General features: G+C 39.1%; 1 protein-coding gene across 2 annotated transcripts; it reads left to right on the top strand.

Moving 5' to 3' along the window:
* The first annotated feature begins 1,622 nt into the window (after window positions 1-1,622).
* Window positions 1,623-52,913, top strand: insyn1 (inhibitory synaptic factor 1). Of its 2 annotated transcripts, none has more exons than XM_041994814.1 (3): window positions 1,623-1,751; window positions 2,236-3,901; window positions 51,996-52,913. In XM_041994814.1, exons 2-3 carry the CDS (start codon window positions 3,758-3,760, stop codon window positions 52,800-52,802), a joined length of 951 nt encoding a protein of 316 aa, XP_041850748.1. In that variant the 5' UTR covers window positions 1,623-1,751; window positions 2,236-3,757; the 3' UTR covers window positions 52,803-52,913. The 2 variants fall into 2 exon arrangements, with proteins under 2 accessions (XP_041850748.1, XP_041850757.1); XM_041994823.1 differs by lacking the exon at window positions 1,623-1,751 and adding an exon at window positions 1,776-1,976.
* The last annotated feature ends 19,176 nt before the right edge of the window (window positions 52,914-72,089 follow it).

A 72,089-nucleotide genomic window follows, 5' to 3' on the forward strand; every position in this document is an offset into this window, starting at 1 on the left:
GCATCACTGCTATGATGCTGTTGGTGCTGTGTTACTGGACGCTGTCAGTCAGTTTAAAAGGTTTTACATTCACTGTTTCAGGAAAAAAGCTATGATGAATCCACAATGAATACCCAATTTTCTATCAACACAACATGATGCTAACTGTTGCTGTACTCTGACGAGCCTTTCCATATGTGCAGAGATTCAGCAGTGAAGCTTTAGAGGAAGAATGATCCTGGACACTTGTCTCTTGGAGTTAGCAGTATGTTAGAAGTGTTTTATCGATGCAACACTGCACAAACATCATGTAGATCCAAGGGAAGATAGAGTCCCTTAACCCCAAAGAAAGCCACAATGTACTTTCCAGTGAGGCAAGATTTTAAAAATTTGATGAAGATTTAAGATGACACAAAGATAGTGTGTACTTATAAAAGGATAATATGGAACGTGAAAATTGTCTTTATTTTATTTTTTAAAGCAAAACTTAATTATTTATTAATCGGAAAACTTAAATTATTAAAAAGAAAACATTCAAACAAGAATTTATTATACTGCAAAATATTCCCCCAATTAGCCTTACAGCATTAGCATAATGTCTGTGATCCTACTGGTAGAAACCACAGAGGACCCCAGAACAAATTCATCTGCATGAAAGACCCACCTAACCTGAATCCACTCATTTTTCTTTACAGTTATGCAAAGGAATGCACAGAGCCTCAAGCTGTTTACAACAGTTATCTGCCTAAACCCTCTTGAAACAGGCAAACATTGCCCAAGACTTTTAATTTGCTGTATAAAACTAATTCCATATCAGGATGTGTCATGCAGGGCTGTGTTTTAAGTAAAATAACTGATAGAAAAAGTCATGCTGCTCCTCCCTCTCTACTTCTGTCAGTTAAATGAGGTCATCAAAGACCAACCTGCTTTGTATATTAATGATCTAACAGCCATGGATCTGCGGACACCCTGTCCCTAGACTGCTTGGCGGGCAGCAGAGGAAGACTTCAACTTGATTTAAGAGAGAGATAACACTCTCAACAGAACAGCGACAAAGGCTAGATAGGCAGAGTGAGAGGAGATAGCGAGGGAGTGAGAGGAGATAGCGAGCCGACAGCAGCAGAGAGGAGAGGAGCAAAGCTGAGGATAATATGGCTGATACACTGCGCCTTTAAAACAGCAAGCCCCTCCTCCACGGAGCTGAGCAGAAGAGCCGAGTGGTGCTGGCAGGAGCCTGAGCCCCACGATAAACTCTGGCATCAGCTTCCCTTCATCCGGCAGTCAGTGAGGACACAGTAAGGGAACGGGGGCAGAGAGACGGGGCTGGAGAAAGAGTGACAGAAAGGCAAGGGAGAAAGACAGAGACAAAAAAAGGCAAACAGACAAAGAGGGAGAGGCTGTCATAAGAATCACACAACTCCTTTTTCACAGCAACAGCTCAGCCGCTCTGTCTGCTGCCTCCAGATGCAGGTGAAGACTAACTGGGATGACGGGTGGCGTGTTTTCCAGCAGCGCAGTTGTCTGAGTGATGTTAGTGGCTGCATCGCAATCTAAAGCAGGAGTTCTCCTCGCCCCTCTGGCTCTTAGTCATCTTCAGCCTCCTCTCTCCCCTCTCAGAGTGCTATCAGGGCCATTCATTGTTCCCATCTCATGCCTTCTGCCTCCTTCTCCTCCTCCACAGCTTCATCCTCCACTTCTACTCCTCCTCTGATGAGCCACAACCTCAGAGTGAAATAACCCTGCTGATAGAAGCTTCTCTCTCTGTCAAGACAGTAAGTAGTGGGGGGGCGGGGGGGGTCTGTGAGTGTGTGTCAGGGAGAGTGTGTGTGTGAAACGGGAAGAGGAAGAGAGAATAGAGAGGGTGAGAAGAGAAGATGTTAGTGTGTGCGACAGAAGGACCTCCAAAGAACCGGCAGGTTGTGCGTAGCCTGAATGATGGTGCTGTGCCTGGACGGTGAGCTGTGGGCATAGCAACAGCGTAGTGATGCACAGGGAAGGTGAGTAGGAGTGTGTCCCGGCGGGTGCGTGCACGTGTGTGGAGGTGAGGCAAGTACAGCTAAAGCAAGAGATGTATTTCAACAACTGCTAAAAAAAAAAAAAAAAATGCTGTTAATTTGTATCCATTGATGCTTCTCCTTCACTGTATTGATGTTGCTCTTTATACTGCTAAAAATTGGAGGAAAAGGGTAGGAACTGAGAGAAAAGGAAGATGAGACATGACGGAATAAGTGATTGCTTTCCTTTCCGTCTGACCAGGTGCCATGTGTGATTGGCTAGCACACCCTATGGCAGTGGCATCGCCCTGGATTTGGCGAGAAGCTCTCCTTCCTGCTTGTTCTCTGGGGCTACTTTGGGAAGCTTTCATGGGATTTATCTTGTGCTGCTGGATGGCACAGAGATTTCTGCCTCTCTGAAGAGAGTCCACAGAGAAAACACACACTACATGGATAAGCAGTAAAATAATTATCCAATCACAGCACAAGCAGGCAGACTGGGTTCCCTTAGCAACAACCGAAGGAGACAAGAGAATCCTTTTCTCTTTCTGCTCCCTTGGTTTTTGGGCACACCCCTGTGGACTGCTGTGGGTCAGTGTTTTGCGAAAGGACTTGGAGAGCGATGTTGCATAAGACAAGCTGCCACCTGAATTCCAGGGCACGGTGTTCATTTGCTTTCCAGCCCCCTTGCTACTGTGTCTCATTGGCACCATGATTTCTTTTTCTTTTTTTTTTTTCTTTTTTTTGTTATCCCTTCACAAATTCTCATCACAAGTCACGTTCCGCCAGCTTAGAAATCAATTCATCTTGATCACACACTACCTGGAATGAGCCCTGCGTTTGGGGGGGAAATTGGACACTCTGTGAAAAAAACATCACTTACTCTTCTCTCTTTCATGGACGAGAAATGAAGGACAACACGATTAGGTCATTCTCTGCAAAGGAAACGGATATGAAGCAAAGTTTATTTAGATGAATTTCTCCTAAGAGTTTGTTTCTTTTTTTTTTCTTTTTTTTTTTCCTGGAGGGGTAAACAACACTGCACAGAGGAATATTCCCGTTTTCAAACAGGATCTGTCCTTTCTCTCTTTACAGACAGCAACCCTTGCTGAGGGACTATATTTAGAAGGCAAATATTGTCCCCACTGGCCACCATTAACAAAAAAAAGAAAAAGATCATTTTGGAAACTGAGCTAGTGCTGGAAGTTCTATTTTTCTAGCTTACAACCTGTGTTAGTTACTCTAAAAAAATAAGGTTACCATGAACCTCTTTTCTGCTTTCACTTTTGTATGTTAGGCTGCAGTGATGTCGCTGTGTTTCACAGTGAGAAAGATTGTACAGGACAAGTGAAAGAGGGAAGAAGTATTCTCCCTGTATAGGCAGGTGTTTTTAAATAGCACCTCCTCGGGAACAATTTCAAACATACACACTGACACATGAGTTGGCTCAACACCATTATGTAAGTTTCATAGCCGATGTATTTTGGCTCTTCTCTTTTCATGGATTTACTGTGTTTGACTTTTCCCATGCTGATTTCTTCATTTTTGGAAACGTCTATAAGAAGGCATGGATGTCAGAGTGTGACCGTGTACCGACCGTGCGGGCGAGGCAAGGTGTTTTGGCTGCCTAGGTGCTTTTAAGATGTTGAGGTCTCCCTGCGTGGCCGGGGCCCCTGTTCGGATCAGTAGCACTGAGGCTCCTTGTAGCCAAAGACATGGACCCCGACTCGGCTCCCCCACGCCCTCAGCCTGTTGGCCACTGGCCCCACTTCGCTTTGTAAAGGATGTCCCTCAGCAGAGCTCCGGCCCGGGACACCTCTGAGACCCCCAGCCCGAGAGAACGCATCCGCAGCCACATGAAGATGGTGATCGACCAGCTGGAAGGCATTCTCAAAGAGCTCAAGGATGTGGCCAAGGAACTTCGGGAGGTGAGGCTCAAAAATCAGCTTACATTAATCAGGCTTTTGCGGGAAGATTTAGAAAGGAAAAGGGGGAAGGAGGAGATGCAGGCAGAGAGAGAACATGGGTGCCAGGTGGGTGTGCTTCTCAAGTGGGATGCATTTAATTAAGTGTAACATTCTTTCCACAGCATAGAGATATTGATTAAGATATGAAAGTGATGAGATCTCACTCCATTTTTTGCTTGTAGTTGGAGGATATTGTTGATCACAGCCATGACAAAGCTGTCTGCTTTTTACAATCAGCAAACAGTTGCTTATTCAGTGGCGTCTTGTGTGAGGTGCAGCAGAAGTGAAGAGCTGCTGAAAAGCAGTAAAGCCAGGCTGAAAGGAAATAAAGAGGCAGGCTTAGATAAGATAGAAGACTTACCGTCGCAATAGTTACATAACCATTTTGTTAAGGATCATCTGGATTTTTACTGTATTTTTGCCATGGTAATGCTGGAATACTGTGTGTGTGTGTGTGTGTGTGTGTGTGTGTGTGTGTGTGCATAGCGCACAAAGTCTGAACAAAGATCAGTCAAAACATATACTCTTGTATGCATGTGCAACTACTGTACAGGAAATGTGTCTGAATGCTGATAATCAGAGTACATCTGTGCATGTGTGCAAAAGAACAAAATCTCTTTGGGATCTTCCCCCTGCAGTGTCCTCAAAGCTGAGAGCTCTTCTTGCAAAGCTTCTCTGCAGAAAGAGATGGAGGCAGATAGAGAGACAGAGACAAATGAAACCTGAGCAAACACTTGTGCCTGACCCATCCCACATCCTCCAAGCACATCTCATGATTAGCCTCCCAACTGCCTCTGATCAGGCATGAAGAGGGAGGGTCTGTGTGTGTGTGTGTGTGTGTGTGTGTGTGTGTGTGTGTGTGTGTGTGTGTGTGTAAATGTGTTGAAGAAGCAAAATGGTGGATGTTGGTGCATGTAATGACCTGAAGGGGAGAAAAGAAGGGGGAGTGGGGGGTTCTGAAAGCTGTCATAATTCACTCCATCACCACACACGAAACCTCCCTTCCCTTTTCTCTGACTGCCATCTCTGTCCCACTCACTCGCTCTACTTGAGCAGTTGGAGGTGCAAGGGCACAGCTTACAGTGTACCTTCTCTCTGGTGAGCAGGAGAAGCCGGCCCACGTGCGGGGAGTGATTGATGATTATGGGACAACTGCAAGTGGAATAATGCTGGCTGGAACTATTTATAAACAAAAACACAGCCTGTGCCCCTGCCAACTTTAATGCATATCACCATTCTAATCCCAGGCTCCATTAGAAAAGGCTGTGCAAACTGACTCCAGTGTTTTTTTTATTTTACTTTTGTTTTTTGATAGAACAGTACAATCCCACAGATTGAAATTACTTAGAAATCACTTTCCCTGCAGTGGAAGTCTTAATACTCGTATCAATATTCTGCAATTAACTGTATCAAAGAGGGAAGAAGGAACAGAATTTGTGTAACACCATCAGATACATGGAAGCTTAATGTTCCATAAAATCTCTCATTCTTGGCCACATGAAAGGAACACCATAGTAGATAACAACTGTCACATAAATAAATGATGAATTGCTATGTGAATATAGTGAAATAAATAACTCAGTGCAGGAGCGGTAATGACTGATTATCACCCACAAGGTCTTTGGGGAACTGGAGACAGTGCACTTCTCTGAAGAGTTAAAGCCAACACTCTAAAGCACAAGCTGTTTAGAAATTAAGAAGCGTGTTACTAAATATACTTAACACGACTGCTTTTGTAGATGAAAAGTGTTATTGTGCCAAAAGCTAAATCCAAAAAGCACTAATTTTTAACACATTTTTTTGTTGCACCGCAAAAGATCATGCCTACGTAAAATATTCTGGTCCCTCCATTGTCTTTAAGGGCCAGTGTGTACTGCAGTTTCTGTTGAGTCTGTACTGTTACATGCCAGTTTAACCATAATGTTCCAGGCAGATTTTAGCTTTCTGGCCATTAAGAAAAAAAAAATCAGTATTTTGGGAGACATAAGAGAGAGGGAGAATTTGAAAAGTTTACCAGTTCAATTGGAGAAATATTTTAATTATCAAGGAAACACTGATCAAGTCCTAAAGGAAAGCTCACATCTCCAAAATGAACTAATGTGGAAAATTGTTTCTATGTACTATTTGCTAATTTAATTCCAAACTTTTGTTTCAATGTGTGAGATCTCCAGAGAAAAGCGATTCCATTTCCTGTTCAACATGACTGCAATCATCAGTGCACGCTGCTGAATGGGAACATGGGAACAATCCAAATGAATATGATGTATTTCAGCACACTGCAGTATAACTAAGAGAAATTAGACAATTTCTATTGATTCAACCCCCAAGTGGTTTCTGTTCCTCATGAAAAGTCTTAAAAAGAGGTCACTCTTGGGTAATGTTTTCATGTCTGTCACACTTCATCATCCTCTTTACTAAGCATACTTTCCCTGGAGGATGTGCCCAACCAACACCTTGAAAACTGGCGAAGAAAAAACAAAAACAGTATCGACATTTTGGCCAGTGTTAAAGTCTCTGTGACAACACTCAGTGAGGTCTGAATGAATCCTGTGGCGAACTACTATTTAACCTTAATAATTATAATATTTTTTCTGTAAATGTGAATGTGTGAAATGTGTCGTGCAAGATGGATGGAAGCTGAGCAAGAAGAAGCAATAGTTGTTTATTTAAAAACTAGATTTCTGGAGGAGGATGTTTGAGGGTGTCCTATCATTTCTAAATTAAATCTTCATGCCTTAAAACAGTCTGTTGTTGATAATGGCTTACTAATACTGGCATTGATGAGGCCCCTCTTGTGTCTGTAGAAATAGCATAGTGACCAAAAAATAGTGAAAATTTAAAGTAGTCACTTACTGATTTTACAAAAATTCTCATTTAAAGCTGCTGAAATGCCATGTAATACATGAGAATTGTTTTTGGATGTGGTTTTAATCACTTGGCAGCTCAAAAAGTGTGGTCCCTACTTCTAAGAATACATTGAATTCTAGAGAAAATATATGTATTCTACAAAAATATAATCTATTTTCTTTATATTATTAGAAAAAATAAAAAAATACTATAGCAGTCATTTAACTTGAAGCATGTAGAGTATCCCTGTTTTGTGCACATACTGTAGCAATAAAACTCCTTCACAAGTTAAAGTAAAATGTCTGACAGAGCACAGCTAGTTTGCTTCCTTCAAGAGCCCATTACTGTCAACTCCAGCCTGTCTTACTTGTGAATCCCATTACAAGCTTCATGACAGGTAAAATGAGATGGACCTAAAGGAAGGACACTGGAAGGTAATATACTGATAAACTACTCCATTTGTAATAATGTACTGGCAGACGTGGCATCTCCAGAGGAAATAATTCATTTAAATATCTAGTCAACCTTGGACTTTCCAGAAATGTAAGGATAAACCATTGGAAAAAAAAAATGAAAAATAAAAATATGGGCAAACATTGCAGAATCCTGACTTTTGCTAAAACAGACCTTCAATAAATAAAAGAGAGCAACTATCCAAACGTGGGAGGGAACCAGTGTTGGTTATTACAGAGATTTAAATGAGTAAATTAAAAGAAGTTAATGAAGCACTAAATACAAAAGAAGAAGAATATAAAAGAAACAGGGGAAAACTTGTAGTTACATGGACTGGGAAAGAGCTTCATGTTTTAATATGGAACCAAGTAGGAATGATGGAGTGTTATTATGCGGATGCAGTTATTATGCAGAATAATAGCATGAGCACACGATGCTTCACATTTGTGCCCATCTCAAGACAAATGAACACAGGAAGGCAATCAAGACTCACAGAATCAGAGCTCCAGAAGAGGGAAGAATAAAAGCTCGACAAAGAGCAATTATGAGTAGCCTTTTGGTATTTGTGTGCATATGCTCATGTCATGCTGGAGACTGGCCAAAGAGTGAGGGCAGAGGCAGCAGCAAAAGACCAACGTCAGGTTAAATCTGTGTACTCCAAATGTCAGCGTTTTTAGGAATGAAGTACAAAGTAACTGCTTTATTAATAAGGCTGGCCACTAAGCAGTTTTAAAATTATGTAATAGAGATTTAAATGTGCGATGAATGCCATATAAATAAATAAAGCGGTCATGTTTACAGTTGTGATTTGCAGCAGGCCTGCTACAGGTCTGAAGTATGCTAAAATGCTAATTTTTTTTAAGCCTGGTACAAACTGTGTCTTGTAAACATCTGGCCCCAGATCAGTCAGTTTTTGCTGCCATCCACCAACTTAGCAGGAAAGTGTCTCCTGTTATAAAAACCTTCACAGCGAGAGGGACTGCAGCCCCTCTCTGCTGAGCCCAATCTGAATCTGCTTCAAAACTAAAATGCAGCCCAAGGGAGGGTAGTCTCAAACCAAAATCAAAGTACCTTCTTTTTTCTTCTTCTTATCTTTTCTGAAGGGTTATATCATTTCCTCACTCCGTTTTCCCCTGCTGATACAGCTGCTGAGCAGAGCGGGCAGAACAAAAGTGCTTAGCAAGAACAGTTCAACATTTAACTATGAAGGGGGCTCATGTAATTGTATATACTTTCACTTAGGAAGTAGAACAATGAAGACAATGGTAAAGAGACTCTCATTAGATGAAATTCTTTGTGTTATCAATGGGGAATATCTTCAGTAACTTTTAAGGGTAACAATGATGACAATATAAATTCCTTTAGAAAAAATATGGTACAAAAATAAGAATACACAGTATGTCACTTTGTCTATAATGTGGGAACAATTTCCCATCAGAATTGAAAAAAAAAAAAAAATACCACAATGACAAAATTTTCCCCCAAAACTGTTCCCGTTATACAATGTATGTGCCAAAATACTGGACTAATTACACTGTGAGTAAAAACCTAATTTAATACAACTATTAATGGTGACTTGACATGGCTGAATAACAAACTTGGCAGTCGATTGTGGTTATTTTGTTTGTTCAAATGAATGCCCACAATCGGAAATTACAATCGGTCACCAAGCTGTGCTCTGATGGATCATTTTCCACAAAACAAGCGTTTTGATTTGCTTGCCAGCATTGTGGGTTTACTGCCCAGCTGACCACAGCCCAGTGATCTCCACTGAGGACGGCTCGGCCTGTTCTCCTCTACAGAATCCATTTATTTTAGATTAAGGCAGGCTTTGGCCCATTCTCCACCATGTGAACATGGCAACCGGCTCAGCAAGCAAACACTGCTCACTGGGAAACGCTGAAAGCTTAAGCACACAAAAAGGGAAATGCCTTTCAACCTGACATACCTGGACCGAAGGGTTTACTCTCATTAAAAGCCATTTGGAAGAAATGACAAATACCTGCCTGCTGTGTCTGTCAATTTGTTCCTCCTTGTCGGACCTCTTTTGTGTGTGGAAATTAAATTCCTAAATTAAACTTGGTGATGTGCCTCCAGCAGAGTTCTCCCTTCTCAGGAAAACAACAAGAACAAGTTACCTCCAGCCTTATCTTTTCGTTGCTGAATACAAAACACTCTGCCATCTCCACACCTGTGTTGTCGCCTTCAGCTGAGTTCCACATACCTTGTTCTCTCTCTCTCTCTCTTTTTTTTAATTTTTTCATTCCTCGAAGAGGCTTAATTATTCCCTGGACTGATGAAATACTGTTTCAGGAGCTGAAGTAAATTTTATCACCATCACTTTGTTGAGCAGATTTTTCTGTAAACCGCAGCCATGCACATGATACATACTATGGCTGTTTAAAAAGAGGTCATGCTTACAAATCTTGTCCAACATGCAGTATTATTGATATATGATTTGTAGATCCCCATATTAAAAAAAAATAGGTAGAATTTACCAAAGGAGGCAAGGCAGCAGAGGTAAACAACGGGTTAAAACTTTAGCAGCATCTAACCTTGAGAGCTGTGAAGAAAAAAAAAAATCTGCACCATGCAAACATTCCCCAGAGTCTCTTTTACCCAGCCCTTCTGTGGAGATCCTGCTTCTTTAGGATGCAGGCCCCGCATATTGACTACCCCATCATGCTTGTAAGACCCGCTGGATTATCTGGCCCTTTGAGCTCTGCCTCCCTTTGCAAACCCTGCACTCAGCACACACTGTAATGAGGGCTTTAGGTTAGCCCTCTGCTGAGGTAAACACTCCAAAAATTGCGCTCGTTGTACTCATTGATTTTTATCACCTAACACACCTTCTGAGGGCTAGTTACAGATAAAGCAGTGAAATTTTTTACCACGCCAGTTTGTACTTTGTAATTCAGCCACTAACCCCTCTGCTTGTCCCAAGGCAAGGATAGCGCTGAATAGGATGAAAACAGGCAGAGTAAAGGAAGACAAGACAATGTGTACAGGAGAGAAAGAGTCAGAGAGGGAGAGGGTGGATGGAGATAATGGTTTCTCCTGCTGCACTGAATTGCGACAGACTGGGTGGAACAGCTTAGATCAATTGTTGCAATTGTGCTCGTTCGTGGGCGTTTTCGGATTGTTTTGGCCCATCTTTGTGCTGTGAATAAAACCAGTAGGCTGTAGTTAATGGTGTGAAAAATGGTATCCATCGAAGTGCACAAGCAGCTTCTAAGAAAAGCTACATCATTTCATTGTGTCAAAGCATACTGTACGCACAGGGACAGCAGCTTTCTCTCCATTAGACCATCATGCTGTCTCTTAACAGGTGTGGACACTTGTTTTCTTAGAGTGCACCAAAGCATGTAAGGCAAAATTTGAAAAATTGAAAAAAAAAAAAAATTATATTTAAAAGAAACACTAGATATTTGCTGAGGGCTGTGTGGGCCAATCCACTCTACAGCGTAGCAGCTTAATCTGGCTACAATCTTTAAAACTGTGTTTTGCTGACAGATCATCGGCTTTTGTCCTTTGTTTTATTTTTAGCCATAGAGTGTGATGCATCTGTATCCTTAAAAAACCTCAAGACCCTTCATTGGTTGTCAATTTTAAACACATTGCAAATCCATCCTGATGCATAATATTGGACAACACAGAAGTTGTCTGCCTTAGCAATATGAATGTTCATTACATTCTGACATTTGAATCATAAAATATGTGTTCACTGGCTAGTTTATTTCCAAATAAGAAAGAAATAGAAGGAAAAAAAAGCATGACTCACTTCTCTGGCTCAAATTTTCTAGCATTGCATCTGTTGCATGTCTGGATCACTAGAAAATGAAAGAGGGCAAAACTAAAAATCAGATGTCTTAAAATGTAGAGCCACAGGCAATTACAGGAAATTATGTTTGGCTGTTTGACCAGCTAATTGTTATTATTAGCTGAAAGGTACAACTGTGTATTATTACAGTACTGGTGAAACATGTGATATTATCTAAAAATAGTAATTGTTGAAACAAATAGAGCCTTTCACACCAACAAAGGATTGAAAGTACCTAATTAATACTGTATAAAGTAACATTTGGCCTGCTGAATTCAAGCATCTACGGGTGCTTGCAGTTTGATAAATGTCTTATTATTCTCTGTGGGTTTATAAAGGAGGAAAGTCCACTGCCATATTTCAGCTTTATTAATGCCTTTTAGAAACCATTTCAGGGGATAATGAAGAATGATGCTTGTCCTCCTGTTTACCTTGTCACAAAGTGCATTTGTGTTGAGTTCTGATCTTAATATCACACAACTGAAATGACCGAGGTTTCTATAAGCAAGTTGTCAGAGTTATGCAATAGTGTAGACTCTGCCCATTTATTACCAAGCACACTACCCCAGGCATTAAAATCTTTGTGTCATGAAAAACATATACAGAGGACAAAATAAGGACATCCAGCAATGTAAAATCCATTTCTTGGAGTCAAGGTTTGGCTTCATCTTCTCACATTTGCGCTGTTGTCCTTTCTAAACTGAAAGTTGTATGAAACCTCATAAATTCAAGATCAGTTTTAAAATAATCTCAAATGCAGGCTGTGAAAAAAAAATAATATCACTAAGAGATGTATTACCTTCTGGAGTTCAACAGATTAACATTAGGGGTTTTTTAATCTTTTCCTTTTTTTTCATACTTTTTGGGGCCAGGCGATGGCCTGACTTTCATTAAATTGTTTCAAGCTCAATCTTTATAGAGCACATAAAAAAAGCTATGATTTATTTCATTTGTATGGCTTTATTTGGACCTTGAAAACCCATTTTGTACCGATGCTTCAGTACAGGCAGAAACCTGTGGACAAATCACCAAACAGCTACCACTGTAACCACAAAGTTATCACTAATGTGTTATTTATATAATGGGGGTAACCAGGGACACAAAAAACAAAAATTGGCCCTGGCATTTTGGTCCAGATTGGCCCATATAAAACAATGCACATCACAAATCTTTGCATCTTTACCTTAAATGTGAATATCAACTGTGCAACTCCTTAAAATCATTCAGTTAACAGGAGTCAGTGAGAGTAGACATATGAAATACTTTCAAAAGGAGTCATTTGTTAATAAAATAAACATCAGAACTCCAGCTATGTGATGAAAATTAGAGTAACATTAATCCTGCTTGATGTTTGATGGAGAAAGAAAATAGAACAGAGATGACAATGATGTGTCAGATTAAATCTGTTCCTGGAAAAAGTGTTGAAACAGTGTCTGCTGTCTGCTTCCTGGAGATGTTGTCTCAGCCAGGTTCAACAAAATATTGAGTGGAGAGTTTTGTTTTTTTTAATATAATGATAAAGAGACAAACAGCTGCATCAGTATAACATATAGAAAAAGTTGTAGGGTTTTTTATATAGTGTCCTAAACAGAAGCTGCCTCTAACACATTTTGACCCAGAAGTGTCCAACAATCAGACTACAACCAAAAACAAATAGATAATAAATAAAATCAGAAAACTGCTGACTCACTGTTAATGTTGGCGAATCATGGTTAAAATGTTCTCATTTTCAATGCGATGGTTTAATTTGTGAAGAAATAAAAGAACTAAATTTAAGATCTGCTGATTTAACCAGTGAACACAACCAGTTAACCAGCTGTTCTCTTGCTGGAAACACTGGTGGAAATCAACCAATTTCATAAATGTAACGAGACAAACTATCATCACAATAAAACAGCTGTTTAATTAACATGTTTTTATCAGTTCATCATAGCTTTGTAAACAGCTAGCATGTTCAGGGCTAACTGTCTCGTATGGCTCAGATTTACTGGGTTTAATGGGTCTCTTTACTCAGAACAGAGCATCAGTGATGTGAAAGCATTTGCAGCTTACCACAGCTTCTACCATCATCATGATCATCCTCGGCAGCTGATGAAGGTCCTGATGTGGCAAATATGTCAATCATGTTTGTACATTTGGCTTGTTTTTTTTTTTTTTTTTTTTTACTTGGAGTGACAGGTATCTGCATTCACTGGCACAGAGCCAAAAGGGGTTTAAAGTACCTAACTGGTTTAGCCTGCATAAGAACATAGCCAGTGGGTTGCAGATCAATGTGTTTCATGGGCCGGTGGTGAGACCTAAGTTTTTAGGCATTCTGGAATTTGATTCTTTCATAAGCATCAGAGTTCACTTGCACATTCACACCTTCCAAAAATAACATAATTTCTGAGAAAATAAGTTAAGTTTCAGTTAAGAAGAGCTGATGTGAATGGATTTGAATGTCTCAAACAATTTTATAAACTGAAACTCCCTGTGGACTGGTTAAAAGTTGACGCCTTTGAGCTGAGACATTCATGCTTTTAGGATTATTATGACCTGGATGATCGTTAATATACACCAACATATGGGAAGTTCGCTGAATCAGTGCCCAAAAATAGTCATTTTTGTTTTGTTTGTTTTTCTCACATTGAAATTGGTTTAATGAAATCTGAAATTGGTGTGCACAGCTTGTAGATAAGCACTGCTTTAGAACGTGACAATGTGACTCAAGAGGGAATAAAACCCCACATCATTTAAACCAGTGGTTCCCAACGTATTTTCCTTGAGGACCCCCTTCAGGCAAACACTAAAAAGCGATGGACCCCCTGCCCTATCCTGTGCTGAAACCATGCTCGGTTTTTATACTTTTAAAAGTGAGATTCTCACCATGAACAATGTATTCTGGCTGAGTCCTGTCCTTCCATGCCCCCCCCCCCCCAGACATAAAATGTATAGACATAAATCACAATGGATCTACATTTTCAAAGCCTCTGGGGCTCCTTGTGTTCTTTGGGTGTCCCATACCCCAGGTTGGGAACCACTGCTTTAACTGCATGTGAATTGGTTAGTTTGTGATGAAACTGAATATTATCAGATCATAACAACATTTGTGAGTTTAACATTAATGGCAGTATCTTTTTTCATTCTTTTTCTTTTTGCCAACCATTTTGGAGTAGGCACTACTGTGAGTATTGTAGCAACAGACGGCAGGGATTAAATGACTTATTGTCATTTCTCTGTTTGCAAGATCACACACTCTGGAAGGGAATAATAAGCTAGCAGAGAGGTAATGCACCTTGCAACGTGGGTACCATAACTCAAGAAATGCCAGAACATTAGATTCTCTTGCAAGGATTTGTTTCTAATCCACCTAATTAATGCCAACTAGACCAATACCCATAACATTTAAATGTCATTAATTACTTGTCTTTGTGGTGAGGTTCTCTGTCTGAATATCTAAGCAGTGTGTCTGAGCTTGGCCTAAGGTGCCATAGCTAATCTGCATCATGCACTGGAGTGGCACATGTCTTATTAAAAGATCAGTTATATTTATTTGGACTTAATGTCCAAATATACACCTGCATTCTAAAAATGAGCCTACAGTGTTGACCATAAGGGTTGTAAAGTTTTTTGGGATTGATACCATAGCCCTGAGGCAGCTTAGCTAACTGCAGAGCTAAAGCTGGGCAATGGGATTTTGAACATCATAAAAATAGTGAATTCTACAAAGATGGCTCTTAGACAGCTGTACTAAATCCATGAAACACAAAAATGTAAGCATTCACATGGAAAATGGGCCAAGTAAAACAGCATGCCACACAGAGCTGCATCAAGGCAGAACACCTGTTCACTCAGCTTTCTGCATGCTGGGAGTTGGGTCCTTAAACAGGGCGTAGGAGATTGTGGGCAATGATTTTAGGCTCCTCATGTGTTTTTCCGTGCTTTGGAATTCTTTGAGAACTATGTCTTCAGTCGTTTTGGCTATGTGGCAAGTTGTTGGCTTGCATAATACACAGTTGGTGTTAGATTTTGCTGGAGATGCTATCCAAGGGGAAGTCATCTATCCAACATGGAGGGAAGTTTGTGCCAGTAAGCGTTGATGGAGCAGGTGCTGAGGCTGCAGGTGAGAAAGTTGGCCAAGGTAACAAGTTAGACTTCAATTATGAAATCAGCTCACTTGTAAAGGAAATAGGATCCTAAAAAGCAAAGAAGCAACAATTTTAAAGGTGCCATAAAGAGCAGCACCTTTCAAGTCTTGGTAATCCGTGAAAAATTAAGCCACGCTGAGTCTCTTCAAAAGCAGCCCCCATGTTTCTGGAATCTCCACTGTTCTCTCTTTCTGTTATTGTTTTGCCCTGGCAGCTTACACTCTGCTAGTGGCACGGCATGGATGGCTGCCACCATCGTCACTGTCAACAGCATGACAACACAGCAACTAATGCAGGGCAGGGCGAAATAAAAGAGGCACAGCAGAGAGGACAGGCTAATTATTCCGACACAGCTAAGAGCGGAAAGGGACAGAACATGTCAACAGACTATTTGGGTGATTAATATTTTTTTTGTCATCTGCAGTCACCTGTGCTGCTGGCAGTCTGTGGCAGAGATGATGAAGACTTCTGACTTTTATGCAAAGTAGCAAGGTCTATGAGGGTGAAAAATATAATTAGACTTTTTTGTCTCCTGCTATACTAACTGGGGAGGGGATTGTAGGTCAATGCAGGCTGCACTACAAGGTTTTGATAAGAGAGAATATTATCAGAAAATTAATGATTCTAATTGCAGTAAAATAGAGGAAAAAAATCCATTTATTAACATGCATTTCATTTTCTTGCTTGGTGAATGTGTTTTTGTGGATTAAAAAAATAGATTCAAATTATGCCAATAAGCATGATTTAGATAGCATTTACAATTTTAGCATTTGGTTACCATTGATTCCTTAAGAGACCATAATTCTTCACATATCATTTGATTGAAATGACCCATACTTATTTGAATACAGAGTATCTGGTAGATGTTGTGAGTGATGATTTGTAGGGTTACATACAGACACGTGGCTACATGCTTATGGTTTTGCTCCACTGTATACAACTGATGGTGATCACATGTGAATGGTTGATCAAGGATTTCTAAATGCTAAGAGGGAATTACCAATAATCTCTTCAACTTCAGCTGTCTATCTTATAAGTAGATGTTTTAACAGAAAATAAAGACAACTGAGACAGAAACTGTATTGTCAGATAAAATTGATTTTTATAGATGTGCCACTTTAACATTCCAAATAAATCTTGTGCAATTCAAGGGCTTTCCATTGTTAAACTGTATTTGAGCATATGAATGATAAATTAACATTTGGAGTAATTTCTAAACCTTAAAAAAATGGCCAACTAAAGTGGACAGCAAATAAGCTAGATCATATAGCCCCCAAAGGTTTTTTGAATACTTACAGTCGGCATATAAATCAATAATAATCCTAAATATTTTCCCTGTAATTTGCATGTAGAATGATGGTTAGGTGCTAAAGCTTATTGTTTTCTGACGTCTGTCTGATCCTAGTCTCAGAGGAAGGAAAAGTTGTTTTAACAGCACTAACTGTAACATTACTGTATGTCAACTATGTGATTAATTTCATTAATGTAAAGATAAGAATCAACTAAAAATAGCTACTTTAATTAAAGACTGTTGATGGTGGTCACCTTCATACTTAACTCTAAAGGCTGAAATTAATAAGGTTCAATTGACTTATTTGATGTAATTAGTGCTTCAGTCTCTCAGCTCTATTTATAAAGAAAATATATGAAACAAAGCTTGCATAGTTAACCACAGTTCATCTTTTATTATGGCTGTTTCTTCATAGTGTATTATATATAACAAGTTTAGGTTTGTCTTCACTGGTTAACATTAAGTTCACATCAGCACATTTAAATCCATATCTATAAGAAAAGGTGTAAAAAAAAAAAAAGAAAATAAGGAGCATAGCTTCCACAGTGTCCTCAAGTCAACTGTGACTCACAGTTTTGTGGCTCCCAACTGAAAAGTACAAGTTATACAGAAGGAAGAAGATGGAAGTTAGAGATATAAAGAATTACTTTAAAAACAAGGAAAATGGTAATATAGACTTTTGATTAAACTGATTACTTACTACTTACTGTAGCACCCTGTAACACTGTTTTTACTATAAGGAGAGGCAAATTATAAATCCTTTTCTAGACCTGTCCCCTGCACATTCATTTAAAAGAAGAAAAAAAATTGTCTAACATCTTAAACTTGCCATTAAATAATAGTGTCAATAAATGCAAGTCCCAATATGTACAGCAGTTTTTGAGAGATTAATGCCTTCTGGTTAATAATGAACCTCAGAGAGCTACATTTTCCAGCACTACCTCATAAATCATAGAGCACAATCCGTAGCTTGAGTTTTACTACTAATTCTGTGTGCATCTGACTAGCCAAAAGGCAAACTGACCGAACGATTATAGCCTTGTTCAGTTTTAGAGCCACTGACAGGGATTAGAAGGATGTAAGGAACAATGGGATGGAGTGAAGCTGCAATGGTAACTTCCAGAGTGGTTGTCAAGGTCATAGCAGAAACAATAACTCTTAGAATCAGCTGTTCATGTTGGCAAAGAGGGCAGCTTGATGGAGTGGTTTGCCCGCAGTCAGGACTTTCAGAGTCAGGAGAGGGTGAAGGCGCACAGGTCATCCATTGTGGGGTCTGAGTAGGGGCGCTTCTGTCAGCACTAAACAAACAGCACGAGGATACAGAACAGCAGGGCCTGCAACATCCATCGCTGTCTGTATATGTCTGTGTATAGGAGTGTGTGTGTGTGTGTGTAAAATATTAAGAGCGGGCGAATCAAGAGATTATGTGGGGAAGGAAGGAGTGTGAAGGAGAGGGGCGAAATGGAGGAACCAGGGAGAGACATACAAAAAGGAAAGGGAGAAAGAGAGAGCTTATCTCTTGGCCTGCAGACAACAGTTCTTTTTCAAAACTAGAGCCAAGCACACGGGGTGTGTGTGTGTGGGGGCGGGGGGGGGGGGGGGGGGGGGGGGGGGGATGGGGTGGGGGGGTTCGTCTTCAGGGTGCATAAGCCAGAAAGGGTCAGCAGCTCATCTGTGATTTTATGGCTGCAAGTCAGACTCAGATGCACAACAATAAAAAAAAAAAAAAACTGGGTCTGGCCATTTAACACCTGTCATTCCAGCATCTGCACTGGGAGCAGTAGCTGTTATTCAAAGAATAAAAAAAGGAGCATTAAAGATTTCTCTCTCCTCTTTGTATCTTTTAAAAAGATTCCACATATTTAAGTCTCTCACCCTGAACACACATCAGACCCATCTGTCTTGTGTCACAATCGCTTTGCAGAGTCATTTGTAACAACCAAAAATAGCTTTGGTCTACATTTAGTCAATGACATCTGCTACGACCTAAATGAAGAAAATATTAACTAGGCTGCCAGTAGCTAAATTTGTGGTGTCACACAGTCTTTAAAAGGATCTCTGTTTCCTGTGCTTCTAAACTTTGAAGAATGGAGATACAATAAATAAGGACAATGCAGATAACCAAAACCTAAAAATACCTTTCAAGTAAAAATACACCTGCTGCAGAGGAGAGCATTATGCTTCTTTAATTTGATATATCGTATTTACAGACTATGGACCAAGTATAATAAGGGGATTTAGGAATTTAGTCTAAAGTAAAATCATGAACTTATACTACTTAGTAGATAATAGCAGTCAATGCCCAGGGCAATGAGGTGGAGCCAGGATTTGCAAACCTAATATTGGACAACTGGATGTGATCATTTTAAACTAATCTGCTTTTATTAATTTCTTCTTTTCGTCCCATTTTAGTTTAATCCAATTTGAGTTTCTTCGTATAGTGGTTGACTATGACATTGGATGTGACAATATAGCATAAACACAATTTGAAGAAGCTTGCATAACATCTCTTAAATAAGTTGAAGAAACGCTAATAAGCCTGTCAACAACAGCTATATTTCCCCTATATTTTCTACATAATTAAGGACATCAAAAATACATTTATCATTCCAATTCACTAAGATCAATGTACTGTCTCTTTCTGCTTAGGGAGAAGGTCCAGCAGTGCTTTGTGTCTGGAGCTGAGTTGGGATAATGATGCCATCTTTTGAGTCACTTAAAATGGGAACTCCCTTGTAGATATTCATTTCTTAGTGAAAAATGTTCCAACTCTCCAGAGCGTCTGGCAAAATTGTCTAAGAGTAACTTTTTAACTAAACAATTTTACTTAAGTCCAGAAAAATATATTTGATTGTAGTAAACACATATTCTAAGGACTGTATTTGGACACAAGGGGGAAACAGTGTGACTTTTGCGTATAACTGGATGCAAATCTCACACTATGCTTTCCAACTTCATTAACTGATGCCTGCAGCATAGAGATAAAGAAGAAGAAGAAAAAAGAAGCTTCTTCACATGAAGACTTACTCTTGTACGCATGTACCCCTGAGAAACAAGACTTTGCACCTCATCAAAATGTGCATCCTCCTCTTGAGCCCGTCCAGCCACCTGGAGGAGGTTGACACCATTATCTCTCCCTTTGTGTAATTGCATAGACGTAACACTGGCAGTTGAGAAAGCGCATGGAAGCCAAATTCTGCAGAAGAGGTAGCAGGAGCTTAATACTCTGAAATTCATTCTGACAGTTCCTGCCTGATTGACAGATTGCTAAAGGCTGACTGTGATCTCTTCTAGCCGCAGGTGGACGGGCAGTTTGCCCCACCTCCACAGGGCTCAGAGGAAGTTGGATTTAGGACTAGGAAGCAGCAAAGCGGCTCAGGAAACATTTAGTTCTGGATTTGAAATAGACTATAACTGTTGGTGGTCAGGCAATTAGATATACACAGTGCAAAACACAGACTCATGCTGATCTCAACCCATTCTTCCCTCTCTGTCTCAGTATTATGCATATTTATGAGTCCAAGCTCAGGAAGAGGAGAAAGGAAAAGGAAGTGTAAAAAAATCTCATGAAGTATAGTTATCCCTACTGTGAAATGGTTGTTAAAAACTGTGTGGTTTGGTTGTTCTTTCTTTAATAGATTATAATACATACAACAGTTTTTTAGTGAAGTGTATTGGACAAATTCCATGTTTCCATCGTTGTGTCAAAGTCAAATTGCCACTGTATTTGCTGCAGTGTTTGTAATTTAAACCACTTTTCATGCACTTACACACAGAAAAGGGGATAACAAATATCAATAAATGTTACTTTGACTTCACAGATATATTGTTTATTTTCTTTCAGTGAGCTTAGTGGAGGCAGAGGATACATTATTGATTTCTTACTCTTAAACACAAGTGGATATCCTTGAGGAAAAACAAAGTTTGCTGCAAAGCTGAAGTTAACTTTAGTGAATACAATTGTATCTGGGGATTTTTAACACAGATCTGGTATACTTTAGATTTTTACACTTCATTCAGGAACAAAATGACAATTATATGAATAACATCCAAGCATTGCAATGCCAACAGTTTTGCTTTGTAATGAGGTGTGCAGAGGTAAAGCTGTAGCATATCATCTTAGAATGACTAGTGCTATGGATACTAAAACCTCTGATCCATGAAAAACAATAAATTTGATTTTATTTCTACACATGTACATCTCCTAAGGTGAACACCATTTAGCTTGAATAGCCTAATAAAATGGCAGCAGATACAGTCAGGATGATTAGCCGTTTTCTTTTCTTTTTGGAAGAAAAAGAAAGGACAAAAAAAAAGAAAAACAAAGCAATAGAGGCTGCCTCGGGTATTATCTCTTTGAGGGGCATTGAGCTATTAAAGGCAAAAGCAAGCTTCAAGGAAAGAAAGAAAAAGGAGCACTGGCACTGCTAACAACATCGTCACTCAGCCCACCCACTCCTTACCCTCCTTTCACACCACATTGTCAAAATAACTGTCAGAAGTGCTTCATGCTTCTGAACTGCTGGAGAAAATGTTGGCCTATGAGGGGAGGTGCTGAGTGCTCACAATACTGAGGACAATAAAACAGTATAGCATAGCAGTTCAATTTAGAAGCATCACCTATTTGATGAAAGGTGGTGCGCAGCAAACCCAGGCGACTCCTTACATTGAAACTTCATTTTAAAGCACTGAGCTTTTTTTTTTTTTTTTTTTTTTTTTTTTTTTAGACAAACCTGCTGTAAACATCTGTGACAGCCAGTGGCTGTTGTTATTTAGCCTCTGTTTTATACTTTATAGGATTTCCTGCCACTATCTGCTATTGCTGTATTTAGTGTTGATGATTTCCAATGAGAGGAGAAAAAGAGGCCATCAGATTCTCTTAGTTCACTGCACACAGTCTGGCCCTTGTCATTTAATTGATAGATGGACACTTTCTTTTTTCACTCTCCCTCGCTCCACACAAAGCTATCTATTTATTGCTACTTTCATCATTTGGAGCAGAACAGGGAGATTTTGAGTTCAGTCACTGGTATCTGGAGGCTAACGCACTGGGTGGAGAGCAGTCATCTGCCTTTCCTGTCTGAAGACGCTTAGTGGCAAAAAGTGAAATGAAGAACCAAAGCTATAAATGAATTCATAAACTTCACATCAAACTGTTTTTCTTTTCTTCTGATGTTTATCACCATTTTTTCTTCACCCTTGGCCAAGTTGAATTTGTTAAACTACAAATGCACATAAATCATCAACTCTGCATAGAGATTCATGTTTCCATGTTTATTCATACCGCCGATTAAAGTGTCTCCTGAATGCCATGCAGCTTCAGAGAGTAAGTATTTATTAATGAGCCATCTCTGAGCTGGATCGCAGCAATACAGTAGCTGAACTGTATGGGTGTAAGTGTGAGCCTGAAGCACCCTGCCAACAGCACTGAGGCATGTCATTAGAAGCACCCAATCTTTCCCAGATAGAGGGCTGTTGCTCAAGTGGCAGAATCATGGCCAAAAGCAAAAAAAAAAAAAAAAAAAAAAAAAAAAAAAAAACATACAAACAGCAGGTGTAGAAGCAGTTCGGGTTCACTCAGATCTGCTCTCACAGAGATGGTGGCACCACTTTCTTATTTTCTACTTGTTAAATTTAGACCAGTGTCCTATGCTGCAGACAGAATGCTAATCAGGCCAGGGCAAAGCCAAACAGCGCTGCAAGAGACTCCACTCCTGTATTCCCCCACCTTCTCAACTGCATTAATGCTCCAAGGCCTGCAGGACACTGTGCCACCAAGGTAACACCAAACATAAGTTAAACTGTATCCCCAAGATATATTGACTACTTCTCACACAATTATGAACAGCTTTTGAAACACCCAAAGCATTTTGAGTGACATATTATTCACCACTGGACAATCCAAATAAAGTTTGACCCATTAAATGAATATTTCATTTGCATTTTGATGGGATCTATTAGAGACTCTGAAAACATAACCTATAATTTATTGCCTTGCTCACACATTCTGATTTCCTTCCACTGTACATTAGGGAGAGTGAATACTTTTGAGGCATGATCAGTCATTTATTTGATTACATTAATTATTGAACAAGTACAGTATATACACATGCATCATTTAAGAAATGGAGTTCCAGATGGAAAATCTGCATTTTCTGCCTCTCAATCAGGATTTTGGACCTTTTTAAACTTCAATACTTGATGATGAAACTTAACATAATAAAACTAATTTTAATATTTTAGCTTGATGAATCAAAGCAGATGAATCAATTAATATTAAAAATACCTTTTAATTAAATATAAAATGTTCTAATATTGGATTTTTAATGACTTAGAGTAACACATAGATAATTCATTATGCCTTAAGTGCCCAACCTTCCTGGCTACTTTTGAGGGAAAATGTCTATGGGCCTTTTACTGCACATTTCTGGCTAATAATGTTTCTGTTCAACACTGACTCGACTCCAAAGGCTACAGAAAAAACTCATTCACACCAGCTCCAATTTGCTCTCTCTTTTCTTTCCTGTTTTTTTTTTTTTTTTTTTTTTTTCTCTTTGGAAATGAGAACAGATGCCAAATGAAACCGCTAAGCAGAGCAGTGCTGAAATAAGAAGTAGCTGTAACCAGGACACACTGGGTGAATATTTAGAGCAATGTACATATTTTAGCATACTATTTCATGTGTTTTCAGGTCAAAGTGGATCATGCTCGTGCCTGCATTGATTTACCTCCAGATTTGGGGTCATGTGCATGTAAAATCACAGTAGGGTGATTAAAAGTTAGCACTGTTGGCATTATATAATATCTTCTGAGACAGAGCATGGTTTTTAACATCCTGTGCGTCTCTCTCCCTCTGTCTTTACTCTTATCTTGCTCTTTTAGTCCTTGAACTCCCCTGAGTGAATAGAAACACTTCTCCCCTGGGTCTGAGATCTAATGTCAGGAAAAACGGTGCCCACGTGTCAGCACACTTACAAGGCTTTGGCAAAAGAAAGAAAGGTTAGGAAGGGTAGAATAAGGGCGAGACAAGGGAGCTACGGGAGGAGAAGGAAGATTCAGAGTGCTTCATCATGCAGTGACAACTGCACACAGAGGAAAGCGAAGTACATGTCCACTTACAATCTCCAACCTTATCCAGAAAGCGGTCACCTCACAGACGTCTAGCCAAACCCATCTATTACCCCACAACAGCTGGCCACTTTCCAGCTTGAATAGCTGCCCTTTTAATTGTGTTTTTGTTGAAAGAAGAGAAAATCAGAGTGGTTTGGTATGAATGCATTCTTATCTCACTTACATGGAGCTCTGGAGGCTCAGCCTGACAATAATCCATAAACCACCACACCCGCAATTGTTAAAAATGTAATATTTTCTGTCAGAAGAAAACAAATTGGTTTTCAATAACTAAAATGCATTTTTTAAAAAAAGAAATCAACAACCTATGCTTAGGTTTAATAGGATTAAACTATTAACCTGTCATCCAATCACAAACTTCTACACACAAGCACACCATAACTGCTGAATTCTGCCGATGCTGCAGAATGAGCTGGAATCTACATAATACAAGGAAACTAATTTTCCTGCCTCCTTCTGTTCTTCAGTCCTCAGATGATGAAAATATCCACCGCCGTTGTCTTGAACACAGCATAATCATCTAGGATTTATGCTTGTAGCTTGTATCAAATTAATTGTGCATGGAGTGAGGAGTGTCGAGAGAATATTTCAGAGAAATGAATTTCACCATGTCATCACGCAGTTGTATGAAGTAAAACTGTATTCCCTGTTTTCTCCTCATTCACCCTGGTAAAGTACTCTCAGCTGCTGCCTCCTATAGAATACAGAACTGCAGTGCAGAAATGTGGTGCAGCAGTTTCACATTAGTTGATTTTAAGGCTTGTCACCATAGAATGGATAGGACTGGTATGTACAGAATTTATAGGTTAAACAAGTCAACTCAGGACTAGTAACTAAACACTTAAGCCAGGAGGTGAAACTGCAGTAGTTATTAAAGAAGGGCCACTTTTAAGGGATAGTAAAAGTGGGAAACTACAAATACTAAAAATGAATGAACAAATGAAAGGTTACAAAAACACCCAGACCCCATTTTTTTTACAGGTTTCAGTACATTTGGAAAAAAATTTAAATTATTTCAATTATAAAACATCTTCAGATTGTTACACAAGTCCTGAAAAGTAATTAAAATTAAGTAGTCAGCCAACTTATCACACAATTGTTTATTTATTGAGGAACGTGGTTTACAGTCTATGAGTATCTAAGAGTAACAGAAATAAACAACCCTTGCATTCAATACTTTGTGAGATTTTCACAGACTGATGTGTACACATGTCTTTTTTGATTTAGTGATATGATATTGACAATTCATTATTTAATCAATTTCCCTAACCATGATGCTGCCACCCCCATGTTTGATATATGGGGTGAGGTTCTTTGAATTCAGACGTTTTAAATTTTCTATGAAGTATCTCATTTAAACTAGAAGGTTCTAGTTTGTTTTTTAAGTTTTTCCAATTGCCTTCTGATTTTTCCACATAATATCCAGTGAAATAGAAAACTGGATGGAAATGTTCTTTCTGGAGAGCAGGGACTTCCTCCTGGTACCCCTGCAATGCACACTATCACTGATCAGTGATCTCGCCATCGTCATACCATTATGATTGCATATTTACATGAGTAAATGTGAGACGTATGGTTGCCTGAGCCTTTTTTTTTACTGTAGCAGTGATCTTTGTTGGTCCTGGAGAGGATAACTATGGACTTGGATTTACTTTGTTACCTCCACTAAGGCGGAGGTCATGTATTCAGTGTTGTTGGTTGGTTCTTCTGTCTGTCTGTCTTTTAGCATCATAACTCAAAAAGTTATGGAAGGATTTTGATAAAATGTTTTGGAATTCTCAGACATGGAATGAGGAACAAGTGATTAGACTTTGGGGTGATCCAGATCACATTTTTTAAGTATTCTTTACTATGGGGAGATAGGGATAATAGGGAAAATTAGTACTTGTAACTTAAAAAAATATGCCCACAATCACTGGCTCACTGGCAAATAAATAAATAAATAAATAAAAGTACAATGGCTTGGTGGGGGTCTGCAATCTTTTGAGTGCTTTTAGTTTATCATACTCTGTATCTGGTTGTGGATTCTTTTTTTCTTTCTGATGTAATAGACTTTTACTAACCTGTGTTGTGGAAATCAGACTTTGCATTTGTCTGCATTTGTCTCTTTTAAATAAACATAAATAAAATAGCTCTGTGACTCAAACAGAAACCATCTCAGAAACATTTGATTGAACTTCTAACACAGTAAGTTCATATTTAAGCTACTCAAATTTATTTAAAATTAATTTAAATTTAAAATTAAATAAAATTTTTTTTTTAATTTTTTACTTAAATTTTAAATAAAAATGTTTAGTTTGATGTGGTCTTCCTTATCTACTTTCATGTCTTGTGTTTATGAAGTGATACTATTTTATGACATATTTCTGCACAAAAATACAACATTTTAAATAGTTTGCTTACTTTTAAGAATCCCTCTGCAATAGCACTGAGTCATGAGAATTATTTGGGCCATTTTCTTAAACACCTAATTATTAACATCCTCCTTCCATGACTTCCATGTTCTTATAGCCGCACTTTATTATTGCCACATAGGTCCAACCTCAACTAAAAGATGAAGTATCTGAAGATACAATGAATTTGTGAGATGAAACCAGTAGTGATGTATTACATCTCATGTTACATGTAAGGAAACTTTTGCACATGTATGATCTTCAAACTGAAGTCTTTATGCTTAAGTACATTTTTCTGTTGCTAGGCATTGAAAGATGCAGCTTGAGAACAATTCCTTGAAGGTAAAAGAACTAACTAGAAGGGAACACAGAGAGCAGAATGCTATCACATATGTTTTATTCAAGTTATTTGAGTCTGCATCAACATGTGATGCGTTCTTAATTTCCCCAATGCTCCACATCCCCAAAAAGTATCCTGAAATTTAACTCAGTAATTTTTTTCTAGGTAACCTTGCTAATGGATAAACAGGCTGGCAGAAAAACACAGACACAGAATAAAATTGTACAATGTTCAATCTGTCACTGTATGTTTTGCTATGACTTTATAACACAATCTTCAGACCCCTGACTGAAAACTAACAGTTAACCTCTACCAGCTTGTCAGCTCAGGCGTGCTGTGCATTAAGTCACTGAACATGCAGAATAATGTTAGAAAACTAAGCTTTTGACATTTTTATAATGTAGAGACCATGGCAAGGACCATCAAAGTGAACAACTCACTCAACAAAAATGACAATATTCAGGCAACTAATCAATAAAGCCTCCATGTTTTTTTCTGTCATTGTCAGGGGTCTGTGTAGCAAGGACCTCTTCTGTGTATAGACTGCAGCAGCTGTAAATTCATTTTTTGAGGACCAATGCATCAAATAAAAAAACAAAATATTGAAAACAAGGATATGCAGTTTTTATATTTAAATTTCCACCGAGCAAATCCCTGTATGAAGTAAAATGGCTGTAGCAGGTCCTTTGTGCATCCTGTGCGCACTTATGTGTAAGAAACACCAACTGTGTTGTAGGTAGGCTTCTCTCTATAGCAGAATTTCAAACTTGATGCTGAAACCAAGGAAGATACGTCATGTAGTATTAAAAAACGACAAATGACAATTCAAAGGCATAAAATGCTTTTAATTAAAAGTACTCCACACTAACATAGTTCTGGTTTTTCCAACTAAAATGAGTAAATCCCCTTTTGGGACACCACATAAAATCTTTAATTAAGTGCTTTAATATTTTTTTCAATCATGACTGCATCAACGATAAACATTTGATTTGGTCATTAACGGACAACTGACAGAAATGACTAAACTTCACAAAGAAATCATAAAAACACAGAAGACAAAGAAATAACTTACATAATATTTATCCTTTAAAAGTGAAACAGCTGTTTGAGCTGTGTTTCTTACTGATGATGTTAAGATTTTGTTTACTGAACAGTGTCACTCAATGAGCTAAGTATTATTTCTGAAAGTCATTAGACTATTCCCTTTCTCTTTGCTTTTCATTTAATTAAGTGTATTAGACAACAAAGCATCCTTAACATGGTTGAATGTAATGTATTTTATTGTCATTTCAGTCTCCTGTGCAGACTGACTCTGTTTCCTGTCATTAAAATAAAGACTCGCTGCTCTTCGGTACTTTAACAGTAAAATATTTTACATTTGTGATCAAGTCAGGAAACTAGTTATTCTTAGTCATTGTCATTCCTACTGGATCGCAATGACAGCAGCTCATAAAATACTCCTTTCTTTGCTAAATGTTTACCTGATAAATTGTGTGACTGTTTATTATCAGGAGGAAAAGATCACTGCCTGCTGACTCCACCTACTTAAATCTACATCCTCTCCTCATCATTAATTTGGTACTGTCATGTTGTGAAAGGATCTGGATGCATGTTTCTTCGAAAAATACACCACAGTTCAAATGACTGAAGTAACTGTTGACGTTTTTTGACAACCTTAGTTATAGGCTTTTTTCCCCCCTTTTTCTTTAAGTTTCTGAGATTAAAATGTGGTTTGACTGACAACAAAACTAAACTCTTCTGGTCGAGTGGAGACGTATTCATCATGACAATGACAAGTCTGGGTAGAAGACATCCGATAGAGAATAAGAAAGGGCCTAAATGTATCGTTAGAAAAACCTGCATAAAACATTTACTTCTTGTGTTACTGTTATCAAATTTGTACTTTTGGACAATTTGTGGTCTGGTCACGTTTTCCATCCAATATCTCACAATTGTGGGTATTTACAGTTTACAAAACAGAAAATCTACATTTTGCTCTTCTTGTTTTTTTCCCCTTTAGTATCTTTACACATGTTCTTCAGCCCAAGTAACATACAAAAAATATTTTGTTTGGGAAAAAAATTTTTAATGTTAGCTTTCAAAATGGACCATAATTAAACATTTACTCCATTGTAGAGCAGCTCTTTATTTTTATTTATTTATTTATTATTATTATTATTTATTTATTAATTTATTTTTGGCTCTGCTGTTAGTAGACATTTTTGGGAATATATTTTTTTTGGAAAAGGTTTTATTTAAATAACACCCATTTTACCGTCTCAAATCCAAAAAGATTGTCCAATAATATCAAATATCTGGCAAGGGAGCCTTAGGATGAAGAAGCTCTAGAAGGTTGCCAGCTATGACAAACAAAATCACTGCCATCCAGAGAGACACTGTTTTCTGATCTAACAAGTCTTTTAAGGGGGAGACATTGTTTGTCATGGCTTTTCAAAACTGTTATAAATCTCTCTTGGAAAATATATTCATTTCAAGATCTGACAGGCTGAGTTGGGTTGGGCCCTTAAACAGCTTTTTTAAGGTTTGGGAGAATTTTTGGTTTCTTTATTAAAAAGAGAAGGAAAAAAAAACAAAACAAAAAAAAAGGCCTAACCTTAGCATGTACTGCAACTGTATTTGTGGTTGTTAGTTTGGGTTAAAAATGACCACTGGATTTAAAGTTAGCCAACCTTCATCAACATATTTATACTGATGGCAACAAGTTTGAGAGAGAAAATGAAAATGAAGGTGAATGGCAGGAAAAACTGGGAAAGAAACAGTATTCTTTAATGTTAAGATTCAAACCAGTCAGGACTATGTGGAAGCCTCATAAAGTTTATATGTTGAGCTCAGACTGTACTATATTGTACACAGGTCAAGACATAATATGAGGTCACCTGTGAAAGATACGCTTAATAGAAAGTCGGTGCCACCATGGTGCACCTCCAATGAGAAGAATGACCAAGTCATCATGAAGGGTCAGATAGTGTGGAAATAAAAGAGTGGAAATGGAAGACTGTGCCACATTCATAAGCCCAGAAAAAAAAGAGGTTGACAGTAAACCCTGTAAATCCATTTGGTTTTTCAGACATGGATGGAGAACAGAACTGACAATAGCTTGAGGGGCCAGTGCTCCATGGAGTGAATACCAGAGCGGAGGAGAGGGAAAATAAATAAAGAATGTGTCACCTAGTGGGAGGAGGCACCAAGGCAGGATCTGTCAGAACACTGCTGCTGTCTGCAGATTAAATCTGCAGCTATTTAAAGAGGGAGAACACGCCAAAACCTTTGACGCTCATGTCCATGTGCCACACTTTATTGATAACAATCCTAAGAAAACATATACATATAAACATACAGTATAATGGCTACAACAGATGAGGGCATTTTCCTCTGCTGTGACTGACCTGATCACATTGCATGTCCTCTCCATCCCTGCACATTCATCACATAAAATTCAAGGTCACACAAGAGGGAATTTGTGAGATGATGTCACAGATGTGGCCAGAGCTGCCACACCAATTGTGAAGGTTATTGTTAGCCCATAAATAAAACTCTATAGCCTGGAGGTTAGGTGTACGTGCTGCTTTCCGAATAATCAGTGTTTCCCATCAGGATCATAGTAACATGTGCCAGCCTGACAGTCAGTCGACTTGGCGTGTGCTGTTAGTGTATCCGTTGTGTTTGTATGACAGTGTGTTTTTATTTGAGGGAGGAAAAAAGCCAGTGATTGATGCGTGTGCCTGTGTGGGTGTATGAGTATCTGCCAGAAGATATGAGTTTGGCAGTGTGTATATGAGCTTGTGTGCAAATATTGTAGTCGTGCATGTGCCTGTTGTGGGTGTGTGTCCTTGCATGTGTGTGTGTGTGTTTTCTGTCCTCTTGCGGAAGATTGATTAGATAGAATGCTGGTGGTGAGGCCCTGCCCACTGTTTGGTCATATCACTCTGACTCAGTGATGTTTCCCTCCACAAATAAAGCAACATTAGCACAGTCATGTTTGCCTCCCAAACATGAGCCAGGGATGATGAAGCTATGTGCGCTACTGAACTGCAAGGCCTCATTTACCTCCTCTCTCTTGCCTGCTCCCTTTTGCTCTCTTCCCCCAGGCTGCAGCAGACTGACTCTCTGCTACAGACTGAGTCATTCTCAGCCAGTCAGTTATCTCTCCATCCAGCCCCCAGATTTCACCACTCCTTTTGATGTCATCAATCAAAGCTCTGCTACCAGAGAGAGAGAGAGAGTGAAACTCTGAAAGGTGTCAAAAGAATGGCCAACTAAGGACTTGCGCTTGTAGCTTGGCTACGCATTTACGCATGAACTCAGAATCCATAGATTATTAATGTAGCCCTGTTTCAAATGTGGCCAGAAACCTTGTAGAACAGTAGTGTAAAAAGGGAAGACCTTGGAAATGGAAGGTGATTTGACAAACACTGTATGTTGAATCATGCAAGCTTGAAAATAGTCAGGCTGCATTTGGTTTTGAAGATTTCTTGGCAGCTGAGCACGTAGAGGAGGGTGTTGCATAGAAATGTAAGTGAAGGCAAAGAAGCGAAAGGAGACTTGCAAATGTTCCACGGACGCAAGGTTGTCTTCAAATTATACCTCTATCAGCAAATTATATATTGTGCCTGATTTTACAGTTTGTCTTCTCTGCCAAAGCCAACTTTGTTCAAAAGATTAATATATTTTATATAAAACAATACATCTCTGTTCTTCTCATTAAGTCCACTGTTCATGGAATGAGTATTTAAAGCATGAATGCGGACGATGGAGAGAGAAGTGAAAAGGATGGAAAACAGCTGCTCCAGTCCTTCACCTTCTCCTTCAATCGCTTATTGGTCTGTAGTTACATTTAATGTTTCTTGAGTATGCAGGTTTGTAAATGCACTCTGTATGTTTGTCCCTGGTACTCATGGACTTTTTTCAGCCTTTAGACCATGTGACAGTTCAGTTTCCTCTGTCTGAAATCGCATTGGTAACTCCATTACAGGGTGGACATTTGAGTTAGTCAAATGTGAATGAGACTGGCTTTAAGTGACATTGTTGGTTATGTGGAATAACAAATGTTCTCTGGTGATATGCATTTCTCTGGTTAAACCACTTCCCATACTTTAGATTAAAAGTGAATCAAAAATAGATTTTGAAAAAATGTTGAAAAATCAGTGCATCAAAACACTGCCTGTGTCAGTTTTTAATTTTTTTTTTCCTACACTTGTTCAGGATCCTATTGCTTGAAGCACTTTAGTGATTGAGGTAGTGCTTCTTTGTGCACCACCATGCCAAGTCTTCAACCTATGCTGCAGGCCCGGACTGGCCCATGGGAGGCGCATGGCCTGCATGGCTCTGGAATCCACCCACAGACTACATAATAATAAGCTAAATCTGACTGGTCACTAGCCAAACCAAGATGTTTGTTTTTTTTTTTTTTTTTTTTTGCACAAAGGCGGAACAGATGAGAGGAGGAGTGGCACAAATAAACTCGGTGGGGAAAAAAGAGGAAATTGGGAGCATTAAAAAAACAAATAAATAATAAGACAGAAATTCAGGTTGAGGGAACTTTCTGTGATTTTCAAAATCCCCACTGGCAGCAACGTGCAGTCAGCAGCAACAGGAAATGAGTTTCCTGGTTAGTAAATGAGTGATACTTGCGGGACGGCTGGTGACCAGCTGCAGATTTACATCTGAACATAACACGATAATCACAAGTTAAGATTCTTCATGACCCTTTTTATGTAGCTGTAATAATGACCGCGGACTACTTAGTGTTAAAACTACTGTTGTATCTCCTGTCAGTCAAATATAAAGCTACTGGTTATTCCAGCTTGTCTGTACAGGAGATCTTTTATAGGATTGCATGATATCAGAAATAAAATATTAATTAATTTTATGTGCTGTGTTAAACTGACAAGATCCTTTGGCTGCAGGGTCTGTACACAGGTCCACATCTGTCCTTGTCCAACTCAGAAACAGCTGCAAAACTGTCCCTGTGAGGGACATTTTATTAATTCAGGTTAAATGCAGATGAGGGAACCTGTTAACTTCATCAGTGTATTTATCTGGTTGTAAATGATGTGATTGTAACTTTTCATACTTGTTGGTTAAATGTTGATATCTGAGGTATTAGTTAACAACGCCGTATGGAGTGTGTGTGAGTGTGTTTCTGTTTCCAAGGTAACTACATAGCTTATTTACTGTATGAAATATTTGGTGGGTCCTCATGGGCAAAACATACAACGAGTGGGTTGCTGCATGATAAAGTTTGGGAACCCCTCCTAAAGTTGAATGGTCTCTTATCTCTCTAAGTCGAGTCGACTGTTTTATTTTCTAATGTTGCATAAATCACATCAGGTGACATTTCTGTTGACCAATTCATGTTTTTATTTTTGTTTTGAATATTAGTGTTTGTTTATTGTATGTATGACAGTAAACTGGCATCTAAATGATTTACTGACAAAAATTATAAAAAAATATGTTTATCTCAACATAACACTATTATTAATATCCATTAAATCCTGTTTGATTGTTGTATTGAACCATATGATGAGGGTAAAGAAGAGAAAAACACTGGACTAGTGGTTTGTAGTTTTATGTTAATGTGAATTTTATGTGAACAGTGGTTCCCAAACTGGGGGGCCTGGAGTTATGACGGGAGAGTTTTCTAGCTGCTAGCAAAGCATGGGCAAATTTGTGAAAGTACCAGTGAGCAAATAATGATGAATCAACAACTGAGATTTCAAGTACCAAAAACAAGACAAGGCATATCTTGCCCTGGGCTTGACCAGATAATGGTCAAGTAATGGTAGTGGTCAATGGTCCGTAATAAAGAGAGACGACAGTGTGTTGTATGTTTCAAAATATTAGTGTCTGACAGTGTGAAGCTAAACATGTTACAACGCCACTTGGGAACTTCTCATCCTGAACACAAAGAAAAGCCTGTTGATTACTTTAGAAGTAAACTACTCAATTAACCGCCTCATTCTATAGCAAGGGAGTTGATGTTTCCTTCTGCCACTGACATGGTTTTAATTATAGTTAACAAAATAGCAACCAATTAACTAAAGGCTATTTTGTGGCATTTTTTGTCATACATTTCTTTGCAAGCATTGGGGTGCATGTGGTATTGGGGGGAGCTTGACGTTATTGTTGTTGATAAAAATGGGGGCCCTGCAGAAAATGTTTAGTTGTTTTTTTTTTTTTTTTTTTTTTTTGCAGATTTCAGGTAGGTAATCAGTATGTTTCATGAGTGATGTCTCAATATGTAAATAAAGGAGCTGATCTATGTGCTTTGACTAATGGTTCTTCCAATGAAATGGGTGATAAATTATATCCAGAAAAAGAGAGAGACAGAGAAAAGACACTGTTGCAGCTTTTAAATGAGTTACTGTAGCAGAACATCTGGATTTTAATGGTTCAGTTCCCATTTACGAGCAGTATTTTAAAGTTAAAGTTCATTCTTGCTTTGAGATGATAAAACCTTGGATTGTGCTTTAATGGAAACGAGGGTATAAATGTGCTAATAAATACAGAAAAACTGTAGATGCAGAGAGAACATTTATTACTCAGGCGGCATTTTGAAGCCCTTGTTCACTTTAATTTAAGTACATGTGACATTTTGGTATCGCACTTATAGTGGTGCATTGTTGTCAGGGTTGTTATGGTGTAGCTTTTGAAATACAGTTACAGTACAGCTCATCAAAATGCAGAAAATGCCCGAGAAATGCATTCAAGTGCACATCTGCGTTCTGTTACGCCCCTCAAGATGTTTCCAATACTGTAAAAAGCATGTTCAATAACATAATACCAATGACAGAATTCAGCCTCCTCCCCTCGGAGAAAAAACACTAATTGTTTTATTGATAACTCTGACAGCCCAATGATGGTTGACTGCTGACTTCCAAACGCCATCACAAATTCTACTGGTGTAAACGCAGAATACACAATTAATTCAACAGCTCTTCTAAGTGCTCCATCCTATTCCACACTCCACATCTCACTACTTACTCAAACACAGCCAATCTAAAAATAGGACTTCAGATCATGACACAAAAAAAAAAAAAAAAAAAAGGTCACGGCTGGGTTCACTCTCTCCGAAAGGTCTGGCAAGGAGATGGGTGATTGTAAATTTCTATTGTTAGCGAAGGCAGACTGTTAGGAAGATGTTATCCACACATTACGGCGGAGACGTGTTGACATCTGTCACCCTGATGATTGATAGCCTGAGGGAGATTCTTCAGTATCTAGATTTTGGTTGCTGTTTTACAAGATGCAGCGTGTGGGTGGGTGGACAGGAGATTGTCTATAAATAGAGCCGATGATGGCAAGGGAGCGATGGAGGCAGGTATATGTGGCTGCCAGATGGTGCCTTGTGGGGAATGTCTCCTAGTGATTTTGTTTGCAAATAGGTCTCTGTAAAGTCAGCGGCTCCTCTCCTCTGACTCCCTGCTGTTATAGGCAGAGCTTTAGGAACTGCCATATCTGATAAAGGTGCTGCCGACTCAAAGATGTCCCGTCGCTCGCTGGAGAGAGAGTGAAAGTGACGCACTGTGACAGGTTTTGTCACTCTCTGAGGCGACCGCCCTACAGATTGTCACAGATAGAAATGGCAGAAGCCTAGAAGCAATGACAAATTGTTTTGAGAAAAAAAAGCAAGAGAGCTAGTGATGCCAATATCTGTGGCCTACTTGAGCAAAGTGGTAGTGAACAAAGGGAGCTAGCCATCACTCAAGATCTTTGTTTTTACTTCCCATCACAATACGTGTAGGTGTTATGACCCCTAGTGCATGGGCTTCTTTCTGCAGACAGTAATAACTGAGGAACGGTAAATAAAACACCAATCAGCCACAACAATAAAAACCTCATCTTTTCAAGTTGATTTGTAGTGTGGTAACATTACAGAAGAATGTGCACATGAACAGAACAGACGGCAAACCTTGATCTGCTCCACAGAGTGAGTGTGAGTACAATGTTGTGAACACAGTAACAGAAGCCAGGGTGATTTCACAGAGATATGGGCACATTTTCTGGTTCATAAGTACTAGCACCACATCAAATAAAACTCAATCGGGTGTAAGAGATCAAACAAAAAATGTTACCAGTGTACAACTTCAGTCAGCAAACATCTTTTTTTTTTCTTTTTTTTTTTTTTGAGTAGGCACAGGTTTTTATGTTAGCATTGTCACTTCTCAGGGTCTCCTCTCTTCTCACAATTGTGACAAATTGGACTTTAAAAAGCATTTTTTATGAAAGAACAGAATATTACACTGGGAATATTTACTCAAAGAAGGATATATTTTCTACATTTTAGTGAAGCTGAGCACCACTTAAAAGGATGGTAACACTTAGATTCTGCATTAATTGTACCATATGATAGCAAATCGGCTACGGTGAGAAAGAAAGACAGTTATTTAGTTAGTTTAACAACAGCATCCTGCAGACAGTGAGTCATATTTAAGGCCTTTGTGAAGAACTGTTGTTAATGAGCAATAAGAGAAGACCGGTTTGAAGTGGCCATGAGCATCGCCTTTGTAAGAGGTATCTGAGATTAAAAATATCCCCAAACTATGTAACACATGGATGCTTGTGTCAGTAGCAAACCATACTAAGTAAGCTTGTGTTAATCTGTGGTCAAATTACTAAGGAGAAGAAAGACCAAATCTCATGATATGTTGTGACTTGTATGAGGTGAGTAGTTGCTGCAGTTCATTTTTTGGCCCACATGAGCACCATGGGGTAACATGGATCTATACAGCTTAAACACTGATCATGTGTAATTTAGTTGGTGACTAATGTTATTAGCAAATGAAAAGACTGAGATAAGTAACATTTGTAATGGAATGTGTCCAGCCTGCAGAAGAGCGCTTACTGTGTCTTTGAGGGTGTTCAGATTTAGTTGCTTTCTGCCTTCCTCCTGTACTAAAGCATAATTGGTCTATATACACTTTATACACTTTTTACTAACATGGTAGACAGACTTTTGGAAGAACCCATAGAAAATGAAATACTAAAGTATTGAGTTGTATTTTAAGAAGTAAACAACGTTTTTCCATTTGTAATGAGGAACATGTAAAAATGTTTTGATTTTGTAAATCAGATGCACAGCAGCAATGATCTGTACATCAGTGGGTGGAAAGGCATTTAGGCTATGCAGTGTAATGGTCAAGCAGAGGGTGGGTTAAGTGTGGCCTTTGCACAAATCTTATCTTAGAATCCACGTCTCACATGGCGCAGTGACTTACATCACTGCTCAATAATTCTGAGCATGTCACCTACTGTGGTATTGTTCATGAAGAATAATGCTGCTGAAAACATTGACGGGTTGATTATCACTAAACAGCCAATGTGCAAAGCAAAGAAGATGGAGCAGAGGGAAAGCAGTAAATTATTATTACTGAGATCTGCCATAATGCTCCCTCAGGAAAGCTGCATAGAGGTTTAAATGAAAACAGATTTCATCAAAGTTTTGCTTTTTTTTTGTTTGTTTGTTTGTTCTTTTTTTTTTTTTTTCTCTGACCCTCTGTGTTTTCACTCCACAGTGGCAGATTGGGATATATTTGTCGGGTAATGATATATGTGTACTCACACTATTAAAGAAAATGGAACACACCCCCATTAAGATAAGCGCTACAGGCCAAGAAAACCTAGAAATGCCAGTGGCATATTGATTGCATGCCCTGTATTAATAGAAGGGTTAGCCGGTACTCTCAGCCATGGCCAGTTGCTGTAAAGCTGTGATCCGACTGCTATGAGCTGCAGGCAAAGTTAATACAAAGTTTAATCAAATGAAAATGATGAAAAGCCTTTTGTAGTGAACTGAAATGTGTAGCATGCATTTTATGTAAAATTCTCTAGTTTACTTTTTGGTTTCAAATAGAGTGAGTTGTTAAGATCAGCAGTGCCTCTATATAAAACCTCATTATTTTTAAATGCTATGTAGTCAGTGCTTTTTTTTTTTTTTTGGTTATCAGTAGCTGTCATTTATAATAAATGTGTTTAAAATAAAGTAAAAATGAAAAAGAAAAGAAAAGTTCGGATGAGGGGACTATAGGCACCAAGAGTTATTATTCATAGCCAGGAACACAGATTTTTTATATGAATCAAAAGAAAGGCATAGCTCATAATTCTCAATGTGTCTAACATACATAGTGAATGAAGGAGAACTGCAGATATGACTGGTACAGAATCTTAGATATGAGACAAACTCTTTTGATCTGTGTCATGAAATGGGTTTATTATGTTTGATAAACTACCACTATATTATTATTAACTCTATTAGGATATCTTACATGATATATTTACGCCACCCCATATTCCACTGGTTATGTCAGCACTGTATAGACTGTAATGCAAACAGTAAGGCTTCTTTTTCTAGTTGTTTCATATGTATTTGTAGTGGTTCCCATTTTCGAGGGCAGGGAAATCAATATTTATATGACCCACAGTGGGATTTTCTAAGGTTTACACTGTGCAATTGACAGCTGATCGTAACACTATTTACAGTTCAACTAAAGCATTTTTCAAATTGTGCACATGATGGGACATAACTGTGATAGCTGCTGCAAGAAGAAGATGCTGCAGGAAGAGGAAAGCTCATTACTTACAGTAATTTAGAATGTATTAAGAAGTTATCAAAATATTGATTGGTACGACACATTAACCTTAATTTGCTGGAGACAATCTATGAGACCATCAGACCTCCAACCATGATGGTAATAATAACATTCATTATACACTTAAATTGTCACTACTTGCTAACAACGCTTCAGGAGAGGAAATAAAGCAGGACAAGACAGATAATGAGAAAGAGAACTTCAGCTGCACCATAACTTTAACCTATCTTTAACCTACAACCGGACATGCTTCTCTTTGTTTTTCCATGTCAATTACCTCATCATAATTTCTGTAGCGATGAATACACCATCCACATTTTCCCCTTTTGTCTTTCCGGTCTTTATGCCTCTTGTACGAATGGTGTAGCAGCAAAAGCTTATTATTGTGTCACAGCATAAGCTCTGTCAGTGTCCCAGAGTTTATAGTCATTTGCAATTTGTATTCACATCAATATTTAAAAAAAAAAACCTGAAAGGTGGGGAGGGGGATGCAACAATTAAAATGCTTTTCCTTATTCTTTTTACACAAATGTTCGACTTTATTATCATCCAACTCTTGAGTCATGTTAATGACCCTGATCCAGAAAAAAACTGAAAATTAATGTTGTCATTAAGCTTAAAAAATTCAGACCCCTATGACATTTATGTAAAGTAGGAGTTTATATAAGTGAGCAGATAAAAATAGGTTTTTAATCAAAGTCAAATAAATTGTAAGAAACGTTAAAGGTTGACAGGGTCATGCTTATCTGGTCTATTATGGTTGTACAAAAAAAGGCAGCTTTATCTGCAGGTAAATCACAGGCTATAGATTAATAATGGGTCTGCTTTTTGCAGCTTTATGCTCATCTGTACTGATTTTGATAGACTGCTTTGTTCATTATTGAAATTAACTGGTTGCACATTTGTTTTTTGTTTTTTTTTCTACAAGTGGTAAATTGATGTGCACAGCCTCAGATGCATGTACGACTGCTTTTCATTGACATTTTGCATGTCCATGTGACAAATAAGCAGCTAAAAAACTTGAAACTTGAAAACATGGGTCTGTAGGAATGTAGACGGTGACCCACAAATTTAGTCACACTCATCAGCACTCTGTCTAACCAAATACTAATGTGTGCTGTAGCCTGGAGCCATTTATCCTTTTGATAGCTTTACTAGAGGGGTAGTGGGGAAACAAAAACCTCTGACAACTTTTTAAAATTTTACTTTTCTAGCAGCTAACCTCCTCCAGCTACAGAAACAACTGTGTCCCAATTAGCAAATGCAACTTGACATACACAAAACGGCACTCATGTCATCAGCTGTAAACAGTCCATCAGTTGTCATGAAGGATACCTGATATATATGTCGGAGTCAGAATAATTCAGTTTTACACCTCGTTTGACAAACTGACTGCACATTCACCTCGTCCGTCTACATTACCAGTAGAGCCAATAAATCTGACTCCATAATCGTGCAGGTGAAACAGTAAACAGGCTTTCCTCTGATATAAAAGTAAAAAATACAGGGTACGCTTTGGAAACTTTGTGTGTTATCCTAGATTTGGAGGCATATACAAATCCATTTACACCCCTGGAATTGTGACATAACCCTCTCTACTGCCGCATTGCTGAAGCAGTCATTAGGTAATATTGTCTGTCTGCTGCTCAGGGAGACAGACTGTGTTAGGAGCCATACCAGGAACCTAGAAAGAAGGATTTTTAATTACAAAAAGAGAGCAGAAGATAGTTTTTGCATAGTAACTCTTGACATCAGTCATTTCTCACACAACTAAAAATAGAAGTCAGTCCTGTTGACTAAAGAGACCAACTAATCCTAGATATTTTGCTGAGAGCGTTACTTGCAGCTTTATCCTCACTTAGAATCAACATTGATGACTGTGTGTGACTGTCCAAGAAGTGTTATTGTGACTGTCAGTAAGGTGCTAATCAACTATGGTTCTATGAAGAGACTCTTACCCCTTAAACATATATATATATATATATATATATATATGTGTGTGTGTGTGTGTGTGTGTGTGTGTGTGTGTGTGCATATATTTTTTGCTATACCGCTTAGTCTAAATCAGGGTCTTCAGCTGTTTATTGACATTATTAAGTGCATAGAAAGAGAATAATTATGCTCAAAAAGCTCCATATCACTTATATTCTTCAGTTTATTTCTTTTTGAACACTTTTAGATTAGAACTGCATTAAGAAATGGAAATAAATCTTTGCATATTTGTGCAAATATTGACTTTCATTCTGCAGGTTTTTAAAGAAAGTGTAAAAGTAAAACTTTCCACCTCTGCATTTTTTATTTTAAATATTGGCCAAACTCAGTTTAACAGCTTGAAACTGCTGCTTACTCAGTTACACAGTGCCTCTCTACTACATATAGTGCCAATAAACAACTCAAAGCCCAAGATGCACTCAAATCAATTATTCCAACATAATGATTCAGTCTGTAATGAGATGTGAATATAATTATTTTTCAGCCAGCATTAACAGTTTGCTTGACTATGCACAGTGTGTGATTCAAACATGCTTTGACAGCCTGGAAAATTTGTTTATATTATACTGTGATATTTTTGTATATTAACATGTTTACACCAATTCACTGCTCTAGTGAGAATTATGTGGGGTATTGTTATTGTATCAAATCAAATGAACGTTAGCTAAATTAAACCTAAATGTATTTCCCAAAACAGAAATTATGCAGTCATCACCAAAAAATAGGATCACCATGCAGCTAAAAAAGTTCCTTGGGTGTTTTTTTTTCTTTTTTTTTCCTTCTTCTTCTTGTTTTTTCTTTCAAGGATATACTTGCTGTTTATTTGCTTAGTGGTTTGGCGTGTAGACAAACTGGCAGTGTGAGGTATCAGGTTGAAGGATTTACTGCTGGACTGGACTGAGCCAGCTCCCACAGTGTTGCATACCCCCCTCTGCCCAAGAGATTCTCCCATTTTTCTGATGCTGGTCAGCTACATTGATTCCCCCCCCCCCCCCCCCCCCCCCCGCACTGAGACACACACACAAACACACTTTGTGTCATTTTATGCCATCACTGTCCTCTCAGTAAAATACATCAAAGACAAACCCTAGACAATGTAAACTCAAGTGAGATATTAAAATAGGTCAGTGTAGCCTGACTGCACCCCCCACCCCCACCCTTCAACACACACACACACACACACACACACACACACACACACACACACACACACACACACACACACACACACACACACACATACACACACACTCACATGTGAGCAGCTTGACCAGACATAGCACAGGCCTAATCCGCCTGCTATCTCAGGGAAGCAGACAGAGTGAGGAGCCCAGTAGCGTGGCCCTACCATCTTTTTCTGGTCATTACCGACACTAGGCCTCTCAGCACGGATAGAAGCAATGAAGGTGAACCTCAATAAATGATTAGTGTGCTCTGCCAGCAACAACACATGCTGTATTTGCTGCCTGCCTGTTGCTGTACCCATCTTGCTCCCTCACTTATTCTTCTAACCATCACCTCTTTAGGCTTATAGCATAAACCTCCCAAATTTGCCCTACGGCCGTTAAATGACTTTTTACAAACTAATGACCCAAATTTGGGAAAGGGAGTTGTTGGTTCCCCAGGCCTCAAGGACTGCAGAAACCCACCTCTTTCAAAGCCATTGAGGGATAAATGAGGCCCATTACACGGAGAAGTTTGTAATGATGCTTTTGATTAGTGAGTTGTCAGGAGGTACTGGCCCTATGCTCATCACAGCGTTGTTTAGCACTTTTAGGTTTCCATAAAGATGAGTGTTTTTTGAGAAAAGATGAAAAAGCAGGAGGCATGTGCCTAATGAAGTCTGAGGCTTATAGCCACTTTCATGACAGGATAATTACACCAAATGCTTCCAGCGAACACTTCAAAGGACACTTTATCCCTGTGCCAACACCAAGCAATACATCTCACCAATCAAGATGGCCTGACCTAAATCAGGTCCCCCTTAGCTTCTCTGTAGTATCGTCCACTCACTTACTCATTACATCTCTGAGGAGTCAACTGCACAAAAATTCCAATGACACTAAATATACTTATCTTGAACAGCAAGCATACAGGAATTAGCCTTGCTGACATCTCTGCAGAAACATACTTAGAAGCTGGTCCCAGAGACTCTGAGGAGATGAAACGAGCTAATGAAGAGAGCAGAACTTGCAGCATCTGGATGTGCTCCACAAATAGAGAAATATGCAAAAGCTTAAACTCCTAACCTGCCCTTATTTGTTAAGTACACAGTACAAAGAATGGCCAAAGGTCAGCAAAAAATTGGTCCAGTTAAAAAATGTACTCATAAAATATGCGTCTTACATTGATTACCTAAAAATATTGTGAGCTATATTGTCTTGTAACTCAGTGACATTGTGGATCCACAGATATGTATATCATCAATCAAATAGGCTAACCTGCCAGTAAAGGGTGTTCATCTGCCATCTGAATCACTATTTGCAAACTGTCAGCTCAGCTCAAGCATCGGTCTATGCCACCTGCTGCCTGATTCACAAATCTGCCCTGAACTTTCTTGTACTACAGTCAAATAATTTGAGCCAAGAATTTCTGCACAGAAATGGTTTGTATGGTGCTCACATACAGCTGGGTGATGTTAAGAATACAACATTCAAAATACTCCTAAAATACTGTTTTCATCCAATATTGTATAAGATGTCTGGAAAAGATTGCACATGCTTACGAGTCACTGGACATTTTTTTTTTTTTTTTTTTTTTTTTGTGAATCCATTAAATATGTTCTTTGAGAGTAAGTCTGGGATGATAAATTAGCTTCTGGGGGATAAGATAAACCATATCACTGCAATGTAAGTGGCTTGGATGCTCTCCCTCTCTCATTTTAAAAAGAAATGAATAGAGGGGGGAAAGAGATAGGAAAACTGCTAAACTGCAGGACATAACTTCATTAAACAATGTTTGTGACTGATTTACTCTTGAAGTCAGCATGCAAAGCCATTTTGATAATTGCAGAGACCTTCAAACTGGTATTAACTGCTTTAAGCACTGGAACAGCAGCATAGGGGTAGTATGGAAATCTACTGTGGCATGTTGAGAAAGAAATAATTTTTGTTTTGATTTGTTTGGAGGGCTCTGCTGAACGTTTTAGATTTTCTGATGTAAAAAGTAAAGCTAGATGCTGGATGCTGCATAATTAACCAACAAGTACTGTAAATTTCTCTCAGTCGACTCTGAAAATGACTCTTGGTAGAATGGGAAGCATAGTAACAGATGGAAAGAAACCAATGAAACGCAGCATATTGAAGTGAGCCACAGAAAATTCCCTCTCAGTATGCATGTCAAATGAACCCACAGAGGGTGTTATGTCTCCGTTATTTTGGTAAACCACAACTTATTTATTCACTTCCATACATGCACACACTGCATCGCTACAGATGCTGTTTCTCAAAGCTGTTGTTATTGGCTGGTAAATACTAGAATATGAATGTGGAATACAAGACAGCCCTTCCTCAAGGATAATTAGAAACATGTTAAGGAAGCACTTTTATATTTCCATCTGTTTACTCTCAAGAAAACAAACATCTTCTCACACAAAATATTCATTAAAAAAAAGAAGCTGCTTTCTTTATTTAATATCACAATATATATTGGAAGGTTTCATTACTCATACAGATCTTAAAGACTATATACATTACTGATTCCATTTCCAAAATCCTCACTCTGCCAGAGAGGAGGCACTTCAAGAGTTTTACATCAATCACGACGGCCATGTGTTGGATTATCATGGCCTGTCATTCCCATCACTCTAACTTTCTGTCACAGACAAGGCTCAAAGAGTCCTCTTTCACTTCGACCCTCAATTACCCAGCCCAATCATCTCAGACAGGTGTTGAGGTACAGTAATAAACCCCCGCCTGATGCTGGCGAGCAGACACTCTTTTAAAGCACCTCTGAGAGCTCTGAAATGAGTGGGCTGTGAGTTGATCAGATGCTGTGACCACAGTTGACTCATGGCTGCTGGATGATGGTCTGCAGTGAAACTAATTATGGGTCTGTATGGACTCTGTAAATTATTAGCACTGTTTGTGAATAAATGTGCTAAAATTTTATAGAAAAGAACATGCACATGTATTTTGTCATAATTTACAAGATTACTCATCCAAGCAAAGCAAACAGTCCAGTCTGTGTTGTTATAATCACATTTTTATCTCATACTTGACACCATTTACAGTAAAGGAAGTAAGTGAAGTTGTCAGCAGATGTGTTTAGAGAACATTAAAGACTGAAGTTGCAGTAATATCTCCAATGCTTATACCCACACTAAAACTTTACATTAGTACTTAACTGTGCTGCAAATGGAGTCTTTTCAGTGACAAGGACAGGCAGCCGCTGCATCATAAACTGCATGGAGTAATAGTGTCATAAAAACAAAAAAAAAGATTATCATAACTTCAAGCTGGTTATCCACAAGTTTACTTCTCTGGAGGAACAAAGTCAATAAATGCCAGATTAGACAGTGTATAGCCCATACAGTAGCACATATTATTTATGTTGTGGCAACAGCAGTCAGGTGGTCATTGTCCACTCAAGTGTTTTTTTATTTTTTTGTTTTTTTTTTTCAACAATACTTTTTGTGATTGTTTGGGTTCTTTTGGGGGGCATTTAAAAATCTCCTAGACTTGCTGCTGTGTCATCTCACAAAGGTGATACTCAGTTCCCCAGTTAACTGTTCAATAGTACAATGACATAATTACTTCTGCCTTCCATTTTGACTTTAAGAAAATGCATCGTGACAATTTTACATTGCTAATAACATTTTGCCTCATGTGTTCATTCATCTTTTGTGCCAAAGCAATCTGTTCGACCAATTCACTCCATTGCTCCATCATCACACATTCTCTGATTGCAAGAAAAGAGCACAGTTCATTGTTGCTGCATAAAGCATGCATTGTGGCCTAGAAGTATTCAGCAGATCCTTTGAGTAAAGAGAGTTGTGAAGCTAAATTAGCCTAGAATATACTGCAGGGAGAGGTCAGGCTGAGTATCAGCTGAAGCCAACAGTTAAAAAAGCAGCTTCATGATCCGATGAATAGATGCAACATTTTAATTTCCCCCTTTCTCTAAATGTATCACAGTTTATTAATTGTGTTACATAGGGTACATAGGGGTTTTTCTTCTTTTTTTTTTTTTTTTTTTTTTTTTGAATATAGATAAAAAAAAACAACTTTTGGTATAAGGATGATGTTGAGAAATACACCTGATACCTCATTTTTTAGTGCACTGATTAAATTAGGTTGGGTAATCAAGTAAACAAAGCTATTTAGACTCCCTCTGGCCGAGAGTAGCATCTTACATTAACAGCTCCATGGGTAAAAGTCTGCAAATCACACAGCAAACAGGTTGAGTAATTCAAGGACTAGGATTCATACAGACCAGTTGCCTCAGGCAGTCTGCCAACAGAAAAGCACAGTCCAGGTACCCGTGAGGTGTATGATGCCACGGCTGGTAGATCGGCAGAAAAGCTCATTGACAGATGAGCCAGTGGCAAGCATACAGAGGTATACAGCTTGATTCAAATGCAGGTGGTTTGACTTAACAGCATCAAATACCTCTGAGGTTTAGATCTTACATTGTACAAAGTTACAGTGGCAATGGAAGGTTTTCAGTACCTTTTAGTTTTTCTATATTTTGATGTTTCAGACTCATCAGAAAGCAGAATTTTTACCCATCATCAGTCTAAACTGAGTTCTTAACAACTGCAAAGCAAAAACAGATTTAGGCAATATTTAGCAAACTGCAAATTAACCTGAAATACCCCTTTTAAATGAGTGTCTAGATGCTGCAAGCAAGTCCTGGTGCATAACATATTAGCATTTCCTAAATAGCACTCCATTAATATTTACAAAACATAATTAATAATGCAGACACCTGTCTATGAGACCTGGTGGTTTTTGGCACAAGTCCATCAACAGGTGAATATTCAACTGGTTAACAAGTCAAGATCATTTTTTTGTAAAGTTGCAAGACAAAATTGAGATAACATTCAAATATTAGAAAGGATGCAGAAAAGGAAGGTGGAGATTTCTAGCAATGCAAACGAAATACAAAAGTGCTTTCACCAAAACCCTAAAGGTCCAGGATTGAACAGGTCAGAATCTGGACGTGGAGTCATCTGTGGGAGACCTGAAAATGGCTGTATACTGATGCTTCCTATCAACCATGGAAGAGTTTGAACATGACTTCCAAAGGAAAGGAATTCCTGTGTAATCATTTGTGGAAAGGTCTAAATGGAAGAGACATAGTTCTGCTTTGTCATCATGGAAAATTGTGGGAAGATTAATGAGGAATAAATTGAATCTGTTCTAACCCATTCAGACTAAAGGTTTCCCCCCAAAACAATTCTCTAAAACACAAACACATAAGGTTATATTTAGCAAAACTAAAACCTTTTTATTTCTCTGCAACATTAGTTCATGCTACATGTAAAGCTGCTTAAGTAAAACTGCCTTACAGAAATAATTAGATCATTATATTACTATATCAAGAAAATAACTTAGTAGTGTATGTCTGCATAATCAGATAATGCTGTTCACTTTTACTATAACATCATTTTTATTTGTTCTGCCACATTATATAATTTGTGCATGTGTGTGTGTGTGTGTGTGTGTGTGTGTGTGTGTGTGTGTGTGTTATGTGGTACAAAACTCCTTTTCTCCTTTTCTTAACCTCAATGGAAAAGGTAATAAGGGTTAAAGAAAGGTGATAGGAGATGTTGCAGGTCTTAGAAAAAGATCAGCTGTAGTGCAGGTCTCCAGAACTGACACTAGAAATGTTTAATAAAGTGCTTTAAATACAACTTCTAATACAATCTTATCACAATGTTACACAAAAATATTTTATTTTACAGATATCACTTTACAATCAAAGTTCATATTTAAGAAAGGAAATGGGAAGTGCAAAGTTGCTTACACTCATAGATGGTTCTTAAATTTCTATTCACATGAAGCCCAGTTATTAAAACCAGATCACCATAATTAAGCCTCACTTTGAAAGTTGCAGCTGCAAGGAAATGTGGAACAGTAATATTCTTTTCATAAAGAAAGGTCTCATGTATCCTGTGCTATGGAAGACAATGAAGGAAACATTGGCGCACAACAGTAAATTCAACAGCCATTTGGACACTTCTGGGTCATTTCACCATTACAAAAGTTCCATAATAGCATAATAGACTCTTCAACCATACCCTACAGATTTAATTAGTGAGCTTACGGAAAGATAATGACTATAGTTGTTGATAATGTCTCCTTCACCACATAAATAGTTAAACTAATTCATTTCCCTCAGAATGGCAGATTTGTGGCCTTGGTTAAAGTTATCCACGGTTGCTGTGAGGTTGTGCTTAGCCTCCAGATGTTTCTCTACAGCTGAAATACAGCTGTTGCTGACAGAAGCATAACCCATGCACAATATGCATTATAACCATCGTTTATTGTTCTTTTCATCAACAAACTCAAATTTACGTGAGAAATTCTACAAGGTGTCTGTCTTCTCTGCATTCTCATCTGAGTAAGCTGCAAATGTGAACTAATGTGTGCAGGACTTTCTGAATCATAAAATGTGTCTTCCTCTGTTATTGTTTGGTTTGTGCCAACAGAATACACAGATACTGTAGGGCATCAACAGGATTGGATTAATTGAAAAATAGATATATTTATATAATAAATACTAGTTATATTCATATACCTTGTCATTACCCAAATGTATCAGTTTGTAATGGCAAAAATAGAAAAAAAGCAATAAAATGCATTTAAAGGTGTGAATATCTGGCTTTTGTTGTAAATAATTGTTTTTACTTTTAAGTATTTTCTTTAAAAAAAAGAAAAGAAAACAAAAAAAAAACGAGCACATGTATATATCTACAAAAGAACAGAATAAAGACTGTGGTTTAGATATCATGATGCAGCACTCATAACCACTTTCAAAATTGTGCAAAGAATAAATTAGGAGTAGGTCTACATGCAGGGATCAGACTGAAGTTGTGCTACAATCATCCTCAAATACTCGATCTGTAGTCATGAGAGCCTGAGAGAAGCAAACACAGCAATAATTATGGAAGCAGAGAAAAAACAGGATTGTGTTCCACAAATCTCAGGGTAAAAATACACTTTCTCTGTTTACCTGCAATTATGTTGCAAACCCATGGACACTACTGAAAAGAAAAAAAGAAAAAGAGAGAGAGAGAGAGAGAGAGAGAGAGGAAGAGCAAGAGAAAGTTCCAAACACTGCGTTTAATTGCTGGATAATTTTGGGAAATGTATAATTTACAAGCTCCATGAATGGTGAGTGTTTTCATTTCACAATAGATTGTTGAGAGCAGAACATGCTGATTGAAGGCGCTAAAATGTCAAGTATAGAGGGCTTGGATTTTAGATGTCAGCAAACCAGCTTCATTCCAACTGAAGTGCACTCTATTCACCAAACACTCAAACACTGTTGCTGCTGATGACAGAAGCACAGAGGTCAATTCTGAGGCGCCAACAAATGAGATGCTTTTAAGTGATATATTCCCACTCAGCTGCCAAACATTTCAGTTTACTGTGTTTGACACGTTACAAAAAGCAATGGAATTGATAAACATCTAAATTCAAGCATCAAAAGCAATATGTTAGAGCTCCCACTGTAAAGCTGTATGTCAAGGTTCACCTCATCCATCCAGATAGCTACAGTCCAACATCGTGAAAATAAGAGACACCAACAAGATTTAACCTCAACAAAGTAGCTTCTCCTGTTTTTAATTTTTCTGTATCTCAGAAATCTCTTTGATGAGTCCTGACACGTTCTCCGTGTTACAGCCCCATTTCAATTGATATTTAAGTTTGTCTTGACGCAGCGCAGAGGTAATTTACAACACCTGTCCACAGGAGGCCATGGTGGAAATAAAAGCAATTTTCAAAACCATGAACAAACAATTAAGGATTTATGGATGAAAGTCATGTAATGAGAAGCAGTAAAGGCAAACACAGATCTATTAGCAGCTGAGAATAAATCTCAGCTTTAGTTAAACTTGCTGGTGGGGGGGCAACTCTACTGAATATAAAGCATCTGGAAACGTCACGTAATGAAGTCTCAAGTGAACTGTCACAGATTTACATTAAAGTGACTTTGTGATTAATACTTTTAAGTTTATTTCACACTTACTCACTTGGGGTAAACTTGTTAATAAACTAATGTCTATAGAAAAGGAAGATTAGGCTGTATTTGTGCAGCTTGGCATGACATCTCTATATGCAGAGCCTTGGTTGGTCGGTCATGAACTTGCATTTGGAATTCTGCCTTGTGCCAGACCTTTACATCCGTCTGCTTCTGTCTAATCCTTACTGTACAGTATATTAATACAGCCAAATTCCCAATAAAGCTGCTCTTATTAACATAGTTTCTGTAGCCCTTCAGTCAGTTTGAAATGCGTCTAAATTCGTGACCTAAAAGCAGCCACATTAGATAACACATTAACTTATGATCATTATCAAAGCATGTCCAGGCTGTTAAACTGCTCTGATAAAATCCTGATTTTATAACATCAAAACAAGTTAAAGATGACATCTATGCAATAATTTGAGTTGTTTTTTTGTGGTTTTTTTATTATTATTTTTGTTTAAACTTTATTCATGCACATAGTCATATTGAGACATGCAGTTTCTGCAAGAGAGACCTATATGAAGGTAAAAAGCAAGTTACATTCTACATTCTGGCTCAGTTGGTAGAGTGGTTGTCCTGTAGCCCAAGGGTTGCTGGTTCGATCCCAGCCCGGTCAAGCTCATGTCGAGGTGTCCCTGAGCAAGACACCGAACCCGTAATCGCTCCTGATGGGTCGTGGTTAGCGCCTTGCATGGCAGCTTCCGCCATCAGTGTGTGAATGGGTGAATGTGACGTGCATGTAAAGCACATGAGGCAAGCCATCCCACGTGATGCAGTCAGCCAATCGATGTGTGAGGCTCCCTGCATGGCGGTAAACTGCCTGTTGGATCAAACAAAGCATGGATAAAGATGACTGCACCGGAGAAAGGCAGCAGTGTTGCTAAATCTGCCTGTTATCAGCGACTTTGGCTTGTTTTTCTGTTAAGTCTCTTGCAAATAACGGCAGTTGTGGCTTGTTGGGCTTGTTTTTTTCTGAGTGTAGTTGCTTAATTGGGCTTGACGTGCTACTGTTATGAAGCCCCCCTGATTCTCTCACAGCTGTCCACAACATCAGATATTTTGTTAGAAGAGTCCAGATTAAAAGAGGGGGGATCAGGTCGCAATTTGTAATGTATGCTATCACCCCCCCTGTGGTCACAGATTCTGATGGGTCACAGATTTTGGTGTAACACTAGCATGGCCCTACCCACATGCAAGTTCAACTTCACTTGATAGAGCAACAGTGACAATGCCCGCATATAAATAGGAGATGTGTGAAATATATATAATAAAGAGTAGAAAAGAGAGTGGAAGGCCTATCATTTCAGTCCCTCAAAAAACCTTATCCGTGAGGCACAAATCATTTTCACTGTCATAACAACATGAGGACCAGAAAGTTTTTAGTTGTTGTAGGTCTTACCCCAGGTCTTTTTTAAAATGAGTCATGTATGTCTTATTTTGATTTAAGTTTTTAAGTTCATTTTATTTAATGTTGTCATTGTAAATATAGACTGTATATATATATATATATATATATATATATATATATATATATATATATATATATATATATATATATATATGTCCATCCATCCATCCATCCATATATATATATATGTACATATACTGTATATTGTGTGTGTGTGTGTGTGTGTGTGTGTGTGTGTGTGTGTGTGTGTGTGTGTGTGTGTGTGTGTGTGTCTAGTCCTTATGATCTCCCGGACCTTGGCTCCAATTTTTTTTTTCTCTAACTGGACCTCTTTAAGTTTTAGTGAATACCCCTGATTTAAACCCTTATCAAATAATTTAGATTTTTAGTGTTAAGGTTACTGCTTAAAAGTAAATCAAGTAGTTAAAATATTATCATACTGTCATTGTGATGGCATGTGGCCAGAACAGCCTGCAAAATCAAGTCTATAAAGGTGACTTAGGTGTTGTAAAAGGAATGAGTTATCACTCTAAGCATGTAATTCTAACTGAGTAGTTTTGATTTAATTCCCTAATAAAGTATTGCTCCTGTCTAAATCCATTCAGAAAGTGGTAGTGCTTTAGAAAAAAAAATTATTGGCTGTAAACAGATTACAACCAAAAAAACACATTTGTCATATTTAAGGAATGAACTAAGATTAAAAGTTTTGTGTAGGACAGGATGTCCCCACAAACAGAACTCTGTGGCTTATAAAAGGAAACATTTGAGAGCAATATTTGTTCTGATATGCTTACCCTCATGAGTTAGATTTCCCTGTAGGTGCAGTCGTTCACAGGATCTGACAGGAATTAAAGTTTAAAATGACTAAGAGTCAAATTTAGAGCACAAACAAATTATGTTTTAGCTCTTTTAGTCGTAATTTGCTTCTCACCCTATTTTCAAATGGAACAAGGAACCACGAGAAAACTGTGATTTACATGAGAAATGAAATCGTGTACCCAGAGTCTGTTTCAGCTGGACCAAAGTCCTACTGAAAGAGACTTTATTTAGTTTGAAATGTTGTAACACGTTTTGCTGATGAAGTCTGAGTTGGCTCATGTTCACTTTCTTTAATTTCCCAAAAAGCTAATGTGATATAATAGTAGGTGGTCAGTCAGCCGCACAGGGTAAATGATATTACAAGATAAAATTGGATAAATAAAGAAATGGGATAGTTACAGAATGTTATGATTCATTCTCAGGGAGCTATGAGTGTAAAGAAATCCATATCATCTGCTACATCTTCCAATACTTTTTTGGATATTTAACCAACTGATCTACACCACCTATAAAGATATGGTGTTAGTGTGGTTGAAATTAAAAATAATAAATATCTCATCCTTTCTCAGTCTCCAGTTTGCTTCTCTATAATCTTACATTGTCTCTTGTGTCCTTTCCCCTTACTTCCAGGTGGTGGGTCAAATCGATAAACTAACGTCTGACTTTGACTTTGACCTGGAGTTAGATGACTGGACGGTGGCCACAGCCAGCAGCACGTCCAGCAGTGAGCGGGGTCTGGGAGAAGCTTTCAGATTGGACTTTCTCAATGCAGATGTGCTTTCTGATACCTGGGAATTCTGCAGTTATCTAGAGGCTGCAGGAGCAGCCGCCCGAAGCTCCAATGAGCAACATGTGGATCTGGACCGTGGGGCCATCCCCACCCAGACCCAGACCCCCACCCCACCCCCCACCACTGCCTCGGTCTACTCACAGATGAATGGCGGTCTGCCTATCCCAAACGGGCCACGCATTATTACTCCAGATTCATCCAGTGAGGAGGCCAGCAGCTCCACACACAGCCAAAAGACCTCCCGTACCTCTGGCACAAGAGAAAGAGTCCGTTTCAGTGACAAAATCCTGTACCACGCGTTGTGCTGCGACGATGACGAGGAGGAGGAGCAGGAGGAGTTACAAGAGGACAAGAGTGGATGTGCTACACCAGATAGCGATACTGAGCCCAGCCTCCTGGCCAGCTCAGTTGCCCCTAAACGTTCTTCCTCTGAGCACTCACTCCTCCATAACTGTCTGGACCCTTCTTACGTTTCCTCGCCAGTGAAAGGGATGACAGGAGCTCACACACTACCCAGAAAAGGTCTCTTAAACCCCGGCTGCCGCAAAAAACTGTTAAGAAATAGCAGCACACAAACTGTCTCAGACAAGAGCACCCAAACTGTACTGCCCTATATTCCAAGCAAACAGAAAGCAAAGGACCACTGAGAAAGACTGAAGTTACACAAATCTCATGAAGAGAACTGTGCATTATTTACTATTAAATACATAGCTCATAGATTAATACACAAATAAATAAATTACTAAATAAATAAATGATATATGGGAAATCTCTTGACTTCCTACAGTCATTCTGAGGCTCAGGGAAATCACAATGAAATTAACTAAAGCAGATCTCTAAGATAAAGGTTACTGCTGGACCAAAAGGTTAGCACTTGTTTTCCTGTTTAAAGATCAAATGAATGGATGTCTTAAGTGTAATCATTTGAACAAAAATGATAGAGATCACAGAAGCAATCCTTTTTACCAGAACATTTTAAAGGTTCAAAATTAACGCTATGGAAAGTATGAAGAGGTGTTTTCATTTCAAGAGATAGAAGTAACAAAGAAAGAAAAGAAAATGCTTGTTCCTATAATGTGGATACAAAGTGTTGCCCATTCTGTACACTGAATCTGTATAAACATTGTCTTTTTTCATGTTCCAGTAATTTCAAATGTCAAGGGGATTATTGCTTCCAGCAGGGAAATGTCTTCAGATGCACTGTCAAGCCTCTTCCTCACTTTGAAGTCAGCAAACGACTGAGCCACGATTCAGAAAACACAGCCTTTACCTGCCCTTGGTTTTATGAAAAAATCTCATTGTCATCGCTTCACATTGACGGCAGAAGCTGAAACATGTGAGTGACAGGCAGAAAAACAGACATTTTATAAGTTGTGTCTACAACAGTGACATTTCCAATATTTTTCCTCCTTCCTGCCCGCTGGTGACGTCAGACTTAGCAGCAGAACTAAATACCAGTCTGGAAAAAAAACAACAAACGAACAAAAGTGCTAAAGGTTTTGTCTCTTAATTCAATCGCCCAGCAGGGAAGTGAACTCAGTAAAGCAGTATTTCATTCACAGGGCTAGTGCCAATAGCCATTCCTAATCAATATGTTAGAGGGAGGTTGCAGTGAGAGGTCTCTTTGCTGAGCATGCAAGCCACTCTCCTGGGATTCACGAACAAAAACTCACAGTCAGATCTATTTACTTACACTGAGCAGAACAAAAATTAGAACCGCTGCCCTAAAGAACTGACATTTTGAAAAATGTGCATCCAGGAGAGAGTTGATGGTGAAAAGAGAGAGTGGTCTACCCTGGGGAATCGCTTTGTGAGCATGGTCCTCTCACCCTTGTGTTTTCAAGTTTGGAAAGGAGTAAAATGTTGAAGTCTTTACGTGCAAAATCCATGCTGAGTCCAGCAAGGCTGACCTTTCTGACTTATCACGAGATGGGAATTTAACCTTATAAAGTAGACATTTTTAGGGTCACCTTCTTTCATCTTGTCCTCCTGAATTTTTCAAATTTACAAAAGCATTAATTGTTCAACATGTGGAGGGGGTTCCACCAAACAGTGTCAGTGATACTTCTGAAAGTGCAAGACCTGGTTCTACAAAAGCCCTGGTTCCAGCACCAAAACACCACTGCTATGCAAGAACCAACTCTTTGCTGTGCCAGAGTAAATGCCAGCTTGCATCGGAGTCTGAGAGCAGGGTTGTAGAGCCCAACCAAACAAACTAAAATGTTGTGACTGCCATGTTTAAAAATCTGCTTAATTCCTCGGAAAACAATTAAAAACTGAGTAGCATCATGGATTCACAACTTCCGTGGTAAAAATGACCACTGCCATGCTGATGATTATAACAGCTCCACTCCCTTTTTTTGTGTATCAGTTCTTACATCGCCACTCGTGAATTGGAGCTGTGCTATTTTTTTGTTTTTTTTGTGTGTGTTTTTTTTTTTTTGTGTGTGTGTGTTTTGTTTTGTTTTTTAATGAAAACCCTTTATAAAGACAGCAAACACTGCACTTTTACACAAGGCAACTTGGTAGAAGCCAATCATTAATTAGCCGTAGGTTGATGTGCTAAACATGCATATAGCAAAGGTAATTTTGTGATTTTTTTTTTCTCTTTTTGTAATGTTTTCTTTTGTCTTGCCCTGCCTCCGTTAATCCCAAGTACCTGTAAAGAAAGAGGCACTGAAGAGAGATCAATGGCTGATTCCCTGAAGCATTGCCTGCCATTTCCCTGCTAGATTGGGGACCAACAGGTCATCACAGCCATTAGCATAAACAAACAAAGCTATGCCACCACACAGGCAAAGCATCAATTACACAAAAAACAAACTAAGCTTACATTGTAATGCCTATGCATCCACCAGACGTTAATATGCAAAAGGAATTTATTTTCTTCTCCCTCACTCTGCAGATTTTATAAGTGATATCTGCAATGAAATCACCTCTTCAAATATAGAGCTGTTTGGCACTGGAACAGAATACATTATCATTGGGGACAGATTTGAGATATTTGGACAAAACATTAGCAGTGTCTCTTTTGCCAACAGGCTCATTATTCATCTCTAATAAGGCAAAGCTTTGTCCTCAGTTCTCTGTAGGACAAGGACAGGAGGCATCCAAAGGTTATGAAAACCTGAGCATGCTGATGCCAAATCATCTGCCAACGGGAAAGATAATTTTTTTACCACTGCATACAAAGCAGATGCTGTGTGTTTGTAAAAGTTGGCACACATGCACATCTCCTGTCTGCATCTTTGCTGCAATTATTCCTGCACACTGCATTAGCTGATAAGTGATATTTTCTAAATATGTCGCCTCATTTTTTAAATTTTATACTTCACAGTCACAACACTTAGTGGAGATCAATACAAATAGACACAAAGCATCCCCCTGGAAATCATTTGGCTAGACTAATCCATAAGAGAAGATTAAACAAAATCTCTTTCAAAAGGCGACAAAGTGAGTCATGCCATCTGTGTTTTTGACATCAGTGCTGGCCATGTGTTGGTTCACATCCTTTATTAATTTTCTAATAACAGCCAGATGAACAGTCCGTTAAGTGACTAACAAGCTTCATTAAAAGGGTGTTTATGGTACTAAAATTTAGAAATATACAACCCAAATGGTTTTTATCCCTGCACTTTAATAGCCACTCCTCACGTGCTTTGGTCTTTGTCTCCTGAGCAGGAGAACACATGACAGATCTTTGTTTTCTTTGTTGATTGTTAAGGGTCCATGAAGTGGAGAGTTTAACACAGTCTCACTGATTACTATGGATTGGCTAACATCCAGAGTACCTGAGGTTGATTTGTTTCAGCTTGGTACCTTTTATTTCCTGCTGCTACAAGAGGAAACTATTACAGTTCTACCTCCTGTACAGTGCTTCCCCATTGTCTTTCAGTGCACACACTTCTTTCCATTCGTTTCACATCCTCCGCTGACCCTGGCCAAGAAATGAATGATAAGCGTATTGGTTTCCATTCAAACAAGTGAAAAGTTTTATGTCACTGAGCAAAAACATTATAGTACCCAAATTATAACTTTAACTCTGGCAAAGTCAGACTGTGAGCTTGCCACTCCCAATGAGCCAGAGTCAGCAGCGGAATAATGTGCTGAACTTTAGGTGCACTGGACAGTTGGCACAGGGTTACACTGCACACGGCGCACCCCTTGTAGAGGACACTGCTGCTTTTATGCACACATAGGCAGCACTCACAATCGGCTACAAGATCTATAAGCCATAATGCCTCAGCCAGCCAAATAACGACTCCTAGCAGGTGAGGGATGGCTGGACAAGGCCAGATCAGCTATCAGTCACCATTTGATTGGGTTTGGGGAGTGATTAATGAAGAGCCAAGCAACAGCCACAGATAAGATTAGACCTTTGCAGGTGATGAAGGGCAGGGTCTGTGGCGTACTGTGGGGGGCTGGGTGATTCTGGTTACAAGACAATACCTTCAGATGTCTTGCAAGTCAATCTCACATAAAACATGGGGATGTGGTGGAAAATTGCATCAAGAAAAAAATACTTATTGAAAAAAAATTATTTGTTTACGAAAGGTCAAAGAAAAAGTGTCCATTAGGTCTTAATCAAATTAGTTTTTGCATCTCTACAAGACTTTGGAGAATAACAAAACCTGTACAAAAAGTAGCAAAATGTCCTTCTGTTACCTTGGAAAGGTTAAATAAGCTGTAAAAAATTCAGCAGATAATAGTATATGATCCTGAGAAAATTAAAGTTCTTTTTATTAAAGTTCACTCGAAGCCATAAACACACTGCATTACAATCAAGATAAATATGAATCATTCAAATGTCCCAACTGCTACATCTGTTAAATTGATAGATGTAACAGATGAAAGTAATGTCATGATACAATAAGTTAGGGAAGAATTCATCAGCAGGCCCAAGTTTAAGAGAGACACTGTCACTGTTTTCATCACATTACCTCACTGATAATTGGAACAGCTCCCAATGTGAACCTAAAATGTGGCATGACCAAGCAACGGCGAGGATGGAGGAATGGGTGCTGCAAGCAATTTTTCAGGTCGAGTGAAAAAGACACAGAGAGAAATGATTGTCACTACAATGCTACGACACCTCAAACTGCTCCGCCACAGTAATGTAACCTTGTTGCATACCACATTAAACAGCACACAAATAATGTGTGTAATGACATGCTCAGCTGAGCGAGGAATACATGAAGATACAATTGAATTGGTCCAGAAAAATACACAATTACAGGAAGCATCCCTAACAGATTGCAGGAATGGAAGAAACATATTTCAGAGAACAAAAAGATCAGAAAATAGAAGTTCCTAGTGATTTTGGGAGGGAATGACTCAATTAGAAAAATCACTAAGTAGATTTACATCTGAAAGGTGTACTGTGGAATGCAGATGCAGCTCAGTGTACATCAGTGGATGCATGTCTAATTCTGACAAAACATAGATGTTAAGAAAAGCAGCAGCAGTCCATTCCAGACTGCTCTGGTTTGGCAGCCTGTCAGCATTTCTGTGGCAATGTACAGGTAAGGGCCAGGAAGGCAGGGAATTGCTGACAGTTTAGTAAGGCCAACAAATAAGAGTTAAATTATGATAAGACAGGTGCAATGTATATGGCAAGTTCCCAAGTGTCCCTTATTTCACCTTACAAAGGGCTTTCCCCATCATTCATATTTACTACTTTCTCTGCAGTGTACAACCCATACACCCGCTCTTACACACACACTCCCTTTCCAATATTCGTTCCCTCCCATGCATTCTTCTGGCTGTAATGAGGCCTTCACCCGTGCCCAGGAGGCTGTGACAGAGGTCTTCATCAAAAAAGCAGCCATTTGGAGGGTGGCAAGGACAGGTAAGAGTCATTCTTCTGCACCTCTGCTGTGGAGCAGAGACGAAGGGGATATGGTGGAGTTCAGGTAATGCTCCAGGATTAACTAATTTCTGTCAATGATTGTTTCCGATTCTCTGTATGACAAAAGAAAAATGAAGAAAGAACTAGAATAAAATAACCAACTGGTTTGAATCAGGTAAAGAAGAAAATAGCTCTAATTAAAATCCTTTCCACTGTACTTGCCTTGTTCCAATTAGTTGAATTTTCTAGTGGGTCTACAGCTTCTCTTTTACTCCAGCAATAAAGTGGGTCACCAAATTTCCACTGTAGAGGGGTGCCTGCATGTTGTGTTTTACTGCTGCGCATTTCCAATATATTATAAAGAGATCATTCTCAAATGACTGCAATTAGTCAAATGTCAGGCTTGGTTTGTGCATTCACTGTGGTCTGCTGACAAAGTAGCTTGGGGGTATGCAAAAGATTAATAGCTGTGGGATTTCATTAGGTAAGGTGCTACAAAGAAAAACAAAGGAATAAATAAAATGGATAGAAACTTCATTTTCTTAGATCCAGTGTATGGACAGGGTATGCATTACTGGCGATAGAACACTGCAAGCAAATGATCAGAAAATGAAATTCTCAAACAAGCATGTGACTGATCAGCTGCTTCAGCTATTTGAGATAAAACATTCCCAAGATGAGCTGAGATGAATAATAATAATAATTAAAGCTGCAAGCAGCGATGAAGGCCCTCGCACCTCTGGCGCTGCTCCGGCCTATTGCACCGCCCCCTCAGCTGGCAACCTCCCTCCCCTAGCAAGCTCACTCTGGCTGGAAGCCGTACGCTCACTCTTCCCCATGCTTTCTGCCTTGGGTGGTCATTGTATCCCTTTGAGGATCACCTGGTACCTTAATGGTCCCAGTAATGACATCAGAAGTGTTCATGAGCATGTTCTCACAAATTGTGGGAAATAAATACAAACAAAAGCATGGTTTTAAGATCCGCAGATATCAACATGGCCAGTAGGTTGTGCTATTGTGTTTGATCATGCACTGACATGTTCAGGTTAGGACCTTAATGACAACTGCTATATATCACGTCCTTTGGTCAACCGAGTCCACAAATAATAAATTTTAATAATAATATTAGTCCAGAGTTATAGCCACTTCCTGTTTGATGGCGAGGGATTCAAACCTCACAGGCAGCCATTTTAATTATGATGGTGTAAGGAGACTGTGATATTTCAATGATGAGGTCTCCAAGAATGATATTGATGAGTTTGAGTAAGCTTTCAAAGCTTTCAATGGTAAAACATGGGGTACTTCCTGTTTCCAGGGGGCGGGGCTATGGCGTTGACAACATCTGGACATGTAGATGTGGTCAGCATGGAAATGATATCATACCTGGCCATTTTCTTTAAGATAGGTTGTTTTATATGTAAGTTATATCAGTTTCGTCTGTCATGGCGAGATATCAAAGTTTGAGGCCACGCCCCCGCCATGCCCTTTCTTTTTTGAGAAAGTTTTACATACTTTTGATCACACATGCCTCTGGAAGCTTCAGAGTGATTTTGAGGTGAATACAACAAAATCTGTACAAGGAGTTCGTTCAAATCCAATGGCAAGAAACAGGCAAAAATGACCCTAAAAAGGACACTTTTTTTCAAAATGGCCAACTTCCTGTTTGAATTAGCCTATAGGCATACTGGACAATTTTGTACATCCTGGCATGTTAAATCAACGTGGTGAATTTTATCCATGCCGGTCCACGTAGTGGGCGGTGCTGGTTGATTGAAATATTTTAGGGGGCGCTATAGAGCCAAATTGCAACTATTCCAGCATATGTCAATTTGGCTCAGTTCCATGTCTGACTACCATCCTTCCTGGCAAGTTTGGTGGAGATCGATGTTACACCAGGTGAGTTACAAGTACTTCCTGTTTGGTGGCGTCGGACCAAAATTCGCCATGGTTACGTTTGGCGAAGTAACTTGAGATTTTTATTGTGGGATCATGAAAGGGTTTGACCTGTTGTGAAGCACTTTCAAGTGTCTGGGGTTCATGCCTGAGGAGAAGGACGCCGGCAACTGAAAAAAAGCACTTCCTGTTGAAAGTGGGCGGGGCTTAGGGCTAGACCGGAAGTGGTCATATGGGTCTGTTCGGGACCGGACCATGAGTATTCCCTGTGAGTTTGAAGGTGATTGGGTGAAAATTGAGGGAGTTATAGTGAGTTATGATGTCATGGCGTCTAATCGTAGTTCGCCATGGCGCCACGGTCTCGCCTTGCAGGGTAGAGCAACAGTCTTCACCGGATATCATCCCCAACTTGTTTTCAGGTGTCTGACCCAGTTTGACCCCGGTTGTGTCCAAAAGGCCAGAGCAGTGGGTCTTCGAGTAAAAAACATGACTTCCTGTCGCCAGGGGGCGTGGCCTATTCATAATCCAATAATGAGCACGTAGATGTCTTGAGGATCGGACTAGTATCAGACGTGACCATTTTGGTTCAGAAATGTTGTTTTATGTGGGAGTTATATCAATTTCGTCTTTCATGGCGAGACATCAAACTTTGAGGCCACGCCCCCTGTACGCCGTTACTCCTTTGAGAAAGTTTTGCATAACTTTTGATCACACATGCCTTCTGAAGATCCTGAGCCATTTTGGTGTCAATACGATAATATCTCTAGGAGGAGTTCGTTCAAATGCGAGGTCAGTAAAACGCCAAAATCGCGACTTTGACCCAAAATGGCCGACTTCCTGTTTTTTTTAGAGCAGTTCTCCAAGAGAATTTTTTGTTCGCCCGAGCATTTCGAACAATTGTAGCAAATTTCATGAAGATTGACGACATGCAGTGGCGGGGCACCATAAATAGGTGGCGCTCTCGTGCAATTTTCCCCGAACAGTCCCGAGCACCCTCCCATATGTAAATTTTCACATTCCAATAGGGGGGTAGGCAAAATTTGCTGAGTTTTGGAGCATGTTCAGGCCCCCAAAAATGCAATCCATTCGGCGGAAGAAAAATAAGAATAAGAATAAGAAAAAGAAAAAACGCTTGCATAGGCCTTCGCACCGCCTTCGGTGCTCGGGCCTAATAATAATAATAATAATAATAATAATAATGATAATGATAATAACATGATACATTAAAAGGATTCCTGAAGAACTCTCATATGTGCTCAATGTGATTGATTTGTTCAAAGGACTTTTGAGATCACTGATGAAGAAAACTGAGAAAGGGGATATTTTTTATTTTATGCTCTTCGTAAACTGGTGACAGTATATTTCAGCAACAAGGAAATTCCTTTCCCTTTATGAGGCCCTTGAGCACGGCTCTTAACCCCTAACGCTAAAACATGGCAGCCCACTGCTCTCTGGTCCAATGCAGAGCTGAACTTCCAGTCTGGATTAATAAAGTAAAATTTATTTTTATTATCCCATAAATGTTTTGAATAGTATAGGTACTTAAAAGAGATCGTGCCCAAAATAGTTTTTGCACAGAAGGAGAAACCACGCAAAGAAAGGGCCACTTTCCAGCAAGCTGAAAAAACGTAGACCGATGGAATTGTTACAACTGTGTGTAACACAGAAGGTATTACAAAATTCAGGAAGACAGTTGATGTTGGGTTGAGTTGAAGTTGTGGAGCACAGGTGGTTGCAGGCTGACATTACCATAAACAAAGCTTTCAACGCACTCTAGCACATGGATTCTTACTAAGCCAAGCAACATAAACATTACCATTTATCCATATTGTTATTATTATTATTCATATTTATGGTATGTACTGTAAATGGTAGCCTAACATTTTACACATGCTGACAGAAGGCATAAAGTCCCATACTCATTTCTTAACATTTCAACTTTATACTTAAAAGGGATTTTTGTTGCAAACAGTGTATATACTTGAGTATATAGCTGAGCCACAGCTGATAATTTTTTATTTAGTCCTTGACTTATAACTAGCTAGCAAAACATTCTGTCTTCATAAGTAAATACATCTTCCCTGTACTTGTCTTAATTGCAGAGAAACAATGACTAAAAGAAAGACTGGATATTAGAAAAAGCTTAGAAAGATGATGGTGGAGAACAGGATTCCTGAAATATAGACAATACACAACCTGTCCTGAGCTGTAAACCTTTAACCTCCTAAAACCCAAGTTTGACTTGTGTTATGTCTTCTAGCAACCTCGGGTTAGAAGGAACCAATAAATGGAATTTTATGATTTTTGATTATACATATTTTTACTATACATACTTTAATATATGATGTAGTTATAAATACCATTTTAAATTTCATCCATCCATTTTCTGCCACTTATCCAGAGTTGGGTTGTGGGGGCAGCTGCCTAAGCAAGGAAATTCAGACTTCCCTCTCCCCGGCCACATTCACGAGCTCATCCGGAGATGTAGTCCGTCCAGCGTGTCCTGGGTCTTCCCCGGGGCCTCTTTCCGGTGGGAAGTGCCCGGAACACCTCACCAAGGAGGTGTCCAGGAGGCTTCTTAACCAGATGCCTGAGCCATCTCATCTGGCTCCTCTCGATGTGAAGGAGTAGCGACTCTACTCTGAGCCCCTCCTGGATCAGCGAGGTTCTCACCCTATCTCTAAGGGAGAGCCCGGTCACCCTCAACTCATTTCGGTCACTTGTATTTGCAACCTTGTTCTTTCGGTCAATACCCACAACTCGTGACCACAGGTGAGGGTAGGAATGTAGATCGACCGGTAAATCGAGAGCTTTGCCTTTTGGCTCAGCTCCCTCTTCACCATGACAAATCGATGCAGAATTCGCATTACTGCAGACGCCACACCGATCCTCCTGTTGATCTCTCACTCCATCCTTCCCTCACTCGTGAACAGGAGGTGCTGATTCTCATCCCAGCCGCTTCACACTCGGCTGCGAATCGCTCCAGTGAGCGCTGAAGATCACGGCCCAATGAATCCAACAGAACCACATCATCCGCAAAGAGCAGAGACCCAGTCCTGAGGCCACCAAACCGGATCCCCTCAACACCTCGGCTGCACCTAGAAATTCTGTCCATAAAAGTTAAGAACAGAATCGGTAACAAAGGGCAGCCTTGGCTGTCCAACCCACGCTGGAAACGATTCTGATTTACTGCCGGCAATGCGGATCAAGCTCTGATACCGGTCGTACAAGGACCGGACAGCTCGTACAAGCGGGTCCGGCACTCCATACTCCCAGAGTACCCCCCACAGGAGTCCCCGGGGGACATGGTCAAATGCCTTCTCCAAGTCCACAAAGCACATGTAGATTGGATGGGCAAACTCCCATGCCCCCTCAAAGACCCTGAAAAGTGGTGTAGAGCTGGTCCACTGTTCCTCGACCGGGACAAAAACCACACTGCTCCTCCTCAATCCAAGGTTCGACTATCCGACGGACCCTCCTCTCCAGCACCCCTGAATAGACCTTACCAGGGAGGCTGAGGAGTGTGATCCCCCTGTAGTTGAAGCACACCCTCCGGTTCCCCTTTTTTGAAGAGGGGTTTCACCACCCCAGTCTGCCAGTCCAGGGGAACTGTACCCGATGTCCACGCAATGCTGAAGAGGCGTGTCAGCTAAGACAGCCCTACAGCATCTAGAGCCTTAAGGAACTCTGGGCGGACCTCATCCACCCCCGGGGCCTTGCCACCGAGGAACTTTTTAACCATCTCAGCGACCTCAACCCCAGAGATGGGAGAGCCCTCACAACACATTTGGGTCTGCCAGGCCTGACCGGCAACCTCCCCCACCATCTGAGCTAACTCACCATGAGATGGTGATCAGTTGACAGCTCCGCCCATCCCTTCACCCTTCACCCCCTCCGAGGTCTCCAAAAAGGGTGGGTACTCTGAATTGCTGTTTGGTGCATAAGCACAAACAACAGTCAGGACCTGTCCCCCCACCTGAAGGCGGAGGGAGGCTGCCATTTCGTCCACCGGGGTAAACCCCAACGTACAAGCACCAAGTTGGGAGGAAATGAGCATGCCCACATCTGCTCAGCGCCTCTCACCAGGAGCAACTCCAGAATGGAAGAGGGTTCAGCCCCTCTCAAGGACATTGGTTCCAGAGCCCAAGCCGTGCGTAGAGGTGAGTCCAGCTATATCTAGCCAGAACCGCTCAACCTCGCATTTCAGCTCAGGCTCCTTCCCCACTAGAGAGGTGACATTCCACAACCCTAGAGCTAGCTTTTACAGCTGAGGATCAGACCGCCAGGGTCCCCGCCTTTGGCAGCCGCCCAGCTCCCACTGCACCCGACCCGTATGGCCCCTCCTGCAGGTGGTGAGCCCACGGGAGGGGAGGCCCATGTCACCCTTTCGGGCTGAGCCCGACCGGGCCCCATGGGCAAAGGCCCAGCCACCAAGTGCTGGCCTCCGTGCCCCACCTCCAGGATCCAGAGGGGGGCCCCGGTGAAGTCCGTCCAGGCAGGGGAAACCCTGGTCCATGGTTTGTCATCATCATATGCCATAGGTGACCCTACCAGGAGCATAAGCCCCAGACAACATAGCTGCTAGGATCATCAGGATGCACAAACTCCTCCACCACGATAAGGTGGCGGCTCTGACACCACCAAATGGCAGTATAAATGTTCAACAGGTTCCAGAATTTAGTATAATGATGCAGAAAAACAAATATGTGATGTCCTCGTGTCATGGTTTAACAAAGAAATGTGCCATCATTCTATCAATCTATCAGCTTTGTCTTGTCATGATTTGGGAACTTGTAGCAGGAGTCCTGGTATAGAGTAAACAGGATAAATATGGCTCCTTGTTCATTTTAAGCCACCCACAATTCCACAGATGGAAAACATTTTAAATTGTTCAAATTCCTTTAGATATATGATGGATGCTCAAGTCAAAAAGAGTAAATATAGTATAATTGGTGGAATAATGGGTTTCATCATAAACAAACATTAGTGCTTTTTGATTAAAATTTATCCTAAGACAGATAGAGACCAATAATGTAACTTGGATAAAAAGATATCAGGCTCCAGTTTTAAGTTGTGGATATTGGTCTTGTTTAGGTCGATATTTATTTTTTATTTTTTTATTTATGTGTCGTCAGCACACCAGCAAAAGTTATGAAACCAAAAATCATGAAATGGCTTTGTGCAGGTCTTATGATGGCCTGGTCTCTGGCAATTTGACAAGGCTTTCTGGCACCATGGTGTTGGAACAGGACTTTAAGAATAAAATGAAAATCTTACAGCAGACAGACTAATCTCTGACACCTCCACAAAGAATTTACCACCTTACCTTACCTTTTTTTTCCATGCACATGGATATTTTGCTGGTAGAAAATATTTTTAAAAAAATCAGTCAAATATCCAACTCTAGAGTTACATTTTGCTGTCATGTGGTCAGAGTAATCACTACATTGGATTTTTGATGACTCAGTCATGTAGCAAAGCAGCAGTAGGTATATGATAGATTTTTTTTCTTTCATATTTCATTATTAAAGTAGGTAGGGACACACTCTCACACATCATAAAAATTAAGACATCTTGGTCTGCTCTGAGACTGAGGTCCTCATAATAACCTGAGGCCAGATGTGTGTGGCAGTTTGTTGCATATCATGACCTCTGTTGACCCACTGTTGAATAAAAGCAACTAGTGCCCAGAAACTAGTTCATTTCATATTTGTATGTTTTGATAACATATTCTAAAACTAGAAGCAGCACAGTCACAGTAAAACTATTTTCAGTAACATCATCTCTCTGGTACTGTTAATTAAATGATTGAGCCTAAATAATGTGGTCTAAATAACCTGGTATGAAATTTTTAATTGGAGCAAGATATTTTTGGTTACTATGTTTAACAAGCTGCTCAACCACCAACTCGAAACATTACACCCCATAAGGCAAATTCAAAACTCTTAATAATCACAAAAGGAAGTAAATGATTGTAGGAGGGCAGAAAATGTGGAGGTTGAGGTCCAAGTTCTAGTAAGTCTACTACTATCACTGACTTTAACAAATATCTGCAATGCACAGAGAGTGCAGCCAAAGGCATACTGTGTGAGCAAAAGTCTTATACCAACCCCATTACTATAGATTTAACTTCCAAGTAGACAGATTTTTTTTGTTTTTGATCAATGGTCATTTCAAAGTTTTAATTTTGATATTGACTACTTTGTCTTTTATTTTCAGTCCAATCTTTCTACCCGACCATATCCAAAGAGGTTTTGTCGCTTGTTTAAGCCACTAAGCATTGACCTATGAATCATTCATTACAAAAGTGCCTAACTCAAGGTATGCAGCAGTGTTGTATCTGCATAAACCTTTTGTTTCCTTTTAAATAAACAAATGATCTATCCCAATTGGAAAATTGACCTTTGAAATCTCTAGATTTACTAGAGAGCAATGGGCTCCCACATTTAAGAGTCTAGCAAAGGGGCACATGTTCACCTCCATTGCCAGGTTCAAGTCCCTTCTCTGAACCTGGGTTTAAGGAGCTATTAGTATAAAACTCTTGACATATTATGAAATTATGTACACTGTTACATACAGTAGATGAACACTATCTATATTGATAAGAAATAGAAATAAATCCAACAAAGGCCTGATACAGGATTTAATAGATACATCTGGCCTTTTAGTTGAACCAGTCTTATCAGGAACAGTGGTGGCTGTATTTTCTCTTTTGGTTGCACATTTCAATACATCTCAGCACCCATTCCCCAATTTCACACCAGAAATGAAGGGACACTGAGGACTTTTGCACAGTACTCAGGGTTTCCCACACAATATCTCGCCCATGTACTGTATTTTTCTTTTTTACAGTCCAAAGTAGTGAAATCTTCCACTGTAAAGTGACGATCAGTTCAATTTAAAAATTTTTGGTTTAGACATTTTAAAGAAGAAACTGAACCTTGACAGCAGTTTAAGTGCAATATTTGAAGACATTAAAGTCAATTAAATGGTATAGGGCACCCTAGAACATTGTGACCCCTTTAGGTGCTTTGATGGCAATAAAAAATGTAAGAATAATTCAAGGATTCAAGGATTCAAGGAACTTTATTGTCATACCAGCTCATATTCACATGTTTATGGTACGAAATTAGAACTGAGGTCCCGGTTTGAGCCATAAAAAAGAGGGCAATAAGTGAAATAAAATAAGACATGAAAAAAAATAGAAATATAGGCTAAATATAAATAGAATATAAGCTAAGTACAATAGAATATAAACAGCAAAATTTTTAAATAAAAATAACAGTAAACACTAAAGAGCCCCGTTAGCATGTGCAGCCTAGATAACATGTGCAAGTATGTATGTGCATGAGGTAGTGATAGTCCAAAGTATAGCACTTCTGATATTAATATTAATGATATTGCACTTGTATGGACAGCAGATAAAATAATTGCAGTGCACTTAAAACTACAGGAAATAGCAATATGACTTCATTTAAGAAATGAAATGTGTTGTATGTAGCTCATTTGAAAAGCTCTAAGATGCATGCCACAACAACATAATTGAAACCACAAACTAATTCCTCCAAACTATCGCAGTGGCTTTAGCCCTTTTCAGTGAACTGGTGGTCAGAATGCTGCTATTGCTAGTGTTGCTTTACTGAGCGTAGTTACCTGGAAGTTTAAATGAATATCTGTCTACAATGACATAATTAATGTCATTAGCTAGACATGTCCTTCCTTTCTGATCTGACAGATTTAAATACTTGTGATGAATAAAGACAGAGTGGGTTTTTACTAAGAAGGTTGGTCTATGTAATCCAGGACAAGGATCAAAGTCTGGATTGTCAACCTGTATCATCTGTTACCAAGACAGGAATATTACATCTCTGTGAGTAAAACACTGAGGGTCAGTCTGCAGTTCCATGCTTCTTATTTATAAAATATTCTGTTTTGAAGCTCAAAGAGGTCCTGAAGTGATTCAATAAGCAAATCACGAACAGCAGTTTCTGGTATATGCTTTTGTCCAAAAAAGAAAAAGCAAATAAAAAAAAAGGCAGGATTAAAAAAGGTTGCTTGTACAGATGTAGTACATTTTGATAAGTGTGGGTTTACTTGCTGGCTTTATCTACTAGCCAAGAACAACAGCAGACCGCAGTTTAAAAAAAAACTTTGCTCCCCATTACAGTCCATCAGTCAAACTGATCTATCTAATCTAACATCCCTTGCTAAATGTTTCAATTGCCAGCCATATTAACCAGATTTAACAGTCTGGCTACAAAAACACTTTAGGTTACAAAACATACCATAGAGCAGTACATTTTCCATGTACAGCAAAATGACATACTAAATACTTAACACTGGTGTAACTGGATAGAGCAACAAAATGACCCATATTTAGAAAATGAAATCACAATCCTTATTTAAATTCAGACAATGCAGTTAAGAGCATGATGTCTCTGCTCTAAAAATTGGACAGTAAGCACTTTTAGGAAAATAGGTCATTGAACGTGGCTTAAAGCTTATTTTAATTTACATTACTTTTAAAAAGCATCTACTTCCTTATAATGATGGTATTTCCAAGACAGCCGATTTATTGTGCCAATATTGTCACACCAAGTCTGTCACAGCCAGTGGCCTATTTGTATTGCAATTAAAAAATACAATGCACCAGGCTTTGTTGAAGAAACCATTCAATAACGAGTGTGATTGCTGCTTAGGTTTGACTAACTTTTAATTAGGGGCAGACAAGTTATTCACACTATTATACACACACATTCATTTTAATTCTTTTACACACATATGCTCAAGTGTTGCCATGGCTGCCTTATGCACATCTTGAATAACCAGATAAGATGTTTGGGAGATCATTTCTTTGACAGAAATTGTTTAGGGGATGGGCAGAGGGGGTGTTTTCATGGGACCATTAAAAGTAATTTGTCTTGTGATTAAGGGGTTGTTGTCTTATCAGCTTGGCGTAATGTATGTATCTTCTCCGTAAATAAGATAATTTTCATGAGTTGCTATAAAAGTGGAAGAAACTAGCACTGAAAACCACCAAGATGAGGACAAAAGCCTGACACCAATCAGAAAAACGATGTGTGGAAATTGTGTTGGACTTTACAAGTAAATATTATAGTACTTAAAACAAAACACAATCTAATAACACAACAGTAAATCTGCAAAGTCCCTTCTTAATAGCCACCAAGGTAAAGCATCACGTATAAACATTTAACTGTCAGGTGTTCAATGTGATTATATCAACTGATATTAAGCACAGTCAGCTACAGCAAACACCTCAACAGAAAACATTGGCAAAAAAGGCCATCATCGGGAAGACAGCAAGATTTAAGCAAATATCAGAATCACTAAATATGAACAGGGGTTAGAAGAAACAGCAGTATAATACCACATGGGAAAAGATGATACTTAAGGATTAGACACTTGCTTTAACCACAGATGGATGGACATTGCTGGCCACACATGGTGATGTAACAGTCACAGCTCACCGCTTTCAGACTCATGGGAACTTGACAGTTACAGACTGTGTATTTAGAGCTAGAAGTAAGCCACACAGCTGTCCAGTGGTTCACACTGGAATATTTTAATATTATTTTAACAAATTTGAAGAATTGCTATATCATTCTAAAGTCAAATTTGGGAAGAATTACTGTGTTAGTGGAGGATAAGCAAAGGGTGATAGTCGTCCGATGGCCTCATATTTCTATTCATGCGGGACCAGAATATTAGGTAGCTGGTTGAATTGTTTGAAAACCTTGCCTTTGTTTTAACTTTTACCTTATACCTTATAACAAAAATGCCCAATAGGTCTCGTGCCTACCTCTACTCTGTGTTGTACCATCACAGTGACGTAGCTAGCAAAGAATGGAGAAACTAAGAACTGCCTCCAGATCAGTTGTTTCTTACGGAAGCCGAGAACGGTCTTTATCAGCTATTGTTCTTTTTTTGATCATTACTTTGAGATAACACGCTAATTTTCTCATTATCTCGAGATAGAGGAAAGTTTTTTCATGATAACAGGATAAATCTCGTTATCTCGAAAAAACAAAGTTTGTTTTCTCGAGATAACGAGATGATTAAGGTGTTTAAAAGTAAGCCTACGTTCAGACTGCAGGTCTTAATGCTTGAATCAGATTTTTTTTTTATTAAGTCAGATTTCTTTTTGCGTGTTTATTTATGTAAGTGTCTCTTAAGTGAAACGCATGCACAGAGGATAACACAACATGTATTTATGGATGTAATGGATGCTTCACATCTGTTTATTAATTTGGAAGTTCCTACCCACTCTGAACTGATAACATTATGCCCAATTGATGAATGAAAGAAGCAGACTGAGAAAAAGGAGAACACAAAAGTTAATATTGGCCTGTTGCAGCTGAGTTTGTCTGTGCAGAGACCTCCAGGGGTACAATTTTACCAACCTGAACCCACCTGAACCTGATTACTAAACCTGACCCACTGACATCTTCCAGTGAAATCTGGACCCGACCGGATTATGTAAGATATAAAATGCAACCCGACCCGCATGTTAACACATTCTAATTGTAAATACACCCGTCCCTCCTTTGATTGCATTACTTTGCTTAATTTGTTTATATATTTGAAATGATAATGTTTCATCATTTTCATTTACAATAATGAAAAGAAAAGACAACAACAGTAAATATAAAAAATATGTTATAAAATTTTATTAGTTTAAAAACTATTAAACTAATAAAACCAAATTCATAGCACCCATCGTTTTGTCATTTCACTGATTTTAACAATCAAGAAGTGCTAAATCACTCCCTAAAACAGCACTGGGTTAAATAATCTGTTCACACTCACAAAACTATCGTGTTTTTATTTAATATATGCATTTTTTTCTTTAATAATAAAAACATGATTGAAGTAAAAGTCGTATCTACTATGAAGGACAGTAAAACTCATGCACCCTTTGTGTTAGCAATCCAGCTGCTTTTCTGTGTAAATCTGACTGGCAGAGAAACCAATATCCAAGACAGATCAGTCACTGCTCACAGCTGGTCAAGCTGAAGACCAGCCAATTCTGGTCATCCGCTAATCAATGGGTGAATCTATTTGCAGCCTGCCACACATAAGAGTCCCTCTGCATGTCTGGCTTGTTATTCTTTAGACTTTATCAGATCACCTGAGACAGGACATATATTTATAATCCTTTGCTTGTTTAAGGTTCCTGAAGACTGAATTTGAAACGCCACTCATAACATTGTAAATATATGTACGTCCCCAAACTGAAAATTTGCTTTCGAAGAAGCAGTGGCTCCAGATGATGTGTTGTGTTTAAGGATGATGGAGCACCTAGTGTTTGTGTTTGTAAATGTGTTTTACTTTTTTGCTGCTGATATGGAGTGTAAATGGCATTGACTGATGGATGTGGTTGCAGAAGTGATGGAGTTGGTATTGTCAGCCGGAAAGGTGTAACCTGACAAACAAAATCAACCTGTCTCAGTAAAAGATTACAGAATAGAGTTGGAACCACAATATATTAGGCATTTTTACCTTTTTACTACTCTTAGTCATATTTAGTGTGTATATGACGATATATGCCTTAAAAAGCTTTATGAATTTCCCATTTAACATTTGGAAGGAAGAGTTGTGCAGTCATAAATCTTTGGCCCTCTAAACTTTCATTTTTCCTCTGCCTTCCATTTTATAGTGGCAGCTGCTCATGTATTTCTTTCATCCAGTCACCCAAACCGAGGTACTGAGTTGAGGAGAGGAGATCCCTTTCTCAGACCATTACCAACCATCTCCCCGAGGTGCAAACCCCATCACACAGTGTTTTTACAGACTGCGAGAAAGAGACTTGGCAGAGTAGAAGAATACATTTCTGCTTAATTAATCCCATTCCTTACTTTAGGTATTAAAAGGCAATGGTCTGTTTAACAATTTTCAGCGACACTAAACGGGTAATTAGTCACGGCCTAATCATTTTTCATACATTTTATGGGTATGCTCAGGGTGTGGGTGTGATCCCCAGAGGGTCATCCGACTAGCTATCTCACTTCTATTCAGCTTTAACACCTCGCAGCGTCCACACAGGATTAAGTCATTTCCTTACACCCTCAACCAGTTTGTCATTAAAGATGCCATGCACTGTGGTCATATACGATGCCAACACCTCTGTAGTCCTTTCCTACAGGTCCAACCACCTGCTTCTCATAGCTCTGGA

This window comes from Melanotaenia boesemani, chromosome 1 (genome assembly GCF_017639745.1).
Source record: "Melanotaenia boesemani isolate fMelBoe1 chromosome 1, fMelBoe1.pri, whole genome shotgun sequence".
Classification (NCBI taxonomy): domain Eukaryota; kingdom Metazoa; phylum Chordata; class Actinopteri; order Atheriniformes; family Melanotaeniidae; genus Melanotaenia; species Melanotaenia boesemani.

Coding starts and splice junctions, on each gene's coding strand:
- insyn1 (XM_041994814.1), top strand. CDS start 3,758: ATGTCCCTCAGCAGAGCTCCGGCCCGGGACACCTCTGAGACCCCCAGC. Junction 3,902..51,995: donor TGGCCAAGGAACTTCGGGAG/GTGAGGCTCAAA, acceptor CCTTACTTCCAG/GTGGTGGGTCAAATCGATAA.